This window comes from Tamandua tetradactyla, chromosome 3 (genome assembly GCF_023851605.1).
Source record: "Tamandua tetradactyla isolate mTamTet1 chromosome 3, mTamTet1.pri, whole genome shotgun sequence".
Lineage (NCBI taxonomy): Eukaryota > Metazoa > Chordata > Mammalia > Pilosa > Myrmecophagidae > Tamandua > Tamandua tetradactyla.
This window is the reverse complement of record NC_135329.1, coordinates 77,780,645-77,852,500: the sequence shown is the minus strand read 5'-3', so window position 1 is coordinate 77,852,500 and position 71,856 is coordinate 77,780,645. Positions and strand designations below refer to the sequence as shown.

Sequence of the window (71,856 nt, the reverse complement as noted above, 5' to 3'; positions counted from 1 at the left end):
TGTTGATTTTAGTTTTAGTTTTTCCTTGTTTTAAGGATAAGAATGATGACTCCCAGGGTCCTTAAAATGTTGGAATTGCAGCTAAGGGCCCCTAAAACTACTTGATACATGTTGTGTCATTCTCTGGTAACAATTAGATTTAAACAGAGGTCATTCATTCTTTCATTCATTCATCTATTCAACCAGTCCATTTACTCCTCTACTAGCTCTGGAGATTCAGAAATGAGATTTTTAAGTTCTATCCCCTCAATAAGCTATACTCAGAAGGAGGAGGAATAAAATCATGGAAAAAGTACTTTCTTGCTAGTTTCCTTCTCTAAGAGTGATTTGTCCATGGTGTTTCTGCTCCACCAGGAAAAAGAGAAGGTGTAGCTCCAGCCTGCCCTGAAAACAGTCATTTTGAAATACACCCACAGCTTTCTCTATGGCAGAGACCTGTGCCCAAGCCTAATGACTCTGCCAGTGACATATCTGAAAACTTGTCCCAGCAGGGAGCAAGAAATTTCTCTCCACCCCATCAAAGGAGGGAAATCAGAATCAATGAGGATCAGGCTTCAAGGAAATAGACAGGGAGCCAGGGCTGGGGGCTCTTTCCTTTGGAGCACTGGGAGATTCAAACCAACCCAGCCTTGCAAGTGCACAGGGAGTTCCCAGCCCAGACCCAACCCCCAAACCACAATAAAACTCCAGGCAAGTTTCCTTTCTTTGCTTGCTCAAGGCATTCTGGACCTAGCTGGGAAGCCTATCCAGTTCTTCTCAGAGACCCTAGTTATGAAAGTAATAAACCTTTTTCCATCTTCTTGGGGTGCGTGTGACATCCATGACAGAACAAAATTTTGGACAGGGCCCATCTGCTTCTGCAGGAGACTGTAGCATAAATGGCACCCCTCTTTGTCTATTATGTGGCTTATGTCTTGCAGTTTACCTTTATTTGAAATTAATGTCACCATCTGCCCTTTATTTTCCTGCATTTTGCCATCAATTCTAAGATCATGACATTGAGAAAATCACTTAGGGTCTGTGAACCTTTATCTACATGTTAAATGAGGACACTGTTAGCTATTCAGCCAGTCATAAGAATTAAATGAGATAATGAATTTAGAATTCATTGATTAGCCTAAGTGCCAGGTCCTGTACAAGAGTTGAGATGCACCAGTGAATCCCCCCCACACACACACAAGCTGCTTTCCAGGAATATATAGTCTTGTTGGAAGACAGACATTGAGTACTGTTGCAACAATTATTTCCAAATTGTCTAAATCCATCTATGGCTTTACCCTCTGTATTTTAGCCAACAGCTTCTGCTTAAATGAAGAGCAATGGCACATTCACTGTCTTTTTGCCCATCCATAAACTGAATGTGAAAATGGAAATGTTGAAATGTTTAAAATATCATGTTCATGGGTGGCATTGGCTCACAGTTAGCTTATGACACTGAGAGTTTTCTGAGAAATGAAACACAGAATTCAAAATGTATCTGAAGTCAGATCATGATTATTTACCAAAAAAAATCAAGAAAAAAACATCATCCCTATGTGTGGCTTGCAGCTCCTGTGGACAGTGGCAGCATACATTTGGGCAGGAAAGTAGGTTCTGCCTGCATCTTGGCCCACCTTGGGGAAAGAAGGAGCTGGGCAAGGCTGGAAAGGTTTTGGGGGGATAGAAAGGATGGGCCTCGAAAGCCAGGTTAAGTCACTGTCATTCAATATTTGTCTAACTAGTTGAGCTGCTATCTTTCAGCATACCACAAAGATTATATTTAACTGCAGTTTGATACAAAAAATTACATTTTTATACTAAGTGGTTTTATTTCTAAAAAAAGGTAAATTGCATTTTGTGTTTTAAAATTATTTTCCTTGTGTCCCTATAAATAAAATGCCACATAGGGGCTAGAGCCAAGGAACCTTTCCAGTATGCCTGGGTTTAACTCTGCACTCTGGTTTTCATGGCACACCATGTATACAACCAGTTGCCGAGTTGATAAGGTGTGAATTCCAAGTTGATAACTGTTCATCACTTAACATTACAAAAATTGTATCAAAGCCCATGTATAAGTGTTTTTACATGTCTTTTCATCTTTTTTCCTACTTTCTTGCCCCAGGAAAAAGTTTTTATCACCTTTATAAGGAATTTAATAGCTGTGAATTACAAACCTCACAGCTATGCATACCTGTCTGAGCACTTACAAGGAGCCAGGGTTGATTGTTTTCTTTTTTCCCCTTTGGAAAGTTCAATGCTAAATATTTACAAAGTCAATGTGCTGGTAAAAGGCTTTGAATGAGAAGTTTTCTCCTTAGGGATAGCCAGAATACAGGGGACCTTCAAATTAGTTCACTCACCTCTGCAGAGTTGTCTGAAGATTCACAAGCACAACAATTGACATCGACTGTGTGCTTTCCCCGTATGCCCCCTAACATGCCTTTTGATATCAGCTTTTATGCCTTACCATTACTTGTACAAATATATATAACATGAAAGCACAAATCTTAGTCTTTACACACACACACACATGTGCACACACACTGTGTAGTGAGGGGATCAAATAGAAATTAGAAGTCTTATCAGGGAGCCCCATATGGCACAGTGTATGTGGTTTGTTTCCTTTCTCTTCGTGCACAGGTTATGATTAGTGGTTCATGTTGGCTTCAACTCTAGCCTAATGAAAGGCAGGCATTGGAGCTATGCCCCAAATCCCCACATTTGTCAAACACATCTCACCTCAGTGCCTCTGACAGACCTTCTCTACTGTCTCAGAATAAATGTAGAAAATCACAGCTTCCTAACAAGGAGCTGGCAGGTTTTGCGCTCTTTCCATTAATGTATTAGCAATTACATGATCACCAGCTACAATCCACACCACTGTCAAGAGATTAATAAAGTGAAGATGACACACCTTGACATGGTTGGGCACTATTTATTATTCTCAACATGCCTCCTGACCCCACAGTGTGCGCTGATCTCTGACCCCATAGCCTGGTACATGGTGGACATTCACAGTTAGCAGATGAGCCAATGAACAGGGCCAGCTCCTGGCACTTAAGAATTAGTGAGGCAAGGATGGTCTTGAGTGAAGACAAGCCAGGGGCAGCCCATGTCCACCCACTGTGCTGAGACACCCACTGAAACCCAGGAGACAGTCAAGAACTGTGGGCATGATGCCCTCCACTCGGGCCCAGGGAGGCGCAGGATGTCCAAGGGCAAGGTGGCCCATATAGATGTGGTGACCCCCACTGCAGCTGGGCCACTGACCACTAGGGCTCCATGACCCCCTAGGCTGCATTCCTCGGGGTCTTCCAATGGGACCTGAAGGGGAGGCCCTTGAGGAGGTGGCCAGTCCATCGAGCTCCCAGGCACCACAACCCAGCCAGGGACCGCCTCTCCCAAGCAGGCGAGGGTGCAGTGCAGCAATGGGCCATCGGTACCAAGGAAGCAACCAACGTGCAGGAGCGTGCCCACAGCAGGAGACTCTTGTGAGTGTTCATTCAGTCTCCAAAACCCTGCGCGGTTGCTGCCATTGTTACCCAGCCTTGGAAGGTGCAGAGCCTGGGGGTTCAAGCACTGAAGTATCTGCCCCAAACTGCTCAGTTTGCTGGAGTGAGGGCTGGGATCCAGCCAGGCATTTTGATCTTGAGATCTGTTCTCAGGGCTCTGCTTTACTGCCTCCTCCAGAGAAATCTCTGTATACAACTATCAACCTGCTTCTATGTCAGACAGTAGGCAAGGAAGCACAGAATTCAGGAGGCTTATTTTTGGTGAGCATGATTAACCTTCTGGAGGGCTTGGTGGGTGTAATGAGACTTCTGGAGGGGCTTCAGGGAGCCTAAGCCCAAGCAGCTGTTGAAGGGGGCAGAGGGGCTGAGCACACAGAGCCGGGTACTCCTGGATGACCTCCTTTTGGGGCTGCCTGCTGCCCTGGCCACACTTTCTGAGTCTATTGATATCCATGTACAATGTTGTCCATGGCCACAGACCTTAAAAGGTGGAGTGTGGGCCTCAGGAGGGGAAGGTCAAATAAGCTAGGCTGTGAATTGGGATAAGAAAAGGGTAAAGTGGATCAATAAGGATGGTGGTTTTCAATGGGATTCCCCTGACTTGAGAAAATGAGCTGGCTGTACACCAACACAGGCACAATATAAGAGAGTGGTTTCCCACAGCCAAGGCCACTCAGTGCTCAGGGGTAGAATCTGCTCCAGTCTTTCAGAATGAAGTGGTTTAGGGATAGTTATATGTGCTATTCTTACAAAGACAATTGATGTGATGAATTCAGTAGACTTCAACTGATTTTTTTATATTTTTATTGTAGGGCTTTGTGAAGTCTTAGAAATACAAAAGTACATGGCGATCTCTAGGAAAAGGGCATTGCGTGCTATGATTCACAAATGTAGGAGGCCACTAAGTGCTCTCTGTGAGTGCCTGGTGGGTAGAAGACTCTGGGAATACTGAACAAGGTCTCTTCTGCTACTGTGAGGTGACATGATGTGTGGGCCCAATTCTCTGGGAGTCAGCCCCCTCCCCCCAGGTCATGGGGCCAGAACTCCTATCCACAGAACCCCACTGAGGTTCAAATGATAACAATCCTGCTTGGCAGAGATGATGCACTGAATGAAGATGATAGGAAAGTGGCACATAGGACGTCCTCCGGAGATGTGGCTGGTATTGCCAGAGGCTCACTGAGCCAGTGAGAGAATGCCACCTTCATGAAAGTAGGTTCCAACTCATGGCCAGCCTCTGGAAGGGCATCTCCAGCCGTTTACCTTGTTCTGCTATTGGCACTCCAGGAGGATTCGGAGTAAAAAGCGAATTACCTAGTGTTGTGAGCCCAGAAGATAAAATATCTATTATTTTATAAATTCCACTGACTGAAGCTTAGGGAGGTCACAGATGCTCCCTGAGCTCCTGGAAGGCTCCGTGGAGAATGGACACTTGCTCAGCCATCCTGGGGCAAGTCAGACTCCACGTCTGCCTGTGGTGGGAACTGGCCTTGTGGCAGCTCACAACAAGGAAGAGCAGAAGAATATCTACAGTGCTGCAGGAGGATTTTTTGTAGGAAATAAGTCTTCAGGAGGGAGAATTAGAATTGAATCCAGTTCAGGAAAGCTAAGTGTAATTTTAGCAACAAAAGTAGATGGTTCCAGAAAAAGTAAGCCACGAACAGTCAAATTAAGCTCCGGTGAGAGAATTGACTGGAAGTCTTGGTTAGGCAGTGCTTTCTGTATTAAGGGAGAGAAAAGAAGGTTTTGGTCAGGAGAGCATGGTTTCTTCTATTGTAAGGGCAGGGAAAAATGCAGAAGTGGCACATTCTGAGAGTGTGCAGCTCAGAGTCTCAAGAGCTGCCTAAATTATTGATGAAAAGGTGATTCATTTACAACTGTCTAGTGATGTTATCTCTAGTGTAAAAGTTTATTGCTGTGATGACTGCAGAGTAACCCCCACTCCCCCATTCAGCTCCCAGGACCAGATTCCTAACAGGCAAGATTATTTCCTCCCCCCTCTCCTGAACATACTTCCCTCAACATCAACCCCAGTGCTTGGCCTCAGTTTCCCCACTGGCCTTACCTGGCCCCATCACTGTCTTCCCTAAAAGAGACCTTGGGTTGCTTAAAGGCAGTGGCCCCACCCCCCCTTTCCCCCTCCCCATCTCCCCAGTCCTAACAAAGTAATTGGTACATAGCAAACTTCCAAAAATGTTTAATAGATAGAGGGGCACAGTTTCCATTATGAATTATTTTTTTATGTCAGCTTTTTGTCCGAGGTATTGGAAGAGTTCTGCTGTTCTAAAGAGAGGCAGGATGACTGAAGGACTAAATTTAGTAAAAGGACCATGAGTTCATTAGACAAAATATTATTTTATCAATTCTCTTGAAACAAATTGGCATTTTGAAGTGGGATGCCAAGTTTCCATTCAAAGTGATGTTAAACTAAATGAATTCTTGACACCTGGTTATATGACTCATTCATTAATTTTTATTTATTTATTTATTTATTTTTGCACAGGCAGGCATGGGGAATTGAACCTGGGTCTCCAGCATGGCAGGCGAGAATTCTGCCTGCTAAGCCACCATGGCACTGCCCTCATTCATTATTTCAACCATGAGTCAAGAAGAAATCCAGAATGGGCATCAAGGAATAAAATTACTGTTTAGCTGTATAACCTAAATCACCAATTCATTGGCAAAATTATTGCTGTTCCTGGAAGGTCAGAATTGTTGCATTTTTCAAAGAAATATAACCTCACCATTTGTAAAAGCAGATGAGATGAGGCCCATTGAGTGCTCCTTTAACTTTGCACTGACTCCTTAACTCTTCTGCATTAAGGGCTGGTCTTGTCAACTGCCACAGGAGCCCCACTCTGGCATGGTCCAGGGCATTCAGGGGGGATGTCATCTGCTCTGTGATTGCCCCAGTGAAGCATCAGTGATGAAGATGTTTAATACTTGGATGGTAAGTAAGGACTTCCTTTCCTTAATACAGTGCTGGACAGTCTCCTAATTCTCAGTTAATAAATAGAACTGGCTGTGTTTGTTTTTGTCTATCAAATGTTCAGAGTCAAACATGTGGCTCTAATTTTGTGCTGATCTAGGATTTAAGTCCTAAAAAATCTTCTTTTCCTTTTTCCAATTGGTCTAACCTCTACTTCTGATGATGTTTTTCTAGGTCCTAGAATATCTATTATTTGATAGTACATATTTCCTTCTAAATAACTTCAAACTAGTTGTAGAATGAATTAAAGAATAAATGAATGGATGGTTGGATAGATGGATGAATAAATGAATGGATGGTTGGATAGATGGATGAATAAATGAATGGGTGGTTGGATGGTTAAATGGGTGGTTGGGTGGATGGTTGGATGGATGGTTGCATAGATAGATAGCCAGTGCACAAAAAGAGGATACTTAGAACCCAAATGAATATTTTATTTAACTTTAATATAAATATTAAAATAAGAATTAAAATGATCAATTATCAAAATAGAATTTTTCAGCCAATATAATTGCTTGATAATTTTTTACAACATCCAAATAGCTTAATTTCATATTTACTTCACTGAAATTAATTTCATGGGAATCAATTGTTCTATATAAATTTTACCACAAATATTTGGTTCAAGAATCAGATTTGGCCACATTAGGTTTCATCAATTTTAGCTTTTATTGTTATATTAATTATAAAACTTGCAAGTGCCCTTTTTATGTTCATTACTGCTACCTAGTTCAATTTTTCTAGTTAAATTCTGCATATTTAAATTCTGTGAAACAATAAATAATAAATTTCCCTGTTTGCAGTTTTATTTGTTAACACTTTTATTCTGTGTTGCTTCTACAGCAATATTCATTACAAGAAAGATAAAATGAATAATCCATATGCTTCTTTTATTGCTGAAGAAAATTATGAGAAGTTTCCCTCAAATAATTCAGAGCTGCTCATTGTTCAAAATTTGTTTATATTCCTGCCAGTTTTGGGAGGACCTAAAGCAAAAGGAGAGGTTGAAATGCTGGGGTGAAATAGCAGAGGGGCCCCAGCAGAGTGATCTCTGGTGACAGAGCCCATCCCTAGGCTTTCCTAGGGTCTCCACCTTCCATGGAGGTACAGGAGCTGGGCTCTGGGGCCTCACAAGGCCTAATCCATCATAAAAATAATGGCCTTCACCAGTCCCAGGTGACCACTTGATAAAACCTGATCTATTGCTGTTTGGGCTCCAGCCTCTTCTAAAGCAAGTACTGAAGACCCCTGCAGGATCCCAGGAGAAGCTGGCTGTGGAATGGGCAAGCAAGACAAGGGGCAGTGTTAATGCTTATCCAAGGACTGTATTTCTGGAAAATGGAGAAATTTAACAAATCACCTGTTTCATATTCTGGAAAACAGCTTACACAAAGAATCCATTCCCCATAAGACTCAGATCAAACTCATGAATGCCCCGTTTGCCTGGGGCATAGCAGGACATCTCAAATCCCCATTTTTCACCTCATAACTGATTAGGTGAACTGCTTGTCCCCATTGATCACTCAAAACCAAATGATTCTTGACCAAACATTGGTTAAGTATCTCTTCTTCTTCTGGAGTCCTCCTAAAAACAGGCTGTGTCAGCATAAAACATTCTCCTATCTACTCTGATCAGGCCACCCTCTCAACCCATCAGTTCTTTCCACTCTGTGAAAAAAAAGACCTGCAGCCCAGCTCTTTGAGCCACTTATGGACTCATGGCCCATGCATTCTCTCCTTGCCACCCCTCCCTCTACTGCAGTGCCCCCACCTTTGCAGCAATCCTTTCACATAGGGTCTCCCCCTGCCAGGTCCAGGTGTGCATGCTCTTTGAAGCAGAAAAGGGCAGGAAGGAAACTGACAAAAGTGAGTTTTTAGGTCATAACTCTACCTGGGGCATGGAGTGTAGATGCTTCTCCAGGGAGGACATGGGCCTCGGCCACCAGTTCTCTTAATTCTGGCTGGGCAGCTGCTCCTCACCCTGTGTCTCTTTCTCTCAGCACGGTGGCTCCAACCCAGACCAGATCCCAGCCCAGGCCCTGAAGCTGGTGGGAGGTGCAGTGAGCCCTCAGGGTCTTCCCACCCAATCCTCCCTGAAGTTGGTGTCAAGGCAGTGACAGGCTAGGATGGTGGCAGGTGGAGTCACACACTGCCTACGTCAGGGACATTCATAGATAAAGCTTCACTGTGGATAGAACATTTGTCCCAGGTCCTAAGACAACTGTGGATTCATCCAGAAGAGCTTCTGTGCACAAAGACTTTCCATTCCCAGGGGAGGAGCCAGGCTTAAGCAGCCTTCCACTCCCCTCACTGCCCACCCCATCCGCAGTGTCCCCACAGTGAAGCCAGGTCAGGCCTCGTCCACTCCTCCAACCCCAGAGCTTCCTGTGAGGGTCTGAGAGTCCATGTGTTCAGCTCTGCAGGCCCCTTGCCTCCCTCATTGTTCCCTCAACCCCTCAGTGGCACTGTCATCCTGTAGAAGAAGCAGAGATAATGTGTGAACCAGCTGGTGGGGCCTCATTCCAATAAAGCATTATTTACTAAAGCAAGGGGAGGGCTGGCTGTGGTTCACAGCTACTGTGTGAGTCTTCTGTGCTCAGTAAAATGGAACATGTGAGACAGAAGATGCATGAAGATGGCGTACATGCACTCATCCATGCATGCAGGGCAGTTTGTTCCCCAGGGTCTGCGAGACCCAAGCCAGGACAATCGTGGCCAGGGCACCTGGCTACACTGGGAGCTGCTGCCTCCTGCCTGGTGGGCTGCACAGTCCTTGGGGCCATCAATGACATGTGGCCACCTGCACAAATACCAGCCTTGGGACAGCAAGCACCCAGCACTTTGGATGGAGAGGATAACAGAGCATGTGAAAAGAATGAGAATTTATCTTCCTCTTATTTTTCACCCCTGTGTGGGATTAAAAGCCAGTGCAGTGTGGAGCCTGATTCATGACTTGGCCATCCTTTTGTGGAGTTCCCTAAATATTTTGTATTAAGTTTTGACTTGGAAATGCAGCTTTTGAAATATCTTTACTTGACCAAGAGGCCCCAAGTGACATTAAAATAATGATTATCACATATTTTGCATTTCATTGAAAAGTATATTGGAATAATATCGCTCACATTGGCCTGGCTGATGAAAGTGATTTAGCAGTGAGGGTGCAATTTGGAATATATTGTGGTTTTGTCTCCATCCACCTCCCCATAAAAAGCTCCAGTGGAAAGAGAGCTTCATTTATACTGAGATGCTCTTCCATCTGGAGGGAGCCTTATTTCTACTTTATACACTTTCAGAAAGTCTGCTGCTTGCTAAATTTATGGACTTGAGAGAAGGGGCCTCACTGTGTACAGAGATGCAGCTCAGGAGCCAGACCAGGAGGTACAGGCTCCCCATGTAACCCTGGAGAAGCCCAAAACCTCAGGCCCAACCATGCACTGTTCTTTGGATTTTCCTTCTTGAACAGAAGGTAAGATTTCACCCCGTCCTCCGTTCATGCATTCAGCCTTAAGTGCTGTGACATCTCAGGTGCTTTCTAGGCACTGAGGATGCCAACATATGCAAGCAAACCCAGACCCTGCCACAAGGAGCTGACCAGGCCATGGGTAGAGAAAATCTATCCATGGATGAGTCAAATAAAGGGCAGAAAACTCATGCTGGGGAGAAACATAACATATGAAAATGGGAAGGAAGCATGTGGCTGGGTCCATTTTAACAAGGATGGACTGGGTCTCCAGGAGTCAAGCCCAGCAGATGGGGGTGGGGGTGTGTGTGTTGACAAGCTGACCCAGGCAGAGGGTAGAGCAGGTTCAAGGGTGCGATATCATGGTATGTTTGGGGCACACGGGAATGTGGTACAGTGGGCAGCAGTGAAGAAGGGGGATGCAGCAGTGGGTCATTGGCAGGTCTGGCAGGATCCCAGAGAGCAAAGGGGTCCTAGGAAGGGGGTAGGTCCAAGCTCAGAACCTGCCTCCCCTGGCTGCCAAGTGCAAGATCTGCAAGGAGCAGCAGAATTGGTTGGAGAGCATCAGAAGGCTGTTCAGTTCTGCCCATGTCCCCTATCCCTTTCTTACTTTCTGCTGTTGCAAGACACAGCTACCTCCAGTTCTTAAATATTCTCTCCTCTTGACCACAAGCCTGCTCTCTTCCCATCCATCACTTGCTTTTCCTCATGCAAGGAGGAACCAGCATGAAGGTTTATGGGGATCAGCATCTACATAAGTGCACCAGGGATGGTCAGTCACAGGGAGGGCGTCCCTCCCTGGCATGGCAGCCCCATTACATTCTCTGTGTCTCAGCTGCCCCCCAGCATCTGGGAGGGTGTGAGCCACTCAGGCAGGGGCTTCTGATAAGCCCCACTTATCAGAAGACATGGGGCTCCAGGAGCCTGCTTGTCCTGAGTGGTGTTGGGTTAGACCCCATGTGTGGGCCTGAAGCCAGAGGCCAGTGTGCAGCTCAGAGCTGGGTCTGGGCCAGGCAGGGCCACTCCATGTGCCCACTGAGGGTCAATGGGCCTACAGGTCCCAGAGGCTAAAGCTGCTAAGGCCAAGAGGGAGCTGGGTGGGGAGCACTGGGCATCACCCTGCATCAGTGGGTCAGCCCTTCAGGGTTCTGGGAGGAAGGCCTCAAGCAAGAAGGAAAGAGAAGTTAGTGCCCATCGTTGCCTGTTGGAAAAATGCCACAGGGACTGAGAGTGGTCCTGAGACCATAGATGCCCTCCCCACCACGCTGAACGAGGGGATTCTTGGGACAGCATACAGGATGTCTCCATGGAGAATCTCAACATGTAAGAGTTTGGGAGAAGTAAAGTGAGCTCCTCACTGTCCACAATGCTCGGCCAGCAGGGGACCCCTACTCCATCAGCTGAGAGCAGCCCCCGAAGCTGTAAGGAAAACATGCCTTCTAAAAGGCCCCAGATGGGGTCTCTTGGGCCAAAGCAGTGGTAAGAGGGGCTACCCTATCCCCCTGAGGTTGGGACTCTCAAGTGCAGTTTCCTGGACATCACTGCTAGCCGAAGTTGGCTAGGATCTCCTCTTGGGGCACCTTTGGTGGGGGCCCATGCCCTCATCTCCTCACATCTACTGTGACCCCACCAGGAATTCTGCCCTTTGACTCAAGAGAGGTGGTGTATTTTTCAGGGTTCTCTAGGAAACAAAACCAGCAGGACATATCTGTAAATACGAGATTCTATAAAAGTGTCTTACGCAACTCTTGGAGTGCATGAATCCAAATTCCAAATGATAGGCCACAAGGTTGGCAACTCCAATGAAGGTCATCAATGAACTCTTCAGGAGAGACTGGCTGGCTGGAGAAGAGAACATACTTTCTTCTGTAAGTTTTCAACTAATTGGATTAAATCCAACTGAATAAGTTTTTCATTGCAGAAGACAATCCTTTAGTTGATCATAGATATAATCAGTCACAGATACAATCAACTGACTGATGACTTAAAAACCAGCCTTCTGGTTTATTCACCAGCTATGAAATGTCTTTGCAATAATAGTTAGGCCAATATTTGCCTGACCAGACAACTGGGCACTATCACCTGGCCAAGTTGACACCTAAACCCAACCATCACAGTCCACCTCTTGTCGACTTGGCAGCTATACATATCAACTTGAAACATACTTAATCTCTAAATAGAACACAATAACTGACATATGTTTCATGTAACAATATTTAATTGTCCTGCATACAAGTGGAAATGCATTAAATCTCTCCAGAATAGGGTGCAAGTCCTTAGGTAACACTCAGTCTTAAACTTGATATTCTATAACTTAAATACTATAATATGAACAATACAGCTTATGTCATATGATAAGAATAAAACAAGGTATTTGTTTCATGTACAAATACAAACAAACAAAACAATGAGGAAATATTCATACCATCACAGTCCTCCTTCGACTGGTCACATGGTCGAAGTTCATATTTATCACTACCTTCTTCCACTACCCATTCCATTCCATGTTCCCTTTCCCCTCAGCAAGCACTTCAGCTGGCTGTGATTCTTTGCCTGGTGGGGTGGGCCAAACCTTCATTTCTGAGGTTTCTGGGCCATTGGTAGTCCTGCCTGGATTGGGTTGTTGCAATTTTCTATTGACTTTAGTCATAGGACTATTAAGTAGCAGTAAGAGACACCTAGGGGACCTCCTGTATTCCAAGAAAACTCTTCTTTACCTACATTGTGTAGTTGAGTCCTATTTCCCCCTGGTAGTCAGTGTCAATCACTCTAGCCAGTACAGTAATCCCCTTCCTTGCCTGTTGATTCAGAGGCATAAGAAGCCCAATGTGGCCAGGTGCAAGTCTTAACTTCTAGTTCAATGGAATCACTGCTATGTCTGCTAGTAGTAGCACTCCTCCTTTTGGAACTAAGACCTACAGACCAGAAGAACTTAAGATTTCAGGGGCAGGAAGTAAACATTTTTCTAGTGGATCACTAGGAGTGATAATGAGTGGTGTCACTTCCATTTCCACCCCTGATTCCTGAACCCATGAATCTTGGTTATGGGAGAAACAGCATCATAGAGTGAACACTGATTCAGAGGATACACTGCCTGTGCTGGTTTGAAAATATTCTGTATCCCAGAAAAGCCATGTTTTAATCCTGATTCAATCTGGTGGAGGCAGCTGTTTCTTCTAATCCTGGTTCAGTGCTGCAGGGTGGAAACTTGACTAAGTTATCTCCACAGAGATGTGACATGCCAAATTGTGGGTATAAAATGGTCCCATTTTAAGTGTGCCTTGAATAGGTTAGTAGAGTTTTTAAAAGGGAAAAAAATTGGAGAAATGACAGAGCTTATAGACATGACAGAAATGATAGAAACCTCAGAGCTGACAAAAACTTCACAGCATAGCTGACAGAGAAGCAGACACATGGAGAACAGAGACATGGATGTTTAAAGGCTCTTGGAGCTCATCAGACATTGCCATGAGATGTTAAGCAAAACAGAACCTGGAGAAAGTCAAAGGAAGCCAAGAGATGAAAGCCTGCCCTGGAGAAGCAAAGTGAGGAATCCCCACAAGAACAGAATCTAAAAGCAAAGGAGCCAGGAGTGAGGGACCATCAGATGGCAGCCACACGACTTCCCAGCTGACAGGTGTTCCTGACACATTGACCTTCTTTGAATTAAGGTATCTTTCACTGGACACTTTGGTTCAGACATTTTTATGGGCTGAGAACTATTAATACTTGCAACTTATTAAATTCCCCTTTGTAAAAGCTGCCCTGGTATACTGCATTAAGCCAGCTTGCAAACTAACACACAGACTCATGGAAAACATCGCCCCAGCCCTGCAAGGTATTGCCAACTAGTTGGCACCATAAAAGGGCCTTCAAAAGGCCATTCCACTATTCTATCAACCCACTGCTACAGAATGATGGGGAGTATGGTAAGACCAGAGAATTCCATGAGCATGACCCCATTCCTACACTTCATTTGCTGTGAAGAGGTTTCCTTGATCAGAAGCAATGATGCGTGGAATGTCATGACAATGGATGAAGCATTCCATAAGTCCATGGATGGTGGTTTTGGCAGAAACATTTCATGCCAAGAAGGCAAACTGTAGAACTGTTTTTTCCAGTTAGAGCAAATCACCTCCCCTTTCATGAGGGGAATGGTCCAGTGTGATCAACCTGCCACCATGTAGCTGGCTGATCACCTTGGAGCATGGTGCCATATCAGGGGTTGAGTGTGGGTCTCTGGCGCTGATAGATTGGGCACACAGCAGTAGCTGTAGCCAGGTCAGCCTTGGTGAGTAGAAGTCCATGTTGCTGAGCCCATGCATAACTTCCATCCTTACCACCATGACCTCTTTGTTCATGAGCCCATTGGGCAATGGCATGAGTAGCTTGAGAAAAAGAATGATTTGTATCCACTAACAGGTCATCTTATTCACTTGATGATTAAAATCTTCCTCTACTGAAGTCACCCTCTGGTGAGCATTCACCTGGGACACAAATATCTTCATGTTCTTTGCCCACTCAGAAAGGTCTATCCACATATCTTTTCCCCAGACCTCTTGGTCACCAATTTTCCAATTATGGTATTTCCAAGTCCCTGACCATCCAGCCAAACCATTAGCAACAGCCCATGAGTTTGTATACAAATGTACCTCTGGTCAACTCTTCTTCCAAGGAAAATGAACAACCAGGTGCCCTGCTTGAAGTTACACTCACTGGGAAGATTTCCCCTCACCAGTGTCCTTCAAGAACATCCCAGAAAGGGGTTGTAATGCTGTAACTGTCCACTTTCAGGTGGTACCTGTATATCATGCAGAACCATCTGTAAACCAAGCTTGAGTTTTCTCTTTCTCAGTCAACTGACAGAAAGAAACTCCCTAAGAGGCCATAACTCTGGGCTAGGGAAAGAGTAGGTAATGTGGCGGGACCGCAGAGCATGAGCTTTTGTGCCATTTCCTCACGTAACTTATTTGTGCCTTCAGAACCTGTTCTGGGACTATCTTTTTTATACCATTTCCATTTTATGATAGAGTGCTGCTGAGCATACCCAACTTTATTGCTTGGTTGATTAGACAACATCCAGCTCATGATAGGCAACTCAGGTCTCATGGTAACTTGGTGGCCATGGTTAAGTGTTCAGTCTCTATGAAGGCCCAGTAGCAGGTCAAAAGCTATTTCTCAAAAGGAGAGTAGTTATCTGCAGCAGTTGGTAAGGTTCTACTCCAAAATCCTAAGGCCTTACATTGTGATTCTCCTGTAGGGGCCTGCCAAAGGCTTCAGACAGCATCTCTGTTTGCTACTGACAATTCCAACACCAGTGAATCTGCTGAATTATATGGCGCAAGTGGCAGAGCAGCTTGCACAACACCCTGGACTTCTCGCAGAGTCTACTCTTGTTCTGATCCCCACTCAAAACTAGCAGTTTTTCTGGTCACTTGGTAAATGAGCCAGAGTAGCACACTCAAATGAGGCAAAAAGAGGCATTGTACCTCTTTTGGACATAGGAGGGGCCAGATGCAACAGCTTATCCTTTACCTTAGAAGGGATATTTTGACAAGCCCCACACCATTGGTCACCTAGAAATTCAACTGAGGTGGAAGACCCCTGTATTTTTGTTGGAATTATCTCCCATCCTCTGATGCACAAATACCTTACCAATAAGTCTGTAGTACTTGCTACTTTTTGCTCTCTAGGTCCAATCTGCATGAGATCATCAATATAATGGACTAGGATTATGTCTTGTGGGAAGGAGAAATGATCAAGGTCCTTGTGGACAAGATTGTCACATAGAGCTGGAAAGTTGATATACCCCTGAGGCAGGACAGTGAACATATACTGCTGACCTTGCCAGCTGAAAGCAAACTGTTTCTGGTGGTTCTTACTGACATCTATTGAGAAAGAAGCATTTGCTAGATCAACAGCTGCATACCAGGTACAAGGGGATGTGCTGGTTTGCTCAAGCGATGATACCATGTCAGAAAGAGCAGTTACAATTGAAGTCACCACCTGACTGAGTTTGCAATAATCCAGTCATCTTCCAAGACCCATTTTCTGCACAGGCCATATAAGAGAACTGGATAGGGATGTGGTAGAATCACCACCCCTGCATCTTTCAAGTCCTTAAGATTGGCACTAATCTTCAATCCCTCCAGGAATTTGTATTGCTTCTAATTCAGTATTTTGCTGGACAGGGGCAGTTCTAGGAGCTTCCACTTGTCCTTTCCCACCATCATAGCCCCACTCCACGAGTAAGGGAACCACTGTGGGGAATCTGCCTGTTTTTTAATATGTCTACTTCAATTATGCATTCTGTAACTGGGGAAATGATCACAAAGTGGGTCCAGGGACCCACTGAACCCACTGTGAGATGGACCTGAGCTAAAACCCCATCAATCTCCTGACCTCCATAAGCCCTTACTCTGACTGGTGGACCAGAGTGATGTTTTGGATCTCTTGGAATTAATGTCACTTCTGAGCTAGTGTTTAGTAATCCCTGAAATATCTGATCACTTCCTTTTCCCCAGTCCACAGTCACCCTGGTAAGAGGCTGCAAGTCTCCTTGGGGAGGGCTGGGAGGAAGGTTAACTACCAATTTTTGGCAGTCTAACAGAGTTCTTCCCAAAGGTGCCGTGATACTGAGAGGATTCTCCTAGTGTTTAGGGAACAGTGGGGGGATCACAAGAGGGAGGGAGGGTGAGGCAGGGGGTTGACAAGTGGGGAGGGAGGGGAAGAAAGGAGACAGGGTCAAAATCTTGGTGTCTGGCAGAATGGTGTTCCTTCCAGAGACTGGGGGAGACCCATTTCCAGGCCTTTTCTGTCCTCCCGTGGCCCCTACATTCCCTGGCCTCCATCACGACATTGCTATCTCTGCTCTGTTCTGCCTCTACCTCCCCATTTCCCACGGACCCTCATGATGACCTTGGGCTCCTGGGGTACCCTGGGAGGGCCTCCTGCCTCAAGGGCCTTGACTCGATCATACCTGCCTGGTGCCCTGTGCCACATGAGGTCACACATTCTCAGGTTTGGGGGAGTAGGGCAGGCTTCTCTGGGGTCCATTGCTCAGTGTCACCCCAGGCCTGGCCCATGCACAGTGGTGTGGGTACGGGGTGCTAGGTGAAGGTGCACACTCCCCAGAGGCCCGAGGACACCCCCGCTCACCTGGATGGCCATTTCTCCTGGGCAGCTGAGCCCTGGGGTGATGCCTGAGAGCTTACAGGGTGGCACACAGGATTTGGGGACCCATGTGACCTGGGCATAGAGGACAGTTTTGTACATGAGGATCAGTCTCTTCCAGGTTCTGTCTTGTGTCTTAAGGACAAATATGGGATGTGTCCACTGCTGCAGAGCAGAGGGGAGTGTGGCTCACGATCAGTAGCAGGTGTTGTTGGACCACATGGTCTTGTCAATTGCTGTACATTCCTGTTTATTGTTTGTCTTCCTGCAAAACATATGATTTTGCATGGGAACATGGAAGGAGTATGTGTTTATTTGGGAGTATGTGTTTGTGTGAGTGGATGAGCATATGACTGTGTGAACATGTGAGTGTGTGTATACATGAGTGTGCATGGGTGCCTGTGACTGTGAGTGTATAATTGTATGGATATGTGAACAAGTGTATGCATGTGTGAACATATCTGGAAAAGTGTGCATGTGTTCATGTGTGAGTGTGAACACGTGCATGTGTGTGAGTGACTTCATGAGTGTGGGTGAGAGTGTATGTGTGTTGGGGGGCTGCCATTCTCCACCCCAGCTCCTTTCCCAGCTACCTTGAGCAACTCATGCTCAGCTTTATGAGTCAGACCCTGCCAGCCTTTCCCTCTAGTGCTGAGCATGGCTGTCTGATCCCACCTGCCCCAAGCGCCAAGCCCAGAACCCTCATCCCAGGAGGTTGGGACCCCATGCCCCATCCCTGGAAGGGGAGCAGGGGGGATGAGAAAATCTAACTGCTGAGGGCTGACCTGCATCCCATCCAGCTGCCTGAGGCTCTTCGCAAAATCAGGATGCCACCGAGGCCAACACCCCAGGACCCAGTTCTCAGGAACACAACAGCCAGCCTGTGCCAGGGTGCAGGACGCTGCAGAGGCTGACACCCCAGGGCCCAGTCCTCAGGAAAACCACAGCCAGCCTGTGCCAGGGTGCAGGATGCTGCAGAGGCTGACACCCCAGGGCCCAGTCCTCAGGAAAACCACAGCTAACCTGTGCCAGGGTGTAGGATGCTACAGAGGCTGACACCCCAGGGCCCAGTCCTCAGGAACACAACAGCCAGCCAGCCTGTGCCAGGGTGCAGGACGCTACAGAGGCTGACACCCCAGGGCTCAGTCCTCAGGAACACAACAGCCAGCCTGTGCCAGGGTGCAGGATGCTGCAGAGGCTGACACCCCAGGGCCCAGTCCTCAGGAAAACCACAGCCAGCCTGTGCCAGGGTGCAGGATGCTGCAGAGGCTGACATCCCAGGGCCCAGTCCTCAGGAACACAACAGCCAGCCAGCCTGTGCCGGGGTGCAGGACACTGCAGAGGCTGACACCCCAGGGCCCAGTCCTCAGGAAAACCACAGCCAGCCTGTGCCAGGGCACAGGACACTGCAGCCTGGGCAGATCATAGGAGTCTCTAGAAAAAAAAGAAGCACAAGTCTGTGTCCCCGTCTGTGGGTTAGTCTGGAAGAACCAGCCACAGCTCTGTCCATGTTTAGTGACTGAGCATGGCCTAAGCTTTCAGGGGAGAGGGGAGAGCTGAAATGTCACCATTTGGGAGTGAGGTGCCTTGGAATGGATCGGGTCTCCCAGGCTCTTCCAGGTCATTCCCAAGAAGGGAGAAGGGGAGGCATGCCTCAGGGCCCCATGGAACCCTTACAGATCAGGGTTGGTGGGGGAAGGTGGGATGGGCTCAGGGTGCAGGGCCCAGAGCCTCCCAGATACAGAGAGGGGCTGGTGGGTGGGAGAAAGCAGCCCACGTGTTCCCGCACCCCTGCCATCCAAGCAGTCCCTGAAGGGTAGACCAGGCTGTGCCAGGGAAAGGCAAATGGAGGAGTGGCCTGAAACCATCCGCATGGTAATGAGCTGGATTTATGGAAAAGGAAACATGGTCTGACCCCACATAATGGCTGTTGACAGAGATTCGGATGGTTTGCTCTAGGATATTAAAATGACAAACAGCGCAGGTTTGCCGGGCCCCACTCCTGATTTGCAGGGCCTGTCCAAAGGCATGTGCACCTCTGCACACCAGTCAGGGGTGCAGAGGGTTCCAGATGAAGGAAAGGTGCCGAAGGAGCCGGGAGGAGTGGGCAGCAATCTGCATTTCAAATGCCTCCTGAGAAACCTGCTGTGGGATGCACTAATTCCTGTAGGCAGGGGTAGGAAAACGAGCCCCATTGTTCCCAGAGAGAACAGGCCACATTTAAAAAAAATTAATTAAGACTCTAGACCAGGTTTGCACAATTAAATTTATGCAGTGAGTAAGCAGATGATCGAGGAGCATCTCTGCCAACCTGGCTGTGAGGTGGGGGCTGCCACTGTCAGGTCCCCTGGCCATGTTAACACTTTAAATCCGGCGGCCATGTCTTAGATGAGAAAAATCCTCTAATACCGAGCATTGTTCTGCTTTGTTTTGTTCCATATTTTAAATCTATGTGGTGCTTTCTTCTGCTGAGAGCAAACAAAGGGGAATAAAATGTGGATAATTTTCATGACCTCATTACATGTCTGTAGTATATCTGCATATTCCATCTGTCTCCACTAAGATGCAGGAGAGGCCTGTCATTGGGGAAGGAAACATTAAGGTTGCAAATGAAAAGTCAGAAATCTCCCAGAGATGGCAGGCAGGCAACAGAAATGGGTCATTTGCATGAAAAATTCTCTGTCAGCAAATAACAGACATGTACCTGGAAAGATTCAGTAAGATGGGAAATTATTATTTCAACGGTAATTTACTCACAGAAAATAAAAGCAGTAGAAAGACACTGGGTGTGTGGTTACTTTTGAATAAAAAGAAACAGGATGTTGACATCCTTCTGGAAGGAAGGAAAGAAGGGAGGGCGGGAGGGGGCAGGGAGGGAGGGAGGAAGGAAAAGAGGAAGGTGAAGAGAGAGGAAGGAAGGGAGGAAAAGAAAGAAAGCATGCCAGTGCAAAAAGGAAAAAGAGGAGGAAACAGAGAGGAAATGGAAAAAAGGAGAGAAGGAAGAAAGGAAGGGAAGAAAACACAAAGAAAGTGGGCAAAGACCTGTAGCAACAAACACCTCGCTGTCCTCCGGGTCCCAATCCAAGGAAGCCAGGATGCCGAGAGGCCCTGAGGGAACTGGCCCCTGAAACCCCTGGCTTTGGGAAGACTGCTGGGCACATTTCTGGAGTTAGAAAACAGACGTGATCTGTTTAGTACGAACAACTCTAAAGAAATATGGTGCAGGACATTCTCCTCCAGAATTTATAGAAGGAAATCAAGCTGAGAAAGAGACAAGCCAAAAGCTGAACCCCTCCTGCCTGGCCAGCTTTGGGGACACTTCTGAGCCCATCCTGGGCCACTGCAGGTCCCTGCCCTTCCACACCCCCCCCAGGTAAACTGAGGTCTGGCTGAGAAGTTATGGCTCCCCAGTAGGGGCCAGAACAGGGCAGCTCAAAAGCATGGGGAGGCTCAGGCGTAAATGATCTGGGGAAATGGACTTGGAAAGTTGTGAGTGACAGGCCTTCAATAAATGATAAGCCAACCAAAGGATGTCTAGAGTTATTCTCTGAGCCCCAGCGGGACCCTAAAGAGTCTCTGAGTTGGAACTGGCCCTCCAACCAAAAATGAACTCCTGGGCACCCGCTCCTCCAAGCCCCCACCCACTAAGGCCCCGTGGCAGCCCTGTCTTTGGAGGGCCAGCAAAGGTGAGGTTTGCCCAGGTGAGACTGGCCTGTGATTGACCTTCCACTCCAGGGCAGATGGGTTCTTCTAGAGTTTGGGGAAATGTGTTACATTAATGGGTTAAACACTCCCTTTGAAATCATATCTATATCAGAAAATTTTAACCAAAATCTTTAAGTGAGCATTTTTCACACACTAATCAGTCACAAGTTGCCTCCCCCAACCCTTTCCTGGCCTGCCATGTCACACACCCCCTCCCTTTCTCTTTCTCTAGCTCTCTGCTTCCTGTTGAACAAGTACAATCTTGCAGGGGCACCTAGAATAATGTGTTTTGCCTAATTTGGTGGAGGGTTCATATGCTCGAGCCCATGCCTTAACTCTCTGCTCACACCTGACTGGTCAGTTGGAAACAAGAATCTGTGTGAATGAACCTGGTACGCTGCTGTCAAAAGCAGCCATGAGAGCAGTCAGCAAAGCTGGCATGAGAAGAAACAGCCTGCAGGGGTGCTTGCAGCTCATTTGAAGTGTGAGCCCAAGGGCCCTGCTCCTCCATGGAGTGGAAGAACGATCAGTGGCCGGCCCTGGGCCCCACTCACCATGCTGAGCTTGCTCACTCAGTTCGGCAGTGATTTATGGGTGTATTATTTGTAAATCTGTTCAAAGATGTAAACAGGGTGATTGTGCCTCTGTACCATGTTAATAACTTAATGAGGCTGTTGCTGTTTGTTTATGCAATGGATAATGGCAACTCTACAGGGGCGAGATACAATATTGCAATCTGGTAATTCAGTGACTGCTATTGAAAACACACACAAAGAGTATGCTATTGTTTGAATTCAGTTCAGGGACCCAAAGGAATAATTAACAACTCAGGTTTCCTTTTTACCTCCTGGGGAACAACCTTGCCTGGCAATTCCCCAAACAGGCAGGCCACCAGCAGGGGCACCTGTCCCACCCTTGAGTCTCTCTCCCTGCCTCTCAAGAAACTGGTTGAGTCCACTGTCCTCAGCAGGAAATGGACCCTGCCCGATTCCCTGGTGCTGGACCACACAGCCTCCTCTGATGGTGCCTTCTCTCCTACATCCAGGAGGAGGGGAGCAGCACATCCGCTCTCCTTTTCTAAGCACTGCTGGTCCAGAGGTCTCTTGGGCCTGTCCCCCAAGTCTCTCCACTTTGGCTCTGTGTTCAGGACCCTGCTGCCTGGTCCCCACTCGCTCCCCGGTCAACACATTGCCTGAGCCCTCCTCGAGGGGCTTCGTTTCCTTTGGCTACTGTAACCTGTGGCTTCAAACAGGAGAAATGTATTCTCTCGCAGCTCTGGAGGGTCAAAGTCCAACATCAAAGCATGGGCAGGGCCGGGCTCCCCTGAAACTCCAGGGGAAGTGCGTCCTTGGCCTCCTGCAGCACTGGGCACAGCATGCCTTGGCCTGTGGCCATAACTTCCAGTACTGCCTCTGTTGCTAGGTGAACTCTCCCCTCACCCATGCATCTCTACACCCAAACTTTCCTTTTCTTATAAGGGTGCAGGTCACCTTGGGGCTCATCGAGATCCTGTTTGGTCTCATCGGAACTCATTGCAGCTGCAAAGCCCTATCTCCAAATAAGGTCACAGTCATAGGAGCAGGGTGAGGACTCTACCGTGTCTGGATTTTTCGGGGGTGTCAGGGGTCACAGATCATCCCTCACAGAAAGAGCTGTCAGTGAAAAGCCACCCTGCTCAGTTCTGACCTCGGTAAAATGGGTAGGCCTTGCGGCCCTGTGGGGCCCCTTTTAGCCCCAGGGACTCCTGCCTAGATGCTCCGGCCCCAGGCTGCAGGGACCCACCCCCTGTGTCATGTGATGGGGTGGGGTATCAGATCAGGGTGGTCCTGGCCAGAGCATGGAGTTCCAAGGTCAGCTACCACCTCCTAAGCAGGTGACTTTGGGGACAGACTCCAGGATGGCTGGGTGTCCTCACTTGTAAATGTGGTACAAAAGTAAAGGTCCTTCCAGAACATTCCACAGAGCTATTGCAAGGCTGAAGAAGCTCCACCCCAGTCCCAGATCCCTTTGTTCTGGGAAGGACTGTGTTTGCGGCACCTCTCTTTCCTCACCTGTGATATAGGCAGGTTGGTGGCAGGACCATTAGTGGCTCCTACCCTCCCCGGGAGGAGAGGGGGTCTCTGTGTGTCATGTTGGCTCTCACAGCTCCCACCCACCAGCCCTTCTTACCCCTGGCTCTGGCACGGAGAGACGATTGTCCCATCCTTTCTGTGGGCTGCCTTGCCCCTGGCCTCCATCCTCCTGGAAGAGCGGTGAGCATGCACTTCAATCGCAGCCCTCTGCAGTGGAAAAGGAAAAGAAAGAAAAAGAACATGTACACATCAGTCATCTTGGAATGACAGTGCTTCTTGTAAAGAGGCTGCAGCTGGATGCTTCTCCAGGGACAGAGTCACCTTTACCTGTTTGCGAGGAAGGGGCTTTGCCAGGTCTGGTCGATGGCAGCCCCGCTCCATGTAACCGTGGCCTTCTGCCAGTGTCCGGCAAAGGTTTCTCATCCCTGCCAGGTGGGTTTTGGACTGGGCAGTTCTGGGGGAGCGGGGAAGGGGGCTGCAGTGAATTGGCCATGGGGCAGTTTTGTGCCATCTCCTCCCAGCCCTGGTGTCAAGGGGAATTCCCTGCTCATTCAGGTGTTCCCGGGTGCCCAAGCAGAGGACAGAAGGAAACTACTCCCACCCACCCTGCCCAGGAGGTGAAGTCCAGCAGGCGACACATGGTCAGGACATTCATATCCACAAGATCTCAGGAGGGACCCACAGGGCCGGGAGGGCACACCTGACTGCTGGGAAAGGTGACACAGCTCCAGCATGCTTAAGACCCGAGGGTGGGTAGCTGGCTGGAGGAGAGCCAGCGATCCCCATGCCCTGGATGGCTCTGGCCCCACTGCCCACCCCTGGGGGCCTCCTCCCTTCGGCCCTTCCCATCCTTCTCTAGGGCCCTGGCCGGGACCGTGTTACTGCTCATTTTCTTTGAATATTTCTGTAGTGATGCCCCTCCCATGTTTATTTGTGAGCTGCAGTGTGAAATTGTTACTAGTTAAGATTTTTACTGTGGATAAACAAATAGAGAAAATTAGCAGATGTGTTTTGGAAATGTGCTTAACAGAAATAACTTCCCCTGTGATGGGGAGGCGCACTGAGGAGGCCTGAGCTGCCAGGGAGCTCCGAGACCTTGGAGATGCCCTTCCCAGCACTCCCAAGGAGAAGTTGAGCCTTGAGAGGAGAAAGGCCACACCCCAGTGGCAGTGGCCTGCATTGTGATGAGGGGCAGGGCTGGAGGGGCCACAAGTGGAATCGGGTTGCTGTGAGCTCACTGGGAGCCTCTAGGGAGACGGAGAGGGGCAGGTCAGCAGGCAGGGGCTCTGGATGACCCATGAGCAGAAAGAGGGGCTGGGGAACTCAATATTAGGATCCCAGGCCTGGAAGCAACCAGCCTCTCCACCTCTCCTGCCTGACAAGTCATGGCCACCCATCTCCCGCACAGCCCATGTGGAGAAGAACAGCCCCCTGTTCCACACCCAGGAGCTCTGCATGGGGGACATGGCTGTCAGTCACACCCAGACCCTGCAGCCCCCTGCCTCAGTCCCTCCCATTTGGGGTGCCCAGCCCAAAACGTGGGCCACTCTCATCACTGTGATGGGAGAGAACGGGTGGGTTGTGGGGAGACCCCAACTGGTGAGCTCCTGGTCTGTGGAGCTCTGAGAGCCCCTCCCTCCACCTTTCACTGCACCCTCTGGGTCTCTTTCTGACTGTTGTGCCCTGGGGCTCTGACTGGACAGTCTCCCTGGGGACAAAACCCAGGGGCTGGTGCCTTGCTCAGCTCTGCCCCTCATCCCTGCTGCAAAGAGACCCCCGACGAGAGTGGGGCCCCGAGCTGAAGTCCTGCAGTAGAGAGCAGTGGGGTGCCCTGGAGGAGAGGCTCTGGAAGGGATGGTGTCCAGCCACCTGGCAGTCCACCAGATGTGGGGTCTTAGGGGTCCTCAAGGAGCTTGGACTCTGCCATGGTCTCCAGACACAAGCCCGATGCATTGCAAGTCAGGGACTCTCCACTCACTTATCTGGGGATTTGCATATCAGTGTTTGCCTTTCACTTGTGATTTTACTATATTAAAAAAAATGTTAAGCTCTCCTAGCTTTAACAAGTAAACATGTAGAATCTTAATATTTCTCTCTCACTAAAAGGAAGCCAAAAAGGCTTATAGTTGATTTTCTTTCTCTCAGTCATGATCTTCAATGGACATCAGTTTCCTGATCTTTCCCGAGAATGTCCAAGCCCCTACACATAAGTGCACAGCCATAGGCATGTGCTTGCACACACATATATGCACACATATGCATGCACACACATGAATTATGTATACACACAATCCATCCACACACATCCATGCACACACATACAGGCACACATATGCATGCACATAAACGCATAAATTATGTATACACACAATCCATCCACACATACCCATGCACACTCACGCATATATGCACACACATGTACGTAGTATGCATGCACACACGCTGGTTGATCCCTGAAGCCTAGAAAATGGTCCCCTGGGCACTGAGGGAGCTTGCTATGGATGAATGAAAGCCTCCTCTTCCTCAGCATGCAATCCTGGCCTTGGGGAGCAGAAGTGCTGCACAAATTGTATTTTATTTCTTCTGCATGAAAGAAAACAAATCCTCCCAGGAATAATCTAATTTGCCTTTTCTTTCAGAAGTGACTGTTCACCACAGGAAGATTTCTTCTCATCTAATTTTACCCACAATAAAATAAAAGACTCAGAGAATATTAGAACTGAAAGGGAAAAGGTTTGGTCCAGCTGGTCTCTGATGGCTGGGAAGGATGGGAAGAGGTAAGTGTGGAGTTCACCGTCTTCCCTGTCCTGTCTGGCCCCATCCTTTCCCACTCTGCTGGGTGGGAGTGCAGTGGTTGCCCCAGGAGTGGGAAGGCCTTGTCTCTGTTGTGGGGAGAGGTGACAGCAGGTGGTTCCAGCTAATGAGCTAGTTAGCAACCTGCTGCCTCTCTTCAGCACATGGCTAAATTTATTAAAAACATGTTCCCGCCCTAGGTTTAATGTATTCTGGCTGAAATCCTAATTAGTGGCTGCCTGGCTCATCTCACGTGTCTTGGACTCCACCCAGGGACCTTGCTTCTAATGACCCCTAATGGTCAGACTCCCTGAACAGTTCCTGCCTGGCCATCCTCTATTAGATTCGGTTTCCTCCTCCTTGCTTCCACCCTCACCTGCCAACTCCAGCCTCGTGTGTTTCGCACCTCAGATCTGGTGGAAATTGTGAGCAGGTCGACCAGAAGGCTGGGGTTTCTACAGCAGGGCTTTCCCACCTATTGACTGTGTGGTCCATGGTCCATGCCCCCAGGGCCCTTCCTGGACACATGAGGATGGAGAGGTGAGGGCAGCTGGGCTGGGAACCCTCCTGCCCCTAGATGTCTGTCATCAATGTCTCCAGATTTACAAATATCTGGGCACAGGTTTGGACTCCTTTGGCTCCATTTTCACCTGGGGCTTCTGGGATCCACAAACAAAACCTCCCTCTTCCAGGGGAGTGCCAGGCAGTTGTCTTAGGATTTCTGAGTTTCTTGTGGAAGGGCATAGAAGCTTTGCTGATAATTGATGTCCATTGTAATATTTCTGCAAGAAGGAGGCATGCCAGGCTGTCCACCCCCTCCTTCCTCTGGAACCCTCACAGAGACTCCTTGACGAGCAGCCTCCTGGAACTCCAGAATGTTCTCTTACATTTCTGTGTGTGAAAGAGGTCAGGGCATTGTAATACCACGGCAGTATCATTGCATGGGTAGGCTTCTGAGTCACACCTCCCTGCGGGGAGCAGGCACTGGAGTCTCCCCCAGGGACCATATCTGCTCCTCCACCTGCGTATTCTCTGGGTTCCTCCTGCAGTGAGCGTGTCTGCCTGAAGCCTCGGCCCTCCCTGCACTTGGACACAGGGTGTCGCACCTTTGCCAGCGTCCTCGCCCTGGCCAAGGGCACCCGGGCACATTGCGGCCTCCAAGTTAAAACCAATCATTGTTGCCATTTTCTCAGTTGCCAGACCTGAAGGACCTCGGCCTTCCCTCTTCCCGCTGCTGACCATGGCTTCTCCCCCAAGCCCCTGCCCTCTTGTCCATCTGGACTGACTCTCTTCAGGGTTGCCCCTCATCCTCTGGACCAGCTTCTCCTCTGCTCTACCCTCGGTCACTGTCCCCACCTAGAGCATCCGAATCTCCATGGCCATGGAGTCACCTTTTCCTCTGGGATGAGGCACCTCATGCTGTCACACCACCTCCAGGGCACCTACTGTGCATACCAGGCATCAGTGCACCTCGCAGGCCGGCGGCTCCAGCTGGGGCTTCCCAACTTCACAAACCCACCTGACCCCCAATGCATTGTCTTACAATCCCAGCCCAGAGGTCCCACCCAGAGAGCAGACCACCCCCCACTTCCTGCTCCATGAACAGTTCCCAGTTTCAGTCACCGTGACCTCAACAGCATCACTCAGTCCCACCCATCCCTCCTCTCGGCTTCTACGCTGCCCCTAGCCCGGTGGCCATGGTTCTTCTCCTGGTTTTTGCCTTCCACTTCCAGCCATAGGAGGAGTCACTCCATTTCTGCTTCTTCACCTGCAAAACCTGCAGCCGGAGGGGAGGGGCCTGGTCTGGTGTCGGCACATCAGGGCTCGGCACTCAGCATCACAGTACTGATTTAGGGAAAACCTATGGCCCTCTTCCCAGATGGACAGACAGAATGCCCTCCAGGGCTTAGGGTCGGGCCCCACTGGTTACCACAAGTACAAGCGGCTCAGTCTCACAAGCAGCTCTTGCAAAACACTCCCGGAAATCAGTTGTAGTCCCATCTCCTCATGATCCATGATGACAGGACCACACGCAAGATGCTTTTTAGAGAAAAAAATGAGTATTTCCTCTCACACACTGACAGTTAAGTGTGTGTGTGCGTCTATATACATATAAATTAAAACAATGCATCACCATTCCTAATTATATATATTTTACAGAGTTTAGGAAATCTTTTTAAAAATATGATGATTGAATTCATTGTTACACAACCTTTCCACCTTTATAGTAAAAAAATAAGATTGAAAGCTTATAAAGGGACCAGGTCTTACCAGAATTTTTAAAGGTAGCCTTTCCTCATTTGATCAGTACTTTCACAAATTCTATTAATTACTTTTTAGAGATGTGGCCCAAGACTCCAACCTAATTCCATTAACAGGTATTGTAGACTAAGCACCCAGGTGCCAGGACACACAGACCCCCCCATCCCCATCCCGTGCATCCCAGAGAAAGGAACCCTGGGCACTGTCAGCTCCCCAGTGAGCAGGAAGGTGTGCTCCCCAGTTCTATGCCAAGGCTGGGGGTGTAGATGCAGGAAATCAGGCAGCCCAAGTAGGAGCCAATGGGCAGGGAGGTGACTCTCTCAGCCTGGCCCTTTCATTTCAAGAGTGGGTGTCTAATGCAAATCCAGAGTGTGTCCAGGGGGCATCAGGCCATGTGTGACCAGGTGAGTCCAGCCTGGTTCCAGCCAGAGCTCAGAGGTTGGCAGTGCCATGTGGAGACACAGGACCCGGACCTCACCAAAGGGCCACCTGCACCTGGCCCACCTCTCCCTGTGCCCCTCCTCCCCAGGCCAGGGGCTTGTTGGCAGCTACTGTTTTGGTTTGCTTCTTGGTATAAGTTACATTTGAAGACATAATTATGAAAGCAAATCATAGTACTTGTGGAAAGTTTTTAAAATCCAGGAAAGAGAGAAGAAAAAGGAGGGAAATAGGGCCAGTGCCATGGCCAGAGACAGCATGGCTCCCAGGCAGGTGAGCTTCCTCTGAGCCAGGTGTGCGGGGCTGGGGTGGCCGAGCCTAAGGGAGGAAGGCGGCTCCCCCAACAACAGCTTTGCTTGCATTCATCTGCCTGCAGCTGTGTCTGGAAGAGACAGAAACAGCGGGAAGTTTCTGGGACCCTGGGGGTCTGGCCCCGGGGTCCCACCCTCACTGAAGTCAGCACATCCTGTCTGAGCCCTGCAGAAGGGACAGCAGCTGGGGCTACAGGGCTGCACTCAAGATGGCACTGGGCCTTTTCCCACAGCCGCCTAGTCACAGGACCTAAGCAGAACATCAGAGGGCACATCAGCAGCTCCGAGAGACACCGGGTAGTCAAGAGCTCCCCTGGCAGGCCTGAGACCATGTCATCTGAGGTCTTGTCTGCAGGTGCACCCTTGGCTACTGCCTGGGAACCTGGACTTTGCAAGGATTCCATCCCTCCCTAAATGCTGAGACGCCTCTGTGCCTTGACTGTTAGTGCAAATGGGGCAGCTTACACTGGGACCCCACCTTCACCTGAGCATCTGGGCTGTTGGTCTCAGTAAGGCAATCCAGGCCCTGGGTGCCACCAGGTCTCTGAAGAGCTTCCTTAGGAGGGAGTCCTTCTCCTACATGTCACAGCTCGTGGTTGGGGGAGTAAGTGCGTCCTGTGTGACCTCACTGGGAAGGCTCTGGAAGCTCAGCCTGTGTTCTCAACTCTTCCCTGGGCCTTTGCCCTTTGTGCATTTTCCCCAGTGTCCTTCGCTGGAATGAATCACAGCTGGGAGAATGATGAGTTCCAGGAATCCTCCGAGGAGTCCCTGGGGTGGGAGGTTGTCCTGGGTCCCCCGACGTACACACCCAGGACCTCTGGAGAAACTGGGAAAGAGTTTCTAGGAAACAGCATCCAGGCTCAGCAAGTTGGGGTGAAAAAGCAATTTGTGGTGAAAAATAGCAGATTATTAGTCAGCCTTGGCAGGGCTCCCTTTATGCCCCAAGGCTGGGCTGATCTGGGGCCCCCTGGATTGTATGTACTTTACAGTTGTAGCCCGGGGAACATGTGCCGCTCTGGAGCCTGCATTTTTCCCTCAATGTGTAAGCTGAGATCTTTTAAAAACACACTATTAATAGTGGCTCGTGGTGGAGAGAGAATAGCCTTGTTCTAGGCTGTCTAACAAAACTCTCTGTTCATCCACACTGTTCCAGGAAGAAGCAAGAATGTGGGGACACAGCCAGAGGAGAGCCCCACTGCTGCAGGCTGTTGCCCCCAGGGGGATCCTTCGTGGGGGGCAGGGACTGGGAAGGAGGCAAAACAGGGTGAGGGAAGTGAGAGAAGCCACAGCCCCCCCCTGGGTCATGGCAGAGCTGCCCCTTCATAACGCAGGCCTCAGCATTTCCATATCAAAATCTCTGCCTACATCTGTGAGCATGTCCTTAAGACAAATTCCAAGGCATGAATTATGGGTGCAGAAGTCCGAGCACTCCGTGGCTCTTGACACACAAGCTTCAGGTCACTGCTGCAACTTCCCACTCTGCAGAGATTTCTTCAGGCAAGCAACTGACTCCCCTGAGAACCTGTGCCCTTATTTCTCTATCGTTTCCAGGACACTCTGACCTTGTTTACACATCGACCCAAACAGTGGACTTTCGGCAGCAGCACAAGGCCACCCAGCTCATGCAGCTCAGGGTGGAGGCACCTGGCTCTGCAGTGTGTGTCCACCACACTGAGTGGCCGTGGTTCCTTCTGCCCAGCGAAACCCCAGAGAAGCACTGGGGCCCATTGTCCACTCCACATGGCCTTGCCTCCCACACCCACCCCTTTCCAGTGGCATGTTCTGTGTCTGCTATTTGCACTTTTCCAATCTGTGCAGATTCCATAAGGACTCCAGACCTCCATATAAAGCATCAAGGGGATGTGAAGATAAATTCAAATAGTCTTCAAACCCACATTATTATTTGCAAAATCTTCATCAGTAGCTGGCAGGAACAGGGGACATGCATTCTTTCCCAATAAACTTATTTTTAATAAAACAAGACCCCTTAGTCCTGGGAGCTGCAGCTCCCTCCCCTGAGCCCATGTCAGCTGTCCTCATCCACCTGGGCTGGCTGCAGGACACTCTCACAGCCCCACCCAGGCTGTCCAAGCCAGGACATCTCCCCTCTCCACCCTGCCCCTTGCACACCCTTGACGATAGCAATCTCACAACAAGGGACACAGTAGGGACACTTCACCAAGTAAATGGGGTCTAAGAATACCCAGCAGGAGAGACACGTACCAGCAAGAACCTTGTAATTACTCAGCTCCAGGGGGAGCACGTCAGCCCATCCACTGTGGGGAATGGCATTGGTAGACAGTGCATGTGGCCTGGCCACACACCTAGGGGACACAGACTGTCTGCCCTAGCCTGAGCTGTGACAGCAGACACTGTCCAATACAATGCCACCTGCCACTGCCTGGACACACTGCAGAAGATGGGCCACATGCACCCACTGTGGACGACCTGGAGACATGATTCAGAGATGAAAATTGAATCAAGTTGCAGGAGGATAGATTCAGGGTGAATCCTTTTAAATTTAGTTCAGAAAAATGAACACTACTTGTCACCCCTTGGTGAGGCTTGGAAGAAAACCCAAGCAGTGACAGGGGCAGGATTCCTGCTGCAGCATCACAGCAGGAGGGAATCATGGAGAGGCACCCAGAGGCTTCCAAAGGTAACGACCACAGCCTCATCCTTAGACGGGGTGCTGGGCCTAAAGTCTTCAATGTCTCATTACTCTCGATAGCATACACCCCATGTGATATGAATCTTTTGCATCAATTAAATGTTGAATAAAATAATGTAGAATAAAAGAAAAGAGGAGGAAGTTCTGCACCAGAGAGTCACTGAGCATCTTGGTCAGAGCTAGTCTCAGTGTGTCATTTGTTTGTGATTTTGGAGCGTGCAGCTGAGGGTCCTGCAATGGCCACCAGCCAACCAGGCCAGGGGCCCTGGGCCTACCAACCCATGACATTTCTCATTAGCTAGCTGGCATTGAACTGAATGAACAAACAAATCCGGGGTGGTGGTCTTGGTGACCGTTAGACATGGGCTCTTGCAAATGGGACTAATTTAGAGTTGGGGACTCCAAATAATTTCAGGAGCTGTGTGTGGAGAGCAAGACTGCATGGAACTGCATCGCTCCTAGAAGGGGGCAAGAAAAACTGTTCCTCAGCCCTGAGAGGAAAGATATAAAGGCTAGAAGAAAGCAAATGATAAAGAAGGCAATGAGAAGATGAAAGCAAAGGAGGAGCTGGGGGAGGCGGCAAGCCACTTGGTGGGTGGAAAGAGACATAGAAATGGTGAAAGGATTTTGGGAAACCTGGCCGTCTAACATTCAATTTAATGAAGCAAAGCCCTTCATTTACCAGAAGCTTCTGTCCAGTCTACAGCATCACTTGGAGTAGGGAGAGGGGTGCTTTGGAGGGTGGTGTGCTGGTTTGAAACTATAGTATACCCAGAAAAGCCATGTTTTCATTCCAATTCCGTCTTGTGGGAACAGCCGTTTCTTTTAATCCTGATTCAATACTGTAGGCTGAAAATTTTGATTAGATTATCTCCATGGAGATGTGACATGCCCAATTCTGGGCATGACCTTTTGATTGGATGGAGATGTGACCCCCATTCTGACTGGGTTTTGATCAGTTTACTGGAATCCCTTAAAAGAGGAAACATTTTGGTAAGAGAGTCAGAAAAGACAGAAACAACCAAGTTGAAGGAAACTTCAGAGCAGAGCTGACAGGCAGAGAACAGAGGCACAGATGTTTGGAGATGCCTGGAGCCCAGCTGACCTCACCATGGGATGTTAAGCAAGCCAGAACCTGGAGAGAGCCAAGAGAAGCCAAGAGACGAAAGCCAACCTCAGAGAAGCAAAGTGAGGAATCCCTGCAGGGACAGAGTCTGAAGGCAATGGAGCCCAGGAGCAAGGGGCCAGCAGATGCCAGCCATAGTACTACCCAGCTGACACAGGTGTTTCTGACCCATTGACCTTTCTAGAGTTAAGGTATCTTTCCCTAGATGCCTTTAGTTTGGTCATTTTTATAGGCTTAGAACTGTAAACTTGCAATTTATTACATTTTCCTTTTTTATTGCAGTTCTAGTATATCACATTCCAGCAGCTTGCAAACCAACACAGGGGGAACAGAGAAAAGTGGCTCAGAAGTGGCTTCTTGATGTCCTGCTCTTATGGATGCATGCTTTATGCCTGGACTTGGAAAGGATCCTTCCCTGTGATGTCAGCTGCTGCAGTCTCCATTCAAATCCACAGGTTCTGCATTCCAAAGAAAGGAGAATCATCTTGACAAAGATGAAGTACTAATCTTTCAGCAATAGATTGGCATAGTTATGGGTCCTGCATTTTTACAACATGGTGAAATGCCCTTGACTCTGTCTTCTGTCCTTTGCACTAATGTGAGATGGCTTGATCTTATACCCTTTAGCATTTATGAGGAACAAGTGTGTCACCAAGCAGACCACAAGCCTGGTCTCCTTGGTCTCAGACCCCACTGTACCCCACCAGGGTGGCTGTATTGGCATAATTGAGGGAGGTACATAAATTCATCACACGTTCTTTCAGGAGTGGCTTTTAAGGGTAAAACAGATATAATTTACTTAGACTCTCATTCTCCCATTGCTTCATGGATGTGCATAACTGACAGCTGTGTTTTAAAGGTGTCCCGAGGCTACAGTGTCTCCATCACCTCCAGAGAACATACCAGAGCTGGCCTGAGGACAGCAGCACAGGCTCCTCACTCAGGACAGCCACTCTTCTGTATTTGCTTCCTTCCAGGGGTTGCTCGCAGGACACAGGGCCCATTGGGAATCCCATGTTGCCTCATGTCCGCCCCTCCTCACCTCCCCCACTGCACTGCCAGGTCCTCCTCCCTTGTTCCCCAGCATGGGGGGCCAAGCTGGGCCTGGCAGCAGTCTCTCGGCCTCTACCCACAAAATGCCAGGAACACCGCCTCCAGCTGTGGCCATCAAAAATGCCCCCCAATCAAGTGTGCCCTGGGGAGGGTGTGGAAAAGCTGGCAGGTGACTCTGCACCCCTCCTTTGCTGCTCTGGCCCACTCATGGACATGGCTTCCATCATGCCCTCCACACTACGGAAACACTGGCCTTTGCCCGCAGTGCCCAGGGCCACTTGCAGAGCTCCCCACCATGTTCCCCCCAGGCTCAGGCCCTTCTTAAACCCACTGGGTCTTCCCGAGGCTTTAGCTCCTCTGCTTGGAACACAACTCTCAATGGAGAGGTGGCCCTGAGAGGAGCCAGGCTCACTCAATAAAGTGGGTGCCCTGATTCAGGCTGGGGGTTCAGGGAAATCCCCATGTCCATGAGAAGGAGTGTCATCAACAGCAGATTTTCCCTCCTGCACCTGCCCAAAAGTGTGCTAGGGGCCTAACCTTGCAGGTGAGCTGCTGCTGGGGCAAAGGTGAGAGCACACCTTGCAGGTATAGGCAGGACCCCGGGTCCCCAGCCCCAAGCCACAGCCCAGCCTCTACTGACTGCAGCCAAGAAGGCCCTGCTTGCCCGGACCATGAGTCCACTGTGTGTGCCTCACCCTGTTTCCCTCCCCACCCACAGCCCAGCCCCTACTGACTGTGATCAAGAAGGTGCTGGAGGGGCCTGCAAGGGCTCTAGCCTTGGGGTGAATAACCAAAGTACAGAGCAAAGTGTCTCAGCCAAGGCTGGGGCGAGGGACGCAGGCCCATCTCATGCCAAGCCTCTTGCCTGGGAAGTGGGGGGGGGGGGTCCTACAGCACCCCTACAACCACCTCCTGCTTCTCAGTGTGTCTGATCCATCTGGCTTACCCCTGGGATCCTCATGAATGATGGGCCCGCTGGAGGCCCTTTGCCTTCCCTGACATAAGGTCTTCCACACCAGAAATATTTCAGAAACTGGCAATAGGGTACTAAAAAACCCAAACCTTCCACTCCAGCATGCACCAGAACAACAGATGTCAGCCTGCTTGGACTGTGCGAATGTCTGTCTGGTCATGGTGACACAGGATGAGAAGCTAATTGCAGTGTCATCGGCTCTGCAAGGAGGAAGACTGCTTGAGGCCCTCACAGAAAGGATGCCCTGCACTCTACAGGCTGGGCCGGCAGCTGGATGCTCTGCACTCTACAGGTCTGTGCTGGGCCTGGACAGGGCTGGGGAAGCCAGGCACCTCGTGGTGTGCTGGCCGCCAGCCAGGGTCATGCCTGAGCAGGGTCAGGGGCCCCCAGGGTCCAAGGCTGGGATGCCGGCAGGGGAAGCCCCCAGGGCAGGGCTGCTGGTCTGTCCTCCAGAGTGATAAATATGCTCTGAGTGGACAGCAGAGGGGTCAATGGCAGGATGTGCCGGGGGGTCACTTGGCACCCGTGCTGGAGCAGCTGCCTGAGGACAGGGTGAGGTGGCACTGCATCCACCCTCAGGGACTGCACCCATGGCAGGGAGCCTGTCTCCAGCCCTGCAGTGTCCTTGGCACCTGGGGCAGCACTCGGCAGAGAGTGGACAGTGAATGAGCGGATGACAAACTCACCACATGGGACAGAAGTGACCTGTTGCCGGGTCCAGTAGGAAGGCAGGAATGCAGGGCCCAGCCCTGCCCTTGGGGAGTAGTCTGCAGTGGGGAGGGAGGAGGCCCTGGTCCTTGTACTTGGGGTACCTTCCTCACCCACATTTTCTGACCCCATGGATGCACCCCAGTCTGTGCTATGGGGAGCGGGGTTGTCAGCCCCACAAGCCTCATTTAAATGCTTTCCATGTAAATAGCCAAATGGCATAAAAAGATTTGAAAATTGCATTTGCTTTGAGAGGAGAGAAGATGCATTCAAGTCAAAATGAGGAATATTCTACAAGCGTGGTATCTGCCCATGAATACCAACGCTCTATTACTTTTTCTTTCCTGGGCTTTGGGCTGGGCAGGGCGATTTGTCTTCACATACCAAAGAGACAAATTATGTTAGTTCATGAGGGATGGCCTGGTTAGCCCTGTGGGAGCTTGCGTGGCTAAGTGCATCACCACCCATGTGTCAGGGAGCACAGGTCAGTCCAGTCCCCCTCGCGGGCCCCAAGCCCAGCTTGGGCAGCCCAATGCCCATGGCCCCTCCACCATGGTCCCTGTTGCCCACCTAGGGGACCGGGCTGGGGGTGGCCCCATTCCTCTCCAAGAGGCCAGCCCACCTGTTACCTTGTCACCCTTATCCAGCTCCTGGGGGCTGGACATGAGGTGGATGGTGCTTCTTGACTTCTTGGGGTCCCATTGGGCTCAGGGCTCTGCTGAGAGGAGCCCCTGTATCTTCTCACAGCCAGGCTGGTTCCTACGATGATACCACAGTTGAGCATCCTTGGTCTTTCCTGGCCTCTGGAACGTGCATCTATTATCCTGTCCCTGTTCCCCAGGGAAGGAGCTCTGCACCATGAAACCCCCACTTCACATTTCTCTGCAGCACACATTCCTAGAAAATACAAACCCTGCATCTGCTTTATTAAGACATATGTATTTTAAATTTACAAACACTCAATACCCACCAAGCAAAAGCTCTCCCTCCCCCTTCTGTCAACCCCTTGTCACCTCTAATCTCATCTCTGTCTCTGCATTTGCTGTTTCTAGATACTCCATGCAGGTGACATGGCCTGACCTCTGTCCCTTGGTGCCCCATCCACCTGCTGAGCCTCTCCTCCAGGCTCACCTGTGCCAGTCCAGCAGGGCCCGCTGCCTTGTGCGTGAAGAAGGGTCCACTGTGTGTGAGCACGGGGGTTCAGACAGTGTCTGCTGAAGTCCCCTGTGTCTCCCTGCCCCTCCTCATGAAGCAGAGATGGGCACTCCCTTTAGAAGTTGGGGCACTCAGGACCCTAGTTCCTCATACCTGAGTGTGTAAGGCAGTCAACCCCACACCCCTGGACTTGCTCCATCCATCCCAGAACTTGGCACCTCCCCACCCTTGCTGACAGAGTGAGAGGGGACAGACTGTGCTCCTGCCGAGGCCTCGCCCAGGACACGACCTCCTGATGCCACTGGCAGTGCTGTGCTCAGCTCTGGAACATTGCACGGTCAGTCATACATTTCCACCACTGATTTTTTTTTCTTAAATAAGCACCCAAATTTATGGGTGATCATGAAAATCTTCCGTCAAATATGAGTCACTGCCACAAGAACAGTGAAGCAAGGACTGTCGCATTTGATGAAATGCTGACCCAGGCCAAGGAATAAGAGTCCATGATGCCATCTGGACTTTATGCCCTGCTTTCCTGTCCCATAAGCTGTCTCAGTTCCTGACTGCTCCTGGGGATGCCTGCAGGACTCCGTGCTGCCCACAGAGCCCACCATGCTGGCTGCTAATGTGCCAGCCACCTTGTGACACAGTCTCGAAAGTGTGTGTGACAGACAGGGGCTGCAGCCTTCTGTGGGGACTTTGGCACACCTGGCGCCACCTTGGGGACCCAGAGGGTCTTTGGTGCATGCCAGTTCAAAGAGACCCCTGGGCTGCCAAGTACAGGATACTGTGCCTATTCTCAGGGGGTGACCATGCTGGGGACAGTCATCCAAGCATCCCCATGCAGCCAGAGCCCCAAGATGGACAGGTGGAGAGGGAGAAGGGTCTGGGGAGGGCCGCACTGCCCCCAGCTTAGCTCTGTCTGAGAACGTGGCTCCAGGCACATCCCTTAAGACTGTGCTGACCTTGCTACACCCACCCCAGGCCTCTCCTGTAGTCCAAAGGTCACGGGGATGGTGGCAGCAGGGAAGACAAGTCCTGGTGCCAACGACTGCTAGCTGCAAACTTGAGAAAGGCCATTGGGCATTCTCGGACTTGGGAAGCTTCACATGGCCCGGTCGTAGCTCTCTTGTGCCAATAGGACATCCATGACTTTTCCCAAATTCCTTCACCCATTTTAAAAGCAACCATGTACTGGGAGCTCATGGTAGGCGAGGTACTGTCCAGCAGTTGCCATGCTCCTCACTCAGCTGTGCACACTCCAGGTGAGATGTATTTGATTGTGGCTCATCTTACAAATGCCAATGGGCCCAGGGGGTAATGAGCCCACCTGGGTAGGAGATGGGGGCTGACATGCCACGCAGGTGCCTCCCCTCCCTCTGAGTTCATTTGTCCCACACGGAGCTCTAACCACATGCACTGGCCTTTGGGGGCTGGGAAGGCAGGGTGGAGTGGATACCTCCTGGAGAGCTCCAGGCAGGGCCTGGAGGACAGAGGAGGAACCCATCTCCTGTGCCTGGGGCTGGAATGCAGCCGAGGTGCTGGGGATGTTGACTTCGTGAGACCTGCTGGCTCCTCAGCAGTGGATCAGCATGTGTGAAGGCAGCAAGCAGCAGGGCTGGGCCATTTCCGGAGTTTGTCTCCTCTCCTGCCCTGGTCATTGTGGAAAGGCCACCCCAGCCAGGGAAGGCAGGGGGAGGGCAGGCAGTGGAGCAGTCTGGCCACTCCCTGCCCCATGCATGGCCCAAGGGCACCTGTCCCGGCCAGCCTCCTGCCTGCTGCCACCCCCTGCCAGCTTGTTCAACACTTTGTGATGAAATCTCATTTTCTGTGGCACTTATTTTTGTCTTCTCTATTTTGAGAAGCAGATTCTTAGATCAACAATTAGAAATGTCACTTGTACTTTAGGGGTGGGGGTAATTTGCAAAGTCTATAATTGAGGATAGTAATCAAATTCGTTGACAACTTCAATGGCACTAAAATGATAACTAATTGTAAATTTTTGATGGAACATATAATATTTATCTATTTTTGAACTTTTTTACTGATCAGCAACAAGCTCTGGTATCTTGTGTTCTTTCTAATCTGATCTCTATAGTTATCATAGTTCCCCCCTCCCCCCAGTAAAAAGTCTCCATAGGAAAGGAAAAAGCTACTTAAGAAAAAATGTCAGGGTCAACTAAATCTTCAGGACAAAATTATAGGAAGAGTGAGAGTGGTGCACTTTGGGCTGCCAGGACTTTGGTCTCCTGGGGCTTTGCAGAGCAGAGTGTAGGCCCTGGGGCTGGGTGGGGAGACATGGGGTACATCCAGCATCTGGGTACTAGGTAAAGGGTCACCAGCCATCCCAGGAGCTCCTGACCCTCTGGTTGGAGAACCAGAAGCCCTGCCTCCCAGGAAACTGCTCATCCCCCAGGAAACTCAGGTTCCTGCAGGCCCCTGAGCTTCTGAGGCAGGGAAGGAGGCAGGAAGTGGAGGCTTGACCTGCTCCAGCACACCTGCTCATCTCACTGCCCAGGCAGAGCACTGTGTGTGGGTGAAGGCCAAGCCACAGTAGGAACACTTGTGTTTTGGTTTACTAAAGTTGCTGAATGCAATATACCAGAAATGGGTTGGCATTTAACAATGGGCATCTATTAGGTTACAAGTTACAGTTCTAAGGCCATGAAAATGTCCGAATTAAGGCATCAGCAGGAGGATACCTTCTCTGAAGACAGGCTTCTGGCATCCAGGACACATCTGTCATGTGGAAGGACACATGGCCAGCGTCTGCTGGTCCTCACTCCTGGGTTTCATTGCTTTCAGCTTCTGGCTTCAGCGACTTTTATGGCTTCTGTGTATCCTTGCTGGCTTGTCCTGGGACTCTACTCTCTCACTTCTGTCTTTTTGTCCTCATCAAGGGCTCCAGTAAAGGAGTAAGACCCATCTTGAACTGGGTGGGGCACATCTTGATTGAAACAATGTAATCAAAAGGACCCTCTCACAATGGGTGCTGAGTGACTGCCCCTGCTGTGGGACACCCAGCTCGTGGCAGCTCTAGGTTGAACCACGCAGTCTGTGTCCCTTTCATTTGGCACAGAAGCAGTGAGGGGATGGGAGAGAAGGTGGCCGGCCACCTCCAGAAGTTCTGGCCAGCGGAAGGGCTGGTGTGGAGGACTGATATGGAGCCAAAGCCCACCAGCCCCGTGGGAGTTGTCATGATGCTCCACACTGGAGTAGAACTGCTTGTCACGCTGGTGCCATCTCCTCTCCTGAGATGAGGAAGCTGAGGGGGGAGCCTGGGGTGCTGCCCAGTCATGGGGGCCTAGGCTGGCTGACTCTCACCCCCAGGGGTTAGCCATTCATTACAAGATTTATGACTGGGCTCACAGAGGGTGCCCAGACCTCTGGGACATCCCTAGGTCTATGCAGGGACATCCACCCTCACTTTGCGGGCCCTCTCTAGGTCTCTGCAATCACACACCCACCCATGAACCCTCTGCAGGACAGAGCCTTCCCTTCCCAGGGCTGGCTTCCTGGCACTACCTTGGGGGCAGTGTGAACTGTGGCCCATAAGCCATGACCACTGTCCCCCTTACATGATGCTGGTCATGGCCTCTGCTGGCTGGGGTGGACAGGCTCCCGGCTGCATTTCTCCAGGCTGAGTGGCATGCAGGCAGAGCTGAACCCCCCCACCCAGCTGCTTCCAGCCCAGCTCCTGCCTGCCTCTCTACCAGGGAGCCACTCGGGGGCTGTTTAGGACTCAGATCCAGGGGCACCCTGTTTCCCAATGTCCCAAAGCACTCCTCCTCGCCCAGGGCCCCTCCACTCTCGAAATCCATGCCCTGTGCAATGCCAGTCTCCATGGAGTTCAGGTCTGACTGCCAGATGGTCTTGAAAAAGTAATGAACCAACAATAAAAATCTGTTGTCCAAAAACAGAAACAAAAAGTGCATGCATGCATCCGCACAAACATGCATATACGTGGGGTGAAAGGTATCAGCTACATTCATGCTAAGTCTTAAATTTAGGATAAGGTAATGGTGTTTTGCAATCTAGTTTTTAATTATTTTGTCAAATCCTGCCTTCTACTTCCAAATAAATCAACAGCATATCTTATTTTTAAGGGCCCAAATTTCCTTTTTTACTACCACCCAGAACTCAATCTGTTGCTTTCATCAGCTCTTAGTCAACCCACCACAGTCAAAATCCCTTCTGCAAAGGCATTTTGACACAGGAATCAAAACAGCACAGTGAATGAGCTTCAAGAAATTTGGAATGGCAGATTTTCAGCAGGAAAAAAAATCTGTTTGAACTTATCAAGAGCTGCCCCTACCTCGAGTAAGGAGAACAACTTGTTTGAGGCACCACAGGAGGTTCTCTATTCTGGGGAAGATTTCCCACAATTAGCCAACCCCCAAGAGAAGAGACCTCTCAGCTACGTGGGGCCTAATGTTCCTGCTTCTCCCTCACAAAGTCCAGAGGCCACCTGTGGTAAATACTTTGGGGTACATCTTTGCATGGAGCTCCTTCCTGCTCCCAGGAGCTGACAGCCTCATGAGGAGACACCACCGCATGCCCCAAGTCCATCAGCATGGGGGAAGCAGGTGTGCAGGCTGCGTGCCCCCCTCCCTGAACTCCATCTGAATGATGGGGTGTGGGGCCCCAGGCCTGAGCAGAACAAGGGGGCGGGTTCATGAAACTCCGTGAGCCCAAAAGTCCAGTCTGTGCGCCAATGGAATCAATAACATGGACAAAGCCGAGGCGACATCTCCCTGTGTTTGCCAGGAATCCAGCTGAGTCTGGGCACTCCAGGACTGCAGGGCCCACAGTGGCTCCGTGACCCTGGGGGGAGGCAGATCAGCAGATGCCTGCTCTGGTGTGTAGGGATGTGCTGGGGGTTCCCAGAGTGCATGGAGCAGGGGATGAGAGGACAGGGGCCCCGGGCATGCAGAAGAGGCACCTACCTGGCATGTTCAGACTTTCCTTTAATGGGATGGAAACCCATGCGCAGAGGCTACCCACGAGGAAAAAGGGGCTGCCGGAGTTTGGGCATGCCTTGGTCTCCTCCAGTCTGGGAAGCTTCTCGCTGGCTTCTTGCTTATCCCCACCCCCCAGACCCAGGGCAGGGGCCCTTTGTGATGTGAAGTTGGCACCATTTAACTTCCTGGGCTGCCCCCACAGATACCACGGGATGGGTTGTCCTAAATGATGGGGATAAATTAGCTTACAGTTTGAGGCCAAGGAAACGTCCAAACCAAGGCATCATCCACACTAGGCTTTGTTTCCACAATCGGCTTCCAGTGACGCTGGGCTCCTCTGTCACATGGCCAGGCCCACGGTGGCATCTGCCAGCCTCTCCCCTTTCTTGCACTTCCATCGCTTCCAGCTTCTTGCTTCTGTGGCTTTTCTCTTTTTCTTTCTCTGTATTCATCATGTTGATAAAGGCCTCCAGTAAGAGATTACGACCCATCCTGGTGAGGGGGTCACTTCTTAACTGAACTAGCCTCATCACAAGGTCCCACGCCCAGGACTGGACCAGCTGTAAGATTCTGCTTTCCTGGGGTCCACACAGCTCCCAGTCACCACAGGGCCCCATCAGGGTGCATGGCCTACTGCCCTCGTGTCATGGGCCTGGAGAAGGACAGTGGGGCACAGGCAGGAAACAGGGGTCTCACCCTGGAGCTAACAGGAGGCAAAATCAAGTCCCCAAACCCCCCACCACATTTTCCAGCAGAGGGTGGGGGGCACGACGAGCAGCCTGACAACCACTAACCACCAAGGACAGACCTCCTGCTCCCGCCCTGCCACAGACATGCCCTAAATCCAATTGATAAGATGTGGAACACCGGCTCCCCATCCCCTGCACACAGTGAGGTCAAAAATAGGTGTCGTACATCGCATTACGTGGTGTCAACATGATTTTAATAATTACCACGGGTCAGAACCCATGCCTGCTCCTGAATAATGAGCGCTGAATTCTATTATAGTTCAGGATTAAATATCTTTCAGTTCAGTTGTTCTGGCAGGCTAGTGAGAAGACGTGCAGGATGCACACAGTCCAAGATGAAAAATCTCTGCTGTCCTCCCCAGGCCCTAACATTGCATCACTGTGCAGCCACATCAGGCTGCATCTGAACTTCTACCCACACCCTGCAATCAAGGGGGCTGCTGGAATTTGTCATCATTTTACATAGTTTTTTTGCTAACTGAAGATGACAATTATTCTCTACCTGAGGAGACATATAAGTCCTATGACAATATTCAAACATCTGGAACAGCTTATTTATGGCTCTTACTTACTCTATCAACACAGGGAAGCCTTGATGTCCATAGGTCCTGCTGAATGGTGTGCTGGCACCAGAGAAGGAGGCAGGTCTGAGCTGGCTGCCCATCATCGGCCCCACCACCACTTACAGGTGGAGAGGTTGATTGACTCACCCAAGGTTATGTAAACAATTTAAGATACTTTGGTAACATGCGGGGATTCCTCATTTCAAACATCTAACTCTCCAGGTGACTTTAACTGGTCAATTTGATTCACAAACCCACAACTGAAGGAGGGGGTAAAAGCTAATGTGCAGTTAGTGGCCTCTGCAAGGAGTTTGCTGGTGGAAAAATCCAGAGCTCCCTCCCCTCTCCGGGGAAGCAGGCAGAGTCATCTCCACGGAGTGGTTCTCAAAAGCAAGAAGTTTCCTCCTGGGAAGTTATGATTAATTCAGAAGTTCATAAAGTGAAGCATACCCTCCCCCAGCACACACACATGCATGTACACACACACACACACAATGTTAAAGTGAGCATGATATAACTCATTGTGCGGCTCACACAACTCTTCCAATAGAATATCCCATTTGATCCAGAAAAATCCATATAGATAAAGAAGCAGATGTTATGATCTCTTTATTTTTTTTTCAAGAATGAGAGGAGAGAGTGGTCCATAAAGTTTAAAGAACTTTCTCTGTCAGGACAGCCCCCTCCCCGGCAATTGTGAGCTTGTTCTTTCCTCCATGGCAAACTCTTTGGCATCGCACCTGTCTGGTGACTTTGTGGGATTCCAGCAGGGCTCCAATGTCACTCTCATCAGCTTCATGAAGTGCTGACCCTGAAAAGATCTGATATCCACATGTGATTTCTGCTCTCTCTTCTTTGGATCGATCATCCATTCTTCAAACCCTCTAATAGTCCATCTGTCCATTTAATTTTTCATTTCAATTGTTACCTTTCCAATAATTAATTATTTTATGAATTACTCATTTTTAATGATATTTTTCTCCTTCCTCATGTATGCTACTCCTTCATAACATTAAATGTTTGAAGTGTAGGTATTATAGCCCGTGTCTGCTAATCCAAAATTGTCACGCCACTCTGGGATGATGGCGGTGCTCACTCATTCTGTATTCCCTCTTGGTGTGTTGTGTCCTTGTGTGTCTATGATGTTTTAAATGGGGCATGGTCTGGACAATATTGGGAACTTGGCTTCTGGGTGTGCAATTTTGGGGGAGATTTGCATTTCCTTCAGCCAGGGCGGTGGGCCCTACCAGTCTTGAGTCTTTTGGTGCTACACAGAAAAATACAAGATCGTTCCAGAGAGCTTCTGCAGAATTTTGAGGCTTGGCTTCTCAAAGGAAGACTCCCCCTGCCCTCTAACCAGAACCAGAGCCAAGTAAGACAACGTCCGTGCCATCTGTTTTCCCGGGAAGAGTTTTCTGTAGACCCCCCTTCTACTGAGTGTGAGGCTCTTGGATGTTCAAGCCTTACTTAGGATTCTCACCCATCTCCTCACCTAAGTCCCACTCTTATGTATTTGCTAAAATCCCAACTCCACATCACTGCTGTCAGCCAGTGCCTTTATGGGCCACGGGTGTCTTTAGAGCTTTCCCTTGTGCTTCACCATTATTTTTTTAATCTCAAGGCTTTTCTTACTATTTCTTGAGCAAAGAATAGCATTTAAAGGCATGTATTTTATACTTCATCTGCCATATTGGGGTATGTAGCAGGAAATTTGGCATATTAAATTATTATCAACAAAATTCTTTCCCTCTAAATTATTTAAAAATTGCTTTTTAATATTTAACTTTTAACCTATGGGCACATTACATTTGAGTATGATAGGAAATAAAGATATAATTTTATTTTTCTTATTCATAAGTATTTATTCATGTACCATTTATTGAAACAACAGTTATATTTTTCTCACTCAGGTTCTATCGCCTGAATTATATCTTGATTCCATGTGCCCTGGGTCTGTTTTGGGGCTGAAATTTTCCTTTGACTTATTTGGCTGTCACCACACAGTGCCGGGTCTTAATTTCAGAGCTCTGTAATATACACTGCCCTATGTGAGGCAAGCCCCATGCTTTTCTTCACAGTTAACCCCTCTATTATTGGCCTTTCTCTATTCCAAATGAATCTGAGAAGAATGTTCCCAGGCTCTGTGAAAAACAGTAATGGAATTTTTATTAGAATTGCATTAAATCTACAGATTAATTTGAAGAACAGTTACTTCTTTACACTATTAAGTGTTCCAGTCAATGAGTACATCTGTCACTTATTTAGGCATCTATGTATATCCTCTAGAGTTTATAATCTTCACTGGATGAGTCGAGGGAATCTTTGGCACCTTAGGGTATTTGGGGGGAAAGTAAATAGGCACTTTTTCCCATTGTCTTTTCTCTATTTTCCTTTCTTGGTTTGGGATGCAATTGATTTGTTTTAAGTTACATATTTAGAACCTCTCTTAACAGTTTGGTGCCTTTGATTGTCCCTATATACAACCATCTCATCTGCAACTAAATGTGATTTTATCTTTGCTTTGTAGTTTCTGAAACCTGTATTTTCTCATGCCTTATCTCATTGGTTGGAATCCAGTACAAAGTTGAAGAGTAGCAGTTAGAGCTTGCTCCTAGTTTTGTCCCTGATTTCAACAAGAATGTTTTAACACAATATTGTTAAGTATGTAGGCCTCCTTCTTTAGGCTAATAAAGTCCTTTTATCCTAGTTGTCAAATAACTTTGACTTGAAATGGATTTGAACTTTGTTCAGCACCTTTTTCTGAATCTCTAGAGGTGATTTTTAAATGCTTTATTTCTTAATAAAATGAATTACTGTTTTAGTTTGTTAATGCTGCCAGAAATGTAATATACCAGAAATGGGTTGACTTTTATAAAGGGAATTTATTAAGTCACAAGTTTACAGTTCTAAGGCCAGAAAAGTGTCCAAACTAAAGAATCCAGGGAAAGATACCTTGACTCAAGAAAGGCTGATCTGAGAAGACACATGGCTGGCATCTGCTGTTCCTTTGGCTTCTGGTTGCAAACAGCTTCCCCAGGGATGTTTTCTTTTTGCATATCCAAAGGTCTCTTGTCTGTGTCAGCTCTGAAGTTTTTTCCAAAATGGTTCTCTCTTTAAAATTTTTTTATTAGGGAAGAAAAGAGGGAATAAAAAGAGAAATAGAGGAAGACAGAGACAGAGAAAGAAAAAAGAGGGGAAAGGAGAAGGGAGAGAGGAGGGAGAGAAATAGTGGGGAAGAGAGAGGGAAATGCGGCAGGAGAGCACCACATTCCCCATCTGTCCCAAAATCTTCTTCCAGATCATTCTAGAGGAAAACAGCAGAGGAAGTTGCATTGACTTTCCATCTCAGAGCTGATCATTTCTTGGCCTATTACCCAGAGCAACATATTTGGCTTGCCTGAGCTTTGACATTGTCATCTTTTCCAGAGTCATATTTTCGAGGTCATACAGTATCTTTCCTTTTATGTCAGGCTTAATCTACTGAAGACTATGGTCTCAAGGTTCATCCATGCTGTTATATGCTCAGGACCTCATTTCATCTTACTGCTGCATAATAGTCCATAGTATATATATCCATATATATATATGCATATATACACACACACACACACACACACACACACACACACACACACACACACACACACTGCATTTTATTTATACACATGTCTGTTGATGGAAAAATGGTTATCTCTTAAAGGACTCCAGTAAGCAAACCACCTTGAATAGGTAGAGACACATTTCCATGGAAACCACCTAATCAAAATGTCCCACCCACAATTGAGTGGGCTACATCTCCCTGGGAGCAAATTAATCAAAAAGATTCCCCCCTACAGTAAGTCAGTCCCACAAGACTGGACTAAGAAAAAGAACATGGCTTTTCTGGGGTACACAACAGGCTTAAACCAGGTCGGTGCCTCTGCTCCACCCTCAGGACGAAATCCAGGTCCAGGAATTACCACAGGATTCACATCCATTCCCCACTGGGAAACTGGAGACCTCTCAGGTGCACTCAGCACACCTTGGGGGCTGGTTCCAGCTCTCCATTTCTGGGTTGCCAATTTCCTCTCCTTTCCCCAGCCCAGCAGCTCCCCTCAAAGTATCTACCCTGTCCCTGAGAGCATGCTTTTGTCCATCTACTTTCAGGGAGTGCAGGGGCTTCCCCTCGCCCCTTGGCAGCAGCAATGAACCACTCCAGAGCCCTGTCTGTCTGGAAAATTTCTGGTCCCCTCTCTCCAGCAGGCGTCAGCCCCTCATACACCGATACCTGGTGCTGGATCCAGCTGCCAACCTTTCCATGGCATCCACCTTGCTGGGAAGATGCATCACCCTCTCCCAGCCCTGTGCAGAAAAGCAACGCTGCACTCTGGAGTTTCTCCGTTCACATGTTTTTCATCACATCTGAGCATGGAGCAAAAGAGGTTACCTGACGTGAGCTCATGTGGTGGGAAATCCTGTAATTACCTTTAATTGAAGGGGTTTTGAATGATTTCTAATTTTGTCTCTCATTCAGAGTTTGTAAAGCTAAATATATCATGAAGATTTTATGGCAAAAGGAAGAAGGTTTATTTTGTAGTATTAAGTAGAAGAGAATAATACAAAATCCATATGTGATGTATAAGAATTTTGTGTGCATATCCACAAGGGAGGGCAGAGAAATTTAAAAATTATGACATGCAATTTGTGAGTGCTGTAGGATTCTGGGTAAATTTTTCATTGATTTTGATTTTGACTAACATTATAATTACCAAGAATTATAATAGTTTGGTAGACCAAAGAGATAGAAAAATGAAGTAAAAACAGTAATAAGGTAACTTTTTTTTTTACACTGCGAGAAATAGGTCATGTCTGCAGGGAGCTTGACAACCAGATAAAAGAACTCTAGCATTTATAATGAACAAAATGAATAAGTAAACAAAAGCATTTAAAAGGGGTGGGGTGAACTTTCTGGAAAAAAATTGTAGGTGAAGCCACAGGCAGTCAACAACTGCCTTGAACATGGCTTGGTTTGGGGTGCACATCGAGCCCGGGAACAGTGCCGAGGCCACAGAGGCAGTGGGGGGCTGCTCCTGAGAACCAAGCAGGGAGCCAAGTCTTGGGGGTGGGGACCCAGGCCTTCTGGGAGAGGTGAGGCCCAGGACACAGGGAGGGGCCTGCAGGCAACTGAAACAATTAAGAGAAAAAAAGACTTTACTTTTCACAATAATTTAAAAAGTGCTTTTGGTGCCTGCTGATGGTCAACAGTGGGATTCCATGTTGTATGTTTTTAGGTAATGCTTCCAGGAAGCCCAGAGTTGGGGGGTAAGTTGGGAAGAAAACACTGTCCACTGGGCCACATCTCAGGCTCCTGTTCCCGGAAGCTGGCCGGAGGTGGGCTGATACCACCTGCTGCTTGAAACCCTTGGGGGAGGGCATTTCCACCAGGCTGGGGTGCACTGGGGGCCTCAGACCTGCATAGGGACCCTCCCAGGTGGACCCAGGGGCTCCCTGCTCTTCTTCTCTCCCTGGGAACAGCCACGGGCACCCTTGGGCTGTGGATGAAGTGAGGTGGTCAGCCCTTGACCTCCAGCAACCTGGGGTCCTTGAACCTCAAGGGCTTGGCTCTGGGCTGCAGGCCTTCCATGCTCCGCTGTCCTGCTGGCCACTGCAATGTCATGTCCCCAGGGCAAGGGATTTATGTGTCTTTCCCATGACCCAGGGCCCAGTAGGTTCCAAGTCTGGGGGCTTATAATGCATACGTTAGATCAGTGTCTTGTTCATCTATGCTCTTTATTGATCTCAGTATTGCTTTCTTTAAGTAGGCTCTTACTTGGGGGTCAGGGACCCTAGACCCCAAGCTCCAAAGAATGGTGAGAATTTTAAGTTTCTTTTAACCCAACAATGGAATGCTGGTGGCCAACATGAATTCCATAGACCCATCCAATAGATCCACTCTGTGGGGAGGTGGACAATTCCAGGTGCCCCAGGGCTGCCTGGCCCCTGTGTGGTCGCTGTGGCCTTCTGGCTGGGAATGCCCACACGGGCCATGCTCCCTGGCCCCCACTGAGACCCCTCTCCCAGGCCATCGCCACCTTCACCCATGTCCACGGTGTCCCTTCCTGTCCAGTGGGCCATGTGCTGTCCTCCCATGTTTCCAAAGCCATGCAAGCATGTGTTAGCATCCAGTTTTATTGCACTTAGAGGAGCAAAGAGATTTTCATGGGTTTCCAGAGCAAATCCTGAGCCTTAAGACAGGCTGCAGGGAGGTGGGCAAAACTACCTGGGAGAGGGTGGCAGGGCCAGCCAGGGTGGACCGCTTCAAGATGGTGCTGTCAAGATGTCGGGGGCCTGGGCATGGTCTGGAAAGTGCAAGCAGAAGAGACTGTCCACCTCTCACTGGGTCTGTGCACAGAGGGCCTGTTAGTAGCCCCTCAGCATTAGACTTGCTTCCAGATTTCCAGAGGGAACCTGCACGTGGTACCCTGGGTCAGAACCCAGTTGCCCAGCCTGAAGGTGCTGGTGGCACAGAGCACATCTGCTCAGCAAGCTGCTGCTCCCAGGGGCCCTTACTGCCTCCCAGAAACAGGTGTGCAAGGGCCTGGGGGCTCCAGGGGCAGTCCCTGCACCCTGACACGGGAAAAGGCTTGTGCTGTAATGTCCCTGTCCCCCTGGAACCCACACTTCCCAGCCGGCCCAGAGAGTGAGGAGGGCAAATGCACCCCTTGAGGCCCATCAGCTGTGAAATTCCATGGTCTGAGCCCCTGGCGGGTGGCATGAAAATGCTACCATACTAAGGGTTGAAGTGGCTTCCCACTGGGTTTGTTTCCACGTGTCCTAAGTGCATACTCACAGTGATGGCAACACCTGGGGAGTCTGCAGGGACGCCGAGCACAGGGCAGGTGGCAGCTCCTGGACCTGAGCGAGGGCTGGGACGGGGATGTCTGGGCAGCCCTTAGGTTGCCTGGTAGCAGCTTGCAGCAGGATTGACCTTTTCCAGGGAAACAGAGGGTGGTGAAAGGTGGCAGCCGGGTCCACACAGGTCCTGCACCACTGAGCTGGGACTCGTCACCTGCACATGTGTGGGCAACTGTCTTGGTTTGCAGGAAGTCTGACTGCCATGTCCCTGGCCGCCTCTACCTTGGAGGGGCTTTTGGGCCAAGAAGCCCTCAAGAAAGGCCCCAGAGCAGGATGGACTGGCCTTTGCCTGCTGCTGTTCACAGCTGCGGCAAAAGGCTCTGCCCTGCTATGTCCCCGTGGTCACCCTGAGCTTGCTGCCTTACCCTGCTGGTCTCCAAAAGGAGAGGAAGACAGCCTTGGACCCTAATTCAGCCAGTGTCAGGGTGGTGGGGCAGCCAAACTGAAGGTTGCTAACACGTCCTCCACTGTCCAGCTCATAGAGTGCCTGTTCTCCAGCCCTGGGGACCCCATGGGATAATCTTCTGAGCTAGAGTCCCAGGGAATTTCATCAAGACTTTGATTCAGAAGCTGTTCCCCTACAGTGCCTCTGATGTCCCAAGAGGGAATTGAGGCATCTACCCTTGATCCCAAAGGAAACAGGTTGAAAGTCAAAGAATCCACTGCAGTTTATTTACACTACCAAAAATTAATGAGCATTAGCAAATTCCTTTACAGTGGAAAGGAGTTTTAAAAAAAGGTGCAAACAGTGATTTAATGAGGGCTCTGCTCTCATTGCTGCTTTTGGCTGTAACAAAGGGGACGTTTCTTATTATTCAGAAAGCAGTTGGACTGAGAAGAGAAGGTTCTATAAACAGCCATTAGCATCTTAATTACACAATAATTCAAAAGACAACTCCCTTGAAAAAAAACTTCTATCCATAAATCTTCTGGCCTCAAAGTCTAAGAAGTGAACCAGCTTCCATAGAGAGTGTGCTCCAGACTCCGGGCAGTGGCTTAACTGGCTCTTTGTGAGGCAGAACCCAAGGACTTGTCTGCTATGATGGACGGTGGTTTGGCGGGCCTTGCCCGGTGTCTGGAAGGGTCCCCGACCCGGCGGAAGGCTGAGCGGGCAGCTCTGGGCAGAGAAAGGAGCTGGGGGTCGGGGCTCTCCTGCTGGCTGGCATGCGCTGCTCGGTGTCCTTGGGGAAGACCCAGGACTTTGCCCTGTTGGTGTCCTTCCTTGTGTAGCCTCCAGGGTCTGGTCTGAGCCTTAAGGACAACTGGCCCCGGGTTTGGCCAGCATCACTTGGCATCCCTCTATCTGTCCTGCTTTGCTCTCAGATGGCGCCTGTTCCCACGGTAACTTGATAGTTCTTGGCTTCAGTTCTGAAAAGCTAACAGTGTCGGTGACAAACAGCGCTTCTTGCCCAATAATTTCTGCAAATGCCGTGGAATTGGCTCCGACTTGAACAGCACAATCGATCTCTGCTGTCGGTCGGAGGAGCTCCCTGATGGCTAGGTCTATATCGTGCCGTGAATTTGGGGCAAGGGCCGGCTCCACCCAAAGATACAAGGAAAGGGAGGGTACACTCCCCGTGGGATGATCAAGTCAGAGCTGCGTTCAAGAAGCCCAGGGTCAGGGCTGGGCAGTGGGCAGGACAGATGTCATGGCAGAGGGACAGATTCCCTCCACCTCCAAGAGGCATTCAGAGATGTGGCTTTCTGGTCCTCCTCAAGAAACATTTCATGCATTTGCCCAATATCCAAGGTAATCAAAGCAGCTCTGGCTAAGGGGAGGGGGGACAGCCTGGCTTGCCAACACTGTCCCTCCTTCCCCTTGGCCCTTTCCTGAGCTCAGGGCACTGCAAAACTGGGTGAAAAATGCAAACATCCGGCCTCTCCCACACCTTTACACCAAGAAAGCGTGATAGAGACATTGACAAGGGTCGGCCCAGGCTCACACCTATGTCCAGTGTCCAGAAAAGCAACAGGAGATCAGGGTTTGGAAAGCCACCACCTCCTAGGATGTCCCTGTTGAGTGTTCTGAGGGTCTCCAGGGAAGAGGGCATGACAGCCTGAGGCCCAGAAGAGCCCTGGAGGCAGAGCTGCCCACCAGGCCCTCGGAGCCAACCCCATCCTTGCACCCCAGCCGCTGCTGTCGGCTGAACTGCTCGGCCATTCTCCTTGCTGCTTTCTGTGGATTATTCCAAGTGCACATAAATGGTGCATAGGGCAGGCACACTCAGATACCGGGTGCGGCTTCTACGGCCACCAGCCCATCCAGCTCCCTGGCCCCGTGATTTTTTTCTAGAGTCATTTAAATTCAATCTCAGGCATCATGTCAACTCGCCCCTAGATAATCCAGCAGGCACCTTGAACATGGTGACATTCATATTATGAAACCAGAATGTCCTTGTCACACCTAACAAAATTAACAATTGTTCCTGATTGCTATCTAATCACCAACTGAGACGGAGATGTCCTCAGCCACCTGAAAATGTCTTCTTACAGTTGGGTTTTTCAAGTCAGGATTCAAAAAGGCTCATTCATTGTTTTTTGACCTCACATGGCTTAATTCTCTTTTAAGTTTCCTGGGAAGGACCCCACCCTTTACCAGTCTCCGACTAGACTCTCCTCTCTGAATTGAAGGGGTGTTCACAGCCTACTCCACCCCCCACCCCCTCCAAATGTGCTTTCACTCCCTATTTCATGCAGAGAAATGACAGGCAGGACCCTCCATTCCCAGTTCCCTCTTACAGGCCTCAATCCAGACACGCTCACCCTGGCTCCCCTCCCCTATGATGGGGTCCCCACCTTCTGCACCAGGCATCACCTCCCCCTAGGTCTGTGTGTGACAGACTCTTGTGGCCCTTTTCCTATAGCTGGAGGCACCTGCAACTCCTCACCTTGGACAGAGCCTCTGTCCCCACACTGCCACCAGAGCCAAGTGGGCAGGGCTTCTGGGGGTCTGGCTAGCTCTCTGGCTACTCTCACCACCCGCAAAGCACGTGTGCCATGTCCAAGGTCCTAAGGGGGTCATCACCTAAGAGGCTACTGGTGTGCTTACCCCTGGCCAGGGGACCCTCCAGGGTTTGTAGCCAGCCCCATACTCTGTGTCCTGCCCAGCCTGCCTCCCTCTAGGCCGTGACTCCCTGACCTCCCTGAGAGCTGGCTGATATCCCTGGACTCTGTCTACCAGCCATGCCCACAGCTCCACTTTGCAGCTGGGGGTCAAGGCTGGGTCCTGCCTGGCTGAACTCCTGTCCATGTACAGAAGGGCTGATGCTCTTACATGTCAAGCCCTACTGCTTTGTTCCATATACTCTGAGCCTAAATCTTGCCAAGCTGTTTGCCTTTTCCTGGGTCTGCCAGGCCCCAGGACCCTTGTACAGCTACTTCTTGCATCCCGAGGGCCCTCCTGGCTCTTCAGTGTCTCCTGCCTAGGTTCTTTCCTGCCGTGACTGCGCTCCCTTCCCATGCACTTTCCACCTTCCCTCTGGAAGCACCCATCCCACTCTACTGTCACTATGCCCAGACTGAGCTGGCCCTGGGACGGGGTTGGCAGTGACTGCGTCTTCTCTCGCCTATGCGAGGTGTGGGGAATAGCACCTTGTTCTGTCCCATATACCTCCTCAGGTATGAATATTTTGCAGGGTAATGCAATTTTAAGTATAAAAGTTACAAGAAGAAGACTTTCTCTTGCAGAAGCAATGGAACAATCATGGCTGAATATACCTTCCCACCTGAGACAATCAAAACAACTTTCCAAATAAATGGGGGAAAAAAAAAAGGTTTACAAGCCCTGGACATGAGGTGTTGAGGGACCGTGATCCCTGAGAGACAGGAGCAAACCAGGGAGCCCTAACATTGCCCGAACTTACTGCGGAGAGAGCTTCCAGGCTGCAGTGCAGGGAAGAGGGGTCCAGAGAGAGCCCAGTGGGGTCTAGGTGGGGCCCAGGTAGAATCATGGGAGCCCAGATAGAGCCCAGATAGGTCCCAGATGGAGCCCAGGTAGAGACCAGGGGAGCCCAGGTGGGGCCCAGGTGGGGCTCATTTAGAGCCCAGGTGGGGCTCAGTTAGAGCCCAGGTGGGGCTCAGTTGGAGCCCAGGTGGGGCTCAGTTGGAGCCCAGGTGGGGCTCAGTTGGAGCCCAGGTGGGGCTCAGTTGGAGCCCAGGTGGGGCCCGGGGAGCTCTCCTAGGGGAGAAGATTGAGCTGGGAAACCAGGAAGGCCACGGCAGCTAGACATTGCCTACAGAAAACCAAAGAGTGCAGACTTGCCCAGAGGCGATACTGCCTCAGTACTGACCAGATGCACAGGTGAAGGACCTGTCTCAGGCTAAGGAGACACCGCAAGGGGCAGAGGGTGCATGCCTGTGTTTGCCCAGGGCCAGGAAAGTGCTCTCATCAGCCAGAAGAGCACCATAAGGCTCAGGAGGTGGTGGGGAGTGTTCAGAGGCTTTGCTTCAGACTATGTACTTCTCTGACCCTCCTTTAAAATCTCAAAAAAGCAAGATCCAAAAGGTTTGAATTGTTTCCAGGGACCTTAGCTGCCCTCCTAGAACAAAACTCAAGAATATTTAGAGCAATACAAAAATATCCAGCGCCCAACAAGGAAAATTTACAATGCCTGGTGTCCAGTTGAAAATCACCAGGAATGCAATAAAACAGGAAATTTCAACCCATCATGAGGAAATCAATCAATCAATTGAAACCAACCCAAAACTGACACAGATATTAGAATTTGCAGACAAGGCCATTTAAAAAACTGTTAAGACAGCAATCCATTGTTCACAAAGTTAAATTGAGACATACAAAGAATAAAAAATTGAAATCAAAATGCCATACTTAAAAATGATAATGACTGACATTAAGTCTAAACCAGATGAGATTAATGACATATTAGAAATTGCAGACAAGATTAATGAATTTGAAGACATAGTAATAGAAACTATCCAAAAGAAAAAAGAAGAAACAACTTTAAAAATAAACAAATGAAAGATCACTATGCTGTGTGTTAATTTAACATGGTTGAATTCTATATCCTCAGAGATGGAGGATATAGAAGCAAAGGGTGTAGAAGATTTGAAAAACATCATCAGCTGACTTGATGTCAGAGAATTTTGTAAAACACTCCAACAACAAAGGCCTACAAATTCTTCTTAAGTACACATGAAATATATATCAAGGAAGACCATATTTGGGCATAAAAGAAGTTTCAGATTTTCAATAATGATTCACAGCATATGAGGCATTTTCCTTGAGAACATGAAATAGAATTAGAAATAAATTACTGAAAATATCATGAAAATTCCCCCAAATGATTAGAAATGGAACAGTAAACTTTTAAATAACTCAAAGATCAAAGAACAAATCCAAAGGGTAATGCAAAAGTTTTTTGGACTGAATGAAAAAGAAATTATAGCTTAAGTGGTAACTTGGGGGAAGGAATTATATGATTATCTCAGTAGATGCAGAAACAGCATTTAGAAAACCCAATACATTTCTGATTACAAAAAAAAAAGAAAACCTACCCATAATATAGGACCAGAAAGAAACATTTTCAAACTGAAAAAGGGCTTTTGTGCAAAATCCTCAGCTGACGTTCTACTTATCAGTGACTGGCTGAAAGCTTTCCTTCTAAGGTCAGGAAAAAGACAATGATGTCTAATCCCACTGCTGACATTCAACATTGTAGCAAGGCAAGAGAAAGAGGCCAAAGCCTTCCAGATTGAAAAAGAACTGAGATGGTCTTTGTTCACGGGTGTCATGAAGGTTTATGTAGAAAATCTGATGAAATCAACAAAAATTTACTAGATACAACATTTCTGGTTAGCAAGATTGCAGGATTCAATATCAGTATAAAAAATCAAACATAGTTCTATATACTAGGAATTAGTCAAAATTTGAAATGAAAAGTACCATTTAGAACAGGACTGAAATATTAGACATTTAAGGATAAATATGGCAAACAATGTAAAACCCTGAAAAATGCAAGTCATCGCTAACGGAAATTCAATAGACCTTGATAAATGGCGTTCTAGTTTGCTAGCTGCCTGAATGCAACACACCAGAGATGGATTGGCTTTTAATAAAAGGGGATTTATTTTGTTAGTTCTTCAGAGGAAAGGCAGCTAACTTTCCACTGAGGTTTTTTCTTATGTGGGAAGGCACAGGATGGTCTCCGCCGGCCTTCTCTCTAGGTCTCTGGGTTCCAACAACATTTCCCGGGGTGATTTCTTTCTGCACCTCCAAAGTCCTGGGCTGAGCTGCAAGTGCTGAGATGAGGAATGCTGAGCTGCTTGGCTGTGCTATGTTGTGCTCTCTCATTTAAGCACCAGCCAATTAAGTCAAAGGTCACTCAGTGCAACAGACATGCCTCTTAGCCGACTGCAGATGTAATTAGCAACAGATGAGTTTCACGTACCATTGAATTATGTCCACAGCAACAAAACTAGGTGCCTTCACCTGGCCAAGTTGACAACTGAATCTAACTACCACATGTCCACCCCTTGTCAACTTGGCAATTACACGCATCACCTTAATAATATTAAGGTGCAAAAAATTCTCTTCCAGCTGCAGACCTGTGAATCTCAAAACAAGTCCGGTGCCAATATGCAAAAGAGGATATTCACAGGATACAGGTTTTCATTCCCATAGGGAGAAATTGGAAGAACACAGATGTAAAACCTGCAGGGCAAAAACCATTGGATTTCAAAGTCTGAAAGTCATTCATCCTTTGGCTGTAGAAAGTGGCAGTCCCACCCTTTCCGAGGGCCTATGAAGTGGCCCGCCTCTTTCCAAATCAACCTCGGGGACATCGAGGAGACCACCTCTGGGCTCCACTCTCTCCAGGCATCAGGGCCACCCCTGGGCTCTCTGCCATTTCTGGGGCACATGCTCAACCCCTCCACATGGTGGCAGCCAGGCTCTCCCAGTCCCCCAAGGAGCATGCTATGCCTTTTCCAAGGCCCGAGGCTGCACAACTCTTCCACTGCAATGAGAGGGGAGACTCATCCTCACCCTTCAGGGTAAACTCACCCTCTCCATGTATATGGGTGGGTCCACTCTCCTGGCCGAGGTTTCTTGGCTTCAGACCCGAGCTTCCATGGTTCTCACTCTGCAAACTCCAATCTCTCCCTTTTGTGTCCTCCTTTGTCAAGATTGGCAGAGGTTCCATTTACACCAACAGTCTCTTCAAGCACTCCTGGACTTCTCCATCATTCTCTTTCAGTTGCTCCAAAATCTTCCCCTTAGCCATCCAAAAAACTATTCCAATATATCTGGTATTTGCAAACTGCAGCAGCACCCCACTCTCCAGTACAAATCTGTTCTAGTTTGCTAGCTGCCAGAATGCAACACACCAGAGACAGATTGGCTTTTAATAAAAGGGGATTTATTTTGTTTGTTCTTCAGAGGAAAGGCAGCTAACTTTCCACTGAGGTTCTTTCTTACATGGGAAGGCACAGGATGGTCTCCACTGGCCTTCTCTCCAGGCCTCTGTGTTCCAACAACATTTCCCACGGTGATTTCTTTCTGCACCTCCAAAGGCCTGGGCTGAGCTGTGAGTGCTGAGATGAGGAATGACGAGCTGCTTGGCTGTGCTATGTTGTGCTCTCTCATTTAAGCACCAGCCAATTAAGTCAAAGGTCACTCATTGCAGCAGACACACCTCCTAGCTGACTGCAGATGTAATTAGCAACAGATGAGGTTCACGTACCATTGGCTTATGTCCACAGCAACAAAACTAGGTGCCTTCACCTGGCCAAGTTGACAACTGAATCTAACTACCACAAATGGAGATGCATGTTGGTCATTGGTCAGAGGGTTGATATTGTTAAGATGTCAATCGACCCACAAAATGATTCATAGATTAAATGCAAACCCAATTGAAAAACTCATCAGGCTTTTTCATAGAAATTCACAAACTGATTCTAAAATTTATATTCAAATTCAAATGATCTAGAAGACATGAAATACAGAAAAAGTGAATTAGAGGACTAACATTACCTGATTTCAAGACTTAGTATAAATCTGGCTGCAATCAAGGTAGTGCACTTTTGACATAAATATAGGCAAGTAGAGAAATAGTACATAATAGAGAGTCTAGAAATAAATCTGTTCAAATATGTCAGCTGATTTCAACAAAGGCGCAGAGGCAGTTCACTCGGGATGGATAACCCTTCTGTATTAGGGACACAGAACCAACAGGTGTGCATGTGTGTGTGAATATTATGAGGTTCATTACAACAATTAGCTCATACCACTGTAGGACTGGTGAGTCTGAATTCCACAGGGCAGGCCCCAAGTTGAGAATTCCAATGACGTTTTGGATTAATCCCCCAGGAGGAGCTGGCTGACTAAGGTAGCATTTAAAATTATTCTTTCTGACAGCTGAAATCATCAGTTCTCCTTTGAAGGCATTCAACTGATTGGATGAGACTCCTCTCATGGCTGAAGGCAGTCTCTCTAGTTGATTTCAGATGCAATCAGCCATAGATACAATCAATTGACTGATGATTTAAATACACAAAATATCCTCACAGCAATAACCAGGCCAGTGCTTGCTTGACCCAACAACCAGATCCCATCACCTAACCAAGTTGATGTGAACTTTACCATTACACCTGCAAGCAAATGATGCCAGAAGAACTGCCTATTGATAAAAAAAAAGTTGGCATGTATGTATAACTAATACCATGTGAAAAATAGACACAAAATAAATTACAGACCTAAAATCTTCTAGAAGAAAACATACTAGAAAATTTTGTGACCTTGGGTATCTCTTAAATAGAACACCAAAAGATCCACTGAAGAACAAATTGATAAATTGGGCTTCAATAAAATTAAATACTTCTGCTCTTAAGAAGACACTGTTAAGAGAATGAAAAGACAAGCCATGGACTAGCAGAAAATGTTTTCAAATCACATGTCCGATTAAGGATTGGTATACAGAATAAAGGACTCTTCAAAACTCAATAATAAGAAAACAAACCATCCAATTTAAAAAATGTGGATATTTCACCAAAAAAGATATATAGATGGCAAATAAACACATGAAAAGATGTTTGCATAATTAGTCCTTAAGGAAATGGAATTTAAAACCACAATGAGATACCACTTCATACTCAATAGAATAACTTTAATCTTAAAGACTGTGCATGCCAACTAATGGCAAGAACATGGAGTAAATAGAACTCTCTACACTACTCGTGAAAATACAGAATTGTAAAATCATGTTGGAAAAGCATTTGGCAGCTTCTTAATAAGTTAAACATCTGCCTACCATAGGAGCAGCCATTCCACTCTTAGGTGTTTACTCAAGAGAAATGAAAAGACATACTCCTACAAAAACTTGTGTACAGCCTGTGCTAGTTTGAAACTGAATGTACCCCAGAAGATTATGTTTGTAAAGCTATTCTGTTCCCGTGAGTGTAGACCCAGTGTGGGTGGGATCTTTTGATGATGTTATTTCAGTTAAGGCCCCCAGGTGGGTCTTAATCCTCTTACTGGAGTCCTTTATAAGAGGATAAAATACAGAGAAAAACAATCAAAGAGACAGACACTGAAAGAAAGCTGCAGAAGCTCAGAGAGGAAGCCACAGAAGGCAGCAGCTGGAAGCAATGAAACCTGGAAGAGAAGGGAGAGATCAGCAGATACCGCCATGTGCCTGGCATGTGACAGAGGAGTCCCGGTTCACCAGCAGCCTGTCTTCAGGAACAAGGTATCTCCTTGATTATGCCTTGATTGTGACATTTTCATGGCCTCTGAACTCTAAGCTTGTAAACTAATGAATTCCCATTGTTAAACGCCAGCCCATTTCTGGCATATTGAATTTGACAGCTCTAGTGAACTGAGACACGGTTGTTCAAAGCACTATTATTTGTAATAGCCATGAACTGTAAACAACCAAAACATCTATCAACAAGTGAATGAATACATTCACCTTGTATTCACTGTGGTATATCCATTCAATGGAACACATGTAGCAATAAAAAGGAACCAACTGTTTATTCATGTGCCTAATGTCATGGATGACTCTCAAATGTACTTAGTGAAACAAGCCAGAAAAAAAAAGAGTATCAAACTGCATGACTCCATTTCCATAAAATTTTAGGAAATGCAAACTGATGTATAATGACAGAATCGATAGTTGCCTATGGTGGAGGGGTGGGAAAGGGTGGCAGGCAAGTTTAAGGTCAAAAGGAAACTTTTAAGGTGAAGGGTGTGCTCACTATCTTGATTGTGAAGATATGTTCATGAGCGCATACACATGTCACACTTATTAAATTGCATTCTTTAAATATAATATGTCAGTTATGATTCATAAAACTGTTAAAAAATACCAAAAGGTGCAGAAGTTGAAAACCATAACCCGTATTCCCACTAACAACATATTTAAATCTCCTGGAGGAAAAATTGGAACATGGAACATTCAACAAAGAACACTGTAAACATTATCATTTGTAACAATATGGGAAAGATATTTTAACACTGCTGTTACTGTAGTCTTATTTATTTATTCTGTATTTTTTAAATTACAAAAATAGATACAAATTCTCCAAATTAAAAAGGGTTCTTATTAGTCAATAATAAAAAGACAAGCACACCAGTAGAAAGCTTGGGAAAGGATATTAACAGTTGATCCAAAAGGAGGTATTGCTAACCCTCATTAAATCAAATAAATAAAAAAACAATAAAAATTGTTTATTACCTATGAAATTATGCACACTATTGGAGTCAATGATAATATACAGTGCTGATATGGATAGCAAACTCGCAGGTGAGAATATAAATTAATATAACACTTTTGGAAAGCTGTTTGACAATAGAGCACAAAGCCTTAACATTGCATCTTCATTTTTAACCTAAAAATTCTGTCCTCTGATCTTTTTCTATGAAAATAACTTCAGCTATTTGAAAAAGGTTTAAATATAAGCATGTTCATTGATGAAGGGTTTAAAATGGGCAAACTCTATTAAATAAGCTAAAGATCCAAAAAAGGATTTATTAAAAAAATGGCAACATCCGTGTGTTAATGAATTTTATGATGCCATAAAAAAAGTCTTGGAAGAATATTTGATGTCATGAAATGATGTGCAGTACATATTTACAGAAAAGTCTACAGAATAAAAGTACGTATGCAAAAATTAGGATGAAAAGATAGCAAGATTTCAAATGTGGTTAACTCTAAGTGATGGAATTATGGAACATTTTAGTTCGACTTTTTTTTCATTTTTTATTTTTCCCCAAAATGAGCATTATTTAGTAAAGAGAGGCAGTGGAGTATAGTGGTTTAGAGTGTACTTTCTCGGGGGCTCATGGGTAGTTCAGTGGTAGAATTCTCGCCTGCCATTCAGGTCATCTGGGTTCGATTCCTGGCCCATGCAGTTCCCCAAACAAACAAACAAAAATTCAACAAATGGTGCTGCAATAACAGGATATGCACATTGAACTATGACCCCTGCCATACACATAAAACAAAAAAATATTGTATTTTCCAGATGCAAACTGCCTGGACTCCAACCTCAGCTCCTATCTGGACCAAACTTGCACGATTTCTTCAGCTGCTCTTTCCTTCAGTTTCCATATCTAACACTCTATGAAGTAAGTGAATATAGGCAAAGAATTTTACATGCATAGTATAGAATATACAAATATCATTGATGAAGCTAGATCAATAATACAGGTAATTATTTTTTTAAACAGTGTATTCATTTGACTGACCAACAGGATGTAAGGCACTGTTTGGGGGTCTGGGAATTCAGCAAGCAGTTGTTCTCTGCTGTCAAAAAGCTTACTATATAGTGCCTGATGAATCTTGAGACCCCTTGTTTTGCATATGCCTTCCTTTAATGCATCCTTTCTCTGAGTACTGCATTGTTGCCCCTGCCTGAACCCTCACTGAAGAAGGGACTCCTCCCATTGATTTTTTAAAATTAATTAATTAATTAAATTTTTATCATTGTTTTTCATTCTTTCTCATTGGTTTTGATGTCTGCTTCCAGCACATGGCCAAAGGCTGTGTCAGAAAACACCACTGCCATCTTCCCAATTTTTCTAGCCATAAACCAGGGAGTCACGTAGAACATTTCTTTCCTGCCCCACATGACTTTTGTTTCCAGGGCCTGTCAATTCTCCCTCTCAAAGAGCTGTGGAGCCCATCCACACCCCTGCATTCTCACACCTGTTCTGGAATCAGCCATCCACTACATCTCACCTGGACTTCTCCACCTGCTTCTAGCTGGCATCCTACTTCTTCTCCCACCTTCTCCTCCCCACAGCAGGCAGAGATTTCTTTTTAAAAGGCATATGAGTGTAGAAGGTGGCAGGTCCTCAAAAGAAAACCTGAAATTGTTTTTAGAAGGAGTTACAGACCTGGGGGTAGGGATGGGGTAAAGAGAAAATGCCCACTACAGCCCACCACCTGAGCTGCCTTCCATATGTATATTCACATATTATTTTTATTATTTTTTTTTGCATGGTCAGGTACCAAGAAACGAACCTGGGTCTTCAGCATGGCAAGTGAGAACTCTGCCTGCTGAGCTGCTGTGGCCTGCCCTCCACATATTCTTTTAAAAATGAATGTCCACCTTTTCATAAAATATACTTTCCTCCCCATTTTCCCAGTAGAGATACCCCACGGTCTCAACCAGCTAATACATCAAGCTCCAAATTCAGGATACAACACATTCAGTATGGTACAGGGTAAGGAAAACTGTACCAAATATCCCTGGTTTTAAGAGCAGAGCAGGATAAACATTGTCCACATGTCTTTGGAGAGGAGAAGCTATGAGTCCCTCACATTGGACTTGTGCTTTGGTTAACTCCTCTTACCTGCCATGTCTTCCCTCTGGCAAACTCTCGATTGCTGTTGTAGTAGATGCCCCTTCTCTGGGCCATGCCTCTTTAGCAGCCGAGTGGCTACTGGCTCAATGTTGTATGAGACTCTGGGGTTTTCCACTTGGGTTAAACAATCACCATCAGTTGAGATTTTTCGGTTTGAGTTAAGGTGATGATGTAGTTTTCTAATAAACTTGTCTAGGTTTCAAAATTCAAAAACCTGTCAGTTCTGGCTGGTAATCAAAACAAGACAATCAACAACAAGGACAGAACACAATTATCAATTGATAGCACATATTGGGATTCCGAACTGGTTTCTTCTTTCCTAGCAACAGGATTCAGTGTTCTGCTCATCCCCCACTCCCAATCCCTGTCTTGGTCTTCCCCACCAGGCCCCAGGAAGCAGTTGCAGGCCCTTAGTCCTGAGGTTACTCCCTGATCCCATCCCTACCTCCACATCAGGCTCCTCATCCCCACTACAAATGTAGGCTGCTCTTTAGGAGGTGTTCCAAGAGCTTGGTGCTTCACTCTTCCAGAAGGTCCCCATCTTATCTCTTCAAAAGTTCTCAACTCCCTGTCTCCATTCCCTCAACCTGTAACCCGGGGTAGAGAATCAGGGTTTTACAACATCACTGGGTTTCTCCACCATTTGGGATTCTAAGTCATAGCTACCAATGGCTCCATTCTGATCCTCATTTCTTGTAGGAATTCTCAGCATACAACATGATATAATATCCTCCAACATCCTGATGTTTTTCACTCTAATGATGCAGCCACACACTACTCTCGGCCTGGGTTCTATGACATAAAGCCCCTTAACTCACCATACCTTCCTTTCTCCCTGGTTCCCTCTCTTGGAACACTCTCTCTGCCATGACCCTCACCATCACCATTGCCCTCCAACACTTTTGCATGACAATGCCAACCTATCCACCTAAATTCAATGTAGACACTATCTCTCCTGGAACAGTGTTTTTCCAAACAAAGAAAATTACAATAAGCCAATGTATTAGGTGGGCAACCAGTGTTGTAAGAAATGAATCAGGATAGGCTAAAACATAAAATATCAAGGATAAGTTTGTTTTGTGAACCTTTATTTCAACTGTGCTTGCATCTTAAGGATTGCACCAAAAAACAAAAACGAAAAATATTTGGAAAACACTCTCCTGAAAGCCTTCCCTTGACCTGGTTTTGGGTCAGTGTCTCTGCCCTTGCATCTCTCTAGAGCTCCAGATTTCCTACCATCAGACACCTACTATGCTGTATTTTCATTGCATCTTTCCTTGTCTGACTCTGAATCAGGTACAAATTTCCTGAGGGGAGAAACTGCATGTCTCATTTAATTTCCCTCTCCCAGCGCAGACATCCAGTAGGTGCTCAATAAATGGATTTTGAATGAAAGAATGCCTGGCACATGGGAGACAGAAATGATGAATAGATGGGATGAAATGGAATTTGTAGCATTTTTAAAAGCCCCATTCTTTTTAACAGGATAAAAGGCTTAAATCAAGGAGCAAAGTTGTATCCTAGAGGTCCAGGCCTCTACCCACAGCTCAGCAGACTGCTAGGGGTGCCCCTACTCAGGGCCCCAACAGGCGCCAGACTCACACACTCACAGAAGCTCCTGGGAACCCTGGTTTCTGCAGGGCCCCTCCCTGCTGGGGAAAGGAGACAGGAGGCTCCAGTTGTGAAGAGACTGGGCAGGGAAGACAGCGTGTTAAAACAGGAAATGAAATCTTATGGTTTGGCAAATAAAAAAACAACAGTGGAGACACCATCATATCACAGACCTGTCTGTTCACTGTGAACCAGCCACAGAGCCATGGCATTTGATGCCTGGGTGAGGGACTTCCTTTCCTTGGTTTTCCCCCACAGAATTCTGACTGTGTATGTGTGACTGTGTGTGTAGGTCCTGTGGAGAGCAGCCCTGGAGCAGCCTTTGTCCTTGGCTCCATGGTCCCTGAAGGCCTGGCTCAAAGGGTAGGGGTGAAGCAGGTGATACCTGTCCTCTCACCTATGTCCATCCAGCTTGTAGGCCCTCTGGTGGCTCCCTGGAAAGGGTCCACAGATCCAGTGAATCCCAGGGATGTTGCATGCTGCTTGCATGTTGAATAACCAAAAGGAAGGGAGTATTTGAGGGTGGGATTGGGGGGCTGATTAAGGGCAGATTCAGAATTTGTCCAGGAGGTTGGACAATCTGGCACAGCATCTGGACATGGGGTTGGCTGTGGAGGGAGGTGCTCAGATGACCCAGGAAGGGGTGGGGGGATGGAAACTGGCCTCAGAAGATTTCCTTGGCTTGTTTGTCTGAGAAAGCTGTTTGGAGATGGTGGTGAACCAAGCATATAAAATGAATGATAATCACGAATCTCCTGCTCAAAAAAACCCACCTCTACCTGGCCAGCCAGGAGACTGGGGCCTCTCAGGGGAGGGCCATGCCAGGGAGTTGAGCTCACCAGGGACCAGGGCCCTGTGTAAGCACGCAATACAAGCTCCTGGGCAAGAGGAAGAAAGTGACCATGTCCCCATGGCTGGCAGTGCTCAGCTGAGTCAAGGTGAAGAGCTATCAGGGGTGCTCTCCCTGGGGCCGCTGGGAACCAGGGCTTCCACGGCCACCTGGACCCAGTTTACTCCCTACCTGGGCCTGGGGCCTGGAGGCACTAGCCTGCGACCTAAATGAGGGTGTCAGGGCACCACTGGGGAAAGGGCCCAATGACCCCTCTGCTTGGAGTACACCCCGATACCGTCCAAGACGACGTCCGGGACCACAGGGTCGCAGGCCCAGGTTGGGGCCGGGTGGGGGCGCGAACGGTCCCCAGGCCATGCAGCCCAATCTACAAACTTCAGCCAGCTGGGCCCCGTGCTCCCGGCGAGGTGCCCAGGCTGCGGGCGTGCGGGGCCGTCTCTGTCGCCATCCAGAGGCGCAGCTCGGGTGCAGCGTCCCCGTCGCCACCCCTAGTCCCCGGGTCTGGCGCGGGGGCCCCAGCGGCGGCGGGTGCACGCAATGGCCACATCCCTCAGCTTAGTGACCAGCGGTGCCAAGCACAGGCGCACAGCGATGCCCCGAGCCGCTGGGCCAGAGTCCCCTGGCGGGTCGGGAGAGGGGCACGGGCACGGGCGCGGGGGCGCGCGGACGCGGGGCGGGCCGGCACGGGGCATAGTAGGCCAGCGGAGGATGGTACGTACTGGGCCCGCACGTGGAAGCTGGCGCGGGGTTGCGGGCAAGGCCGGCTGCTGAGACGCACTGCTGCACCCCGCGCGGGCACCGCGGCTTCAATGCGGGAGTAGCCAGCAAGATGCGACCATCCTGCCCAGCATATCCTCAACTTTTGGGGCGTTCATGATCCTGGCCAGCCTGCTTATTGCCTACTGCAGTGAGAACCGCGCAGCCGCGGCTCCCCCGGCCCTCCAGTCCTCTGGCCCTGGCCCCGCGAGCGGCTGGACACGAGGCTGAGTTGGAGCGCGCGGTCCCCGCATCCCAGCCGAGCCTCCGCTGGGCCAGGAGGACGAGTGGCCGCCCGGATCCAGCCACTCGGGCATTTCGGGACGGGCGCCGCCGCCCCACCCCCTCACTGCCTCCGGGGCCGGGGCCCGCATGCCAGGCCCCAGGTGGCGTGGAGTGTCCCTGCGCGGCGTTGTCCGCGGCTGCCTGGCGTGCTGTTGCCATTCCCAGCCCAGGCCAGCAACCCGAGCCGAGCGGGTGGTTGCTCGGCCGCGGCTCGCCTCGGGTCATACTCTGGAGATGGAGGCAGGACCCGGGTGGGAAGGCGGGCGGTATTGCCAGGGGCATCGGCAGATCGCCCTTCCTTGTGGCGCTGCCCGCCGGCGACATTCCCGCTGGGGGTGGGGGGACAGGGCAAGGGGGACTAGGCGGCAGATCCTGGAGAGGGGTGCCTCGGGTAGGAGCGGAGCTCGGGCTAGGACGCGCAGCTGGACCTGCTACCTTCCAGGGAAGCGGGCTCACTCGTGCTTTTTTTTCTTTTAAAGAGGAAAAGTGAGGAGTGGGACGCGGGGTGAAGAGGGCCCGGGCCGGCGCGGGCATTCGCGAGGCGCCCGAGGACCTGAGCTTGTGACCCAGCGGGTCAAGTAGGGGCGGCCGGCTGGCTCCCAGGCACAGGCTCGGGAGGGTGTGCAGTGGTCGATGCCCCACAGGGGCTTGGGGCTGGGCTGACTGATCCCTTCTCATCTCAGCGGGAGGACAGGTTTGGCGCTGGGAGCACCTGTCATGGAGAACTGCCACGGACGCGGGAGGTGATGAAAAAAATATAGATTCTTTACACACACCCGAAAAAGGAGCGGCCGGCGCCAAAGCTCGCCGCCGGGTCGCCTGGGGAGCCCAGGTTCTCGGCACTCTGGGTCACGCATCTGCAGTTTTCAGCGGGAGTCTTCAGCCGGCGCTGAGAACCGGGCTGCGCGGCTTGGTCTCTTGAGTGTTGGGCAGCCCCATCACCAGGGCTCCCCTGCGCCAGAGAGGATTCTGTCCACTTGTTCCAAGCCTGGCATGCGATGCCGCACAGTTGCTGGCCGCAGCTGTGCTGTCACGTCAGGCCGGGCCGGGAGGTGGGGGGGCAACAGGATGTTTCCGCTAGGGGTTCTTAACCTGGGTTGCCCAGGATTGAGCGGACACCCCGAGGTCGCGCTGCAGTTCCTTAGATCGAGCTCGCTGGGAGGCTGCAGGGATCCAATCTTGGGGTGCTTCTGCTTCATCTCTGCCCATTGGAGAGCACCCCTCGGCCATCTCGAGGCCCATAAGCTCAGTTCCCCGGGTCTAAGTCACCGATTCTTAGGTGACTTAGAAAGAGTTAACGGCAAGTAAACGCCTGCTGAGACATGCCCTGTGAATGCACTTCCTGGTGGTGTCCCCGGGGAGTAGGCTGCTCAGCCACACTTGGGGAGGGGACAGGATGGCCCCAAGCCCGAGGCTGACAGCCCCTGGCTGGCTCCACAACATCTTTGGGGCGGGCACTGAGAACAGAGCAGCAGGCGGGCCCAGGGAGCCCAGGAGGGTAGGCAGCTTTCCAGGAGAGAAAAACAACTGCTAATTGGCATTAAGTACCAACACCTGCCCTGTGCCACCAGTGCTCAGCCCGCCCACCCAGCAAGGGTGCGCCCTGTACCCACAGCCTTGCAATGTGCAGTATGTGCCCACTGCCCACCCCTGCCACACCGCACCTCCTGAGTGCCCCACACGGGGGCTTGTGTGCATCCTGGGGGCTCACATCTCCCCAGGCTGCTGCCTGCTGCCGCATCAGGGTGCAGATGCCTTCAGGACCCACCAGCTGCTTGCACACCCAGCAAAGCCAGAGCTCTCCTCTCCCCAGCCTTCTGAAAACAGCTTTTGAACCACCGACAAGGACATTTGGTAAAAAACTCATCCAAAATAGCAGAAAGCTTTGATAACTGGAGCCTGGCTCACCCACATCTTATGGTTGTTCCATCCCCATGTGATGGAATAATTGACACAGTATGATAATGTTTCCAGACACTCCCCATTACACCCAGAATGCGCTTGGAGAAATTAAAGCATTTCACTAAAATACGAAGTGGACATAATAATAATTTATAGCTTGGAACTGCGATACTAGATGAAAATGCTTTTTTTTCGAACTGATAAAGCAAATAAAATGCAAATTAAACAGTTCCTGTCATCTTCCTTCCCTTTTCCAATATATCTGGGATGAAGAAGAATAGTTAGCACCCTCGTTTGTAAGTTGTTTTTGTTATCAGTAAGGCTTTTTATTACCCATAAAGTTTTTTTGGTGTGTTATGGAGCAGATATATGCTACCATGTTAATTAGGGAAACTTAGATGAATATCATGTGGAGCACCTCATCCCACCTGTGACATCTGTGGGTTTCTCCGTGTCACAGCAGGCGCTCACTTCCTGGCAGCTCGCCGCAGTGGGATGACTTCCTGACCTGGTGTTGGTTTAGGGGTGCCCCTGCTGTGCTGGGCCAGAGAAAGCCCATCCTTCTTCCCAGGATGCAAGACTCACAGCTGGGAAATGGGCTCCATCCTCTGGCTGCCGACAGACCTGCAGGCCACCCCATGGGTTGGGTGCCATAGTGACTGAGCCTTGTCATTTTCTCCTGTTGGGGAAGAATTGCCCTGGAAAGCAAAAAAGAGGAGGGGGCCTGGAGGCCCACTTTGTTGAAAATGCACAGGCAGGATGCCCCAGGAGGGATCGCTCTGGGCCCATGAAGGAGCTGGGCTGGGAAAGTGGAAACTGGCTTCCACCCTGGTCGCTGGAGCCACGACTTGGGGCTTAAAAAGAGCCCACCTCCAGGGTTTCCTCTTAGTGCGTTGGGAAGAGCGAGGGCTGCTGAGACAGGGTTCCCAAGTGGTGTGTGGGGACAGCCCTGCACTCCAAGATGGGCTGCACCATGTGCCACGGTCACTGCCAGGGCTTGGCACTTCCCACCCTGTATGGAGGACTGTAGATGATTGCAGCCAGCGGGGCAGGAAGGCCAAGAGGTCTGAGGCCCCTAGGACCCACCAGGCCCCAGGACCTCCAAGCGGGCAACGGCACAGCCCAGTGCCAGACACCCGGAGCGGGCCCGGGGAGCACATGCCCTGCTCACATGACTGGCTGGAGGGCTTTGGCATGTATATAGTGGGGCGGGATGTATGTGCATTTTAAAGGACCCGGGACCCCTGGGACAGGAGAGGCGATTTGTCTCTGAGGTATTTGTTCAAACAAATCCCATCAAAATTGAATTGCGTCCTTAAACTTAACTCTCCTGTCTTCAGCTGCAATATGAGAAGTTAGGAACAACTTTTAGAATTGTTTTTAATCCATTAGGGTACTAACCGAGTGTAGGCACTTTTACGTGGCATTTCCTTTATAAGTACAATTTATTACATATTTAGGGAGGATTAGATGATGTTCCTTTCCTGCTGTTCAGATTTTATTTCTGAAGTTCTCAAGGAGGCAGAATTGACAACACGGAGGCTTAGTGAGTGACGCCGCTTGGAAGCTGATGTTCCATCCTGTTTGGATATAATTTTTGAGTTTCTGACATGACCTGTTGGTTGTTTTTCTCCATTACATAACGATGAGTGAGTTCTGCATGTTTGTGGGATGTTTATTCATTGAATTAAGTGCCCAAGGAGCAGGGCCCTCTGAGGGTCTGGGGGGCATCCCCTTGAGGCCAGCACTGACAGATGGCCAGAGAGCCTGCCCCGTCTCCCACTCCCCTCCTCCAGGTCACCCCTGGCCTTCTCCATGGGACACCATGGGGTGAGAAGCATGGAACACCCGCACTCCTCCAGGGCCTATTTGGACTCACCTCAGTGGGGGGCTGGTCTGGGGCCCCCTGGGCCAGAGGGCAACAGCTTCATGGCTGGGGTCCACCCTGGGACTCCATGCCAAGCACCCAGTGCCCCATCTAAGGAGTGAAGGATGTCAGTTAACTCCGGAGGCATGAAGCGTTTTCAGGTGACTTTTATGGGTGTAATTATGAGGAAATGTTATGATAACGTAGCACTAGGAAAGGGAAGAAAAGAAAAACATTCTGATCCCGGGTCCTTTCTACTACATGGCAGCTGGGCTCATTTAGAAGGGTTCCTGTTTGCATTAAAATGTCGTGCTCTGGAGTTAATGACGTCTACAGAATGCCACCTGTCCCTGGAGCCCCTGATGCTGCTGCCTGGAGGAGTGGGGAGGGGGCTGGCAGGAGGGCCATCTCAGGCTCTTCCTGGCTGGTGTGGGGTCTATGGAGAGGAGGACAGGGCCCGGGCATTGTTTGGTTTTGGCTTGTTTTGGAGAATCACCATTGCTGCCCTCCTGGGGTGTGGGTGGGAGGCTGGGGCTGGGGCTGGGGGGTCCACCTTCTCCTTTTCTAAATGTGCCTTTCCTGTCATTGATGTGTCCCCCATAGAGGGGCCCTCTGGGTGAAATATGAGGTACAGGCTGCTGGTGAGTGACCCTGGGCCTTCCTGTGAAGGCCCCAGGCTGATTTGGAGGCCTGGGAAGGTTTGCAGGGGCCCCAGCACATGCCATGAAGGGCTGCCAGCTTCAAGTAAAGGCCTTGCCCCTGCCCAGACACTGCTCCCTGGGTTTTCAGGAACGGGCCCTCGGAATGTGCTTGGACTGAAGCTCCCATAAGGCAGCACAAACTGCCATAATGGCTGCTCAGAAATGGGCAAGGGCAGCTGGCGGGAGTGTGGGTGCCTATCTCATCCCCGTGAGTGTGGCCAGGGGCTCCCAAAGACCCATGAGTTTTATTTGGTTATTAAAATAGCCGGTGGGAACCCAGCATAGAATTAACATTATCTCCAGTGAGCGGAGAGGGATGACAGTCTTCAGTGGCTCTCAGAGGTCAGGTTCCAAGTTTGAATCATCATGTCCCTGAGGGGACATGTCTGGACCTGGAGGGGCAGCCGGCCCTTAGCAAGGGTCACCCAGGAGGGGCTGGTCGGCAGAGCCCCCATCACCCTCAGCTCCAGGTGGGGAGGCTAGAGACAGTGGCCTTCGGTTCATTCATTTAACTAGTGTTGCTGGAGCTCTAGCTACGTGCTGGGGACAGAAATGGCTGGGATGACTGGGGTGGCCGGGCCCACGGCACTGGGCCCGTGCTGGCATAGGGAGGTGAGTGGTCAGCCCACAGCACAGGCAGAGTCTGGCCATATGCATGACCCTACAGACCATCCTGGGTCAGGCACCCTGCCTGACAGGCTCTTTTCTCTTGTGGCCCTCCCCTGTTTAGCCCTGACCTCAGAATGTCGGAGTCCCCCTTGCTAAGGGAGATAGGAGGCAGCCCAGGGTTTGATCTTATAACTCAGGGTTTCTGTGCACAGAACCTGTTATCTTGTCTTTTGCAGTGGCCCTGCACCCAGTCCTTCTCCAGAGTAAGTCTCACTGTCTCCCTGCATTGGTCCATGAAGCCCTTCCCCATACCTCTGCCTGCACCTGCCCTCTCCTGTCCATCCACTTCCTAGGATGCTACAGCAGTGCGGTCTCCACAGATACCCCCTGCCCCCAGGCCCACTGCCCTCCTCTCCTAGGCAGCTGAGGGTGAGCTTTTCAAAGAGTAAAGGTGACTAGAGTCTAGGGCTGCTCTAGAACCAAAGCCTGGCATGTCAGCGGCCCGTTGTGGCTGCCGTTTACTCCCTGTCACCCACCATCACCCCTCATTCAGGGCCTTCTGAGGCTGAGCCCTTTCCTGCCAGGGAGGCCACTTCTGGCCCTCTGTCTGGTCCTGGACCTGGCATCTGATGTCCCCGAGGCAGCTACCCCCTCTGAGGGGCCTCCACCCATGCCACTGGAAGCTCTCGCAGCCTGTGGAGTGGCCTGGGTGGCAAAGCCAGGTGTGTTCACACTTCTCCCCCTTCTAGCAGGCTGTGCACGCAGCATCTGCTTTCCTTGCCACAGCCTTCTTAGGGCATGCCAAGACCCTTTGTGGCAGGCTTCATGGTGCCGGGGAGGGGTGAGGGGACCCATGAGGCCTGTGGAACTCCTGGGGTTTGCCTGGTACCCCCCAATCT

General features: G+C 49.2%; 1 long non-coding RNA gene across 2 annotated transcripts; it reads right to left on the bottom strand.

The window, feature by feature from the left end:
* Nucleotides 1-32,764: 32,764 nt before the first annotated feature.
* LOC143676167 (uncharacterized) lies at nucleotides 32,765-57,107 on the bottom strand. Of its 2 annotated transcripts, none has more exons than XR_013171879.1 (3): nucleotides 56,569-57,107; nucleotides 35,848-35,984; nucleotides 32,765-32,949 (listed from the first exon to the last, which is right to left on the bottom strand). It is a non-coding gene; the product is annotated as an uncharacterized LOC143676167 (long non-coding RNA). The 2 variants fall into 2 exon arrangements; XR_013171878.1 differs by having other exon boundaries at nucleotides 35,855-35,984.
* Between the last annotated feature and the right edge of the window lie 14,749 nt (nucleotides 57,108-71,856).